A 60,948-nucleotide genomic window follows, 5' to 3' on the forward strand; every position below is an offset into this window, starting at 1 on the left:
CATACAAAAGCGCTTTGGGAAAAGCGCTCTGGTAGGCCCCCCTATGAGAGCGCTTTGTCTGGAAAAAGCGCTCTCATAGGGGGGCCTACCAGAGCGCTTTTCCAAAAGCGCTTTTGTATGCTGCGTAATTTTTTAATTTTTTTTGCTTTTTTACTGGTCTTTGCCAGCGCTTTTACTAAGAAGCGCTCTTAAAGGGGGGTCTACCAGAGCGCTTTTTCCAGGAAAGCGCTCTTATAGGGGGTCCTACCAGAGCGCTTTTTCCAGGAAAGCGCTCTTAAAGGGGGGGTCTACCAGAGCGCTTTTAAAAGCGCTTTCGTAGCCTACGCCAGCGCTGGCTTTGGCAGCGCTTTAAAGCGCTGTTAAAGGCCAAAAAAAGCGCTGTGAAAGCCCTTGTACGGCGTAGTGCTTCCAGAGTCCAACCTCCTCTTTTGGAACGAGAGCTTGTAGACATGTTCATGAATACTTTGAAAGATCCATATCTGAATATGATGGTTGGATGTGCTTCCTCCGAATTCTCAAGTTTGGTGGTCGTAGGGGAACGAATTGAAAACGCCTTAAAGATGGGTAAAATTCAGGATATGGCCAACGTTCCCGAATTCATAGAAGAAGAGAAAAGTGAAACAAACGCAATCTCTGAGATTGAAGAAGAGGAAGTCCTTGCTTATCCTCAGGTTCAGGTTCCTAACTATCAGATGGTACTAGTTTCTCCTGGCCAATATATTCCACAAGCCTTTGCCACCACTATCAATCAACAACCTCAGATGGTCCAACAACAACCGGTTCAGTATCTGCCACAAAAGCAATGTGCTCCACATCAACAAGTTCATCTGAATCAACGCCAACCTAGAAATAATTTGGAACGAAGAAATGCTCCGTTGGACCAGATTCCTATGACATACAGTAAACTTCTGCCATATCTAGTTCAAAGCTTGTTGGTGACTCCCAAATCTCTGAAGCCTCCACCACAGCCGTTTCCACCTGGGTATGACCCTAATGTGCAATGTGGATATCACGCTGGATCAGCAGGGCACTCAACTGAGGACTGCAACGCTTTCAAAGCCAAAGTACAACAATTGATTGATGAGAGGTACATAACCCTTCAAGGAGGAAACATGTGTGTGAATGGAATTCCCTTGCCCGAGTAAGAGCCTGGATTTTAGAAAGTCTCAAAAATCAACAAATTCCCTGTTTAAACTCGTTGGTAGGATAATAATAAAAGCACCTCTCCTTCTCAAGGTTCTTGTGCTCAGTTATATCCCTGAGAGTTGTTGTTTCAGTTGGTGTTTTTCGAGCTTTCCTTACAAAGATAGCTTTTCTAAGTTTGATGAACTTGCAAGGTTCTTCCATGTTTGATGGCAAATACTTTCTCCAACACCTATGCTTGGGGCTCCCGCACGAGGGATAAGCAAGACGTACTCTTATCTTGAGCATTGCATCACTCGCATCGCTCGAATCCCTAAAGTAACACAAAATTTACAACTCCTGGGTGACTTTGTTGGAGTTTTCTTTTGAAGTAATCTGAAGTGTTTGGAAGGAACTACAAAAAGTATTCAAGATCAACAAGTCCAGACGGAGTCAAGCCTCCTCAACAATGGCAATCATCAATTCATTTCTGCATTCTCATTTGTAGTTTTCCTTGTTTTGTTAAATGTTTCTTCCATGTAAAACTTGTTTGTTTTAATAAAAATAAAAATGCACTGCATATGCTAGTTTCGAATCAATCCATTCGTGTTCACTCATATCTTTTTGTTTATCGATATCAAACTCTTGATTAAGCAAAAACATCAAAAGGAGAATGATGAAAAAAAATAAAAATGCAAAATCTCTAATTGTGTGCTTTTGAATAAAACCCCGCTGAGGATGTACAGGCATTGTTTCAAATCCCCAAACACCGGAGATATAAGGGAGTTAGACCCTCGTAAACCCCTTTGAGCCTAGAAGTAGGAGTTCCTTTCTATACAAAAAAAAAAAAACAAAAACCCTCACATTTAACCCAGGGGCAGGGTAGCGTTCAATTAACCTGACCGAGCAATCAAAATTCATTAGGAGTGTGTATCCAAGGACACAACAATGGTTGTCTTTAAAAAGGTTGAGGAAAGTGAATACCACAATGATAATCCCTCATCAATCAAAGAATGAGGCAGTCACAATTACCTCCAACAAATCAGAAATTCAAGATCACACGACTTGTTCCAAAAAAAAAAAGAAGTGAATAAAAAAAAAAGAGAGCCCGCTAAGTCACCAACTGGAAAACAAGTGACTTAGGCAAAATTAGGGCATCCCGCTGGACTCCAAAATAAAATTCAAAAGAATTTGTCCAGGCAAAAGTTAGGGAAACAAGAAAGCAGAAGCGAAAAACAAGGATTATAATATAAAGATCCTCATCGAAAGAACAAAGTCGTGTGATCAGACACCAAAATTGAAAGGTAAAGTGACCGCCATGTCCAGAAGGCCTCATTGGTTCCTCAATCATCTCAAACTCCTATTGAAGGGTGAACGCTCGTATCAGGTTAAGTTGAACTTAGGACTGGAGAACATCACGAAGAATGGGTGGGTTAGGTTAGACTTTGAGCCTTAAATCCTTTGTTTTTAAAAACCGTGAACCAGACCACGTTACAACCCTCAAAAAGACCTAATTGAAGCAGGGTTTATTTCAAAAGCGAGTTGTGTAAAACTGACTCCTAGATGTTTGCTTACCATTTATGTTGATATCGATATGACAAATAATTCAAACACTGAATGTCACAACTTTGTTTTAATAACTTTGATTTCGAAGCTAGCATAAGCATTGCATTAATATTAGCATCGTCAAAACAAATATCTTTTACTTGTGAATAGACACTTGACATCAAGGAAGATCCAACAATGAACAACTGCAGAAAAAGTTGATCGATTCCATGAGCCATTCACTTCAAAGACCGATTACTCCAAAGGGCGAGTTGTGTGAAAACTCTGTCAACTGAAGCATCCATTCACTGTTGTTCAATCAGGGGCAATTGAATCGAGGTTCGACCTCTCAAATTCAGCATATCTGGGGCAATCACATCGAGGAATCTCTCTTGGGTTCAACCAATCTGGGGCAGTTACGTCAAGATTTGACAAATCTCTCCAAGGATCCTTTAGGGCAAGTTCCCCCGTAGTTCACGAAGCTTGGGGCACAATCTTCTGAGTTTTATTGCCTTCTCCCCGATCATAGGAGTTTATTTCTCCTGGAACCATGGTTTCCCCCCCAAGCACATGAGTTTATTTCTCATGGGAGTTGTCCCATTCCCCCGACTTGGTCTCCTCTTCTGAAGTTCTCATCCTCAACATGGCGAGTCGAGGGAATCTCCTCAAGCTCACCATCCCCAAGCAATTCAAGAAGTAGGGAAAGTCAGATGAAGTCACTTCCTCCCCAACAAAGCTACATTCCAACCCTCAAGGTAGTTGCCAATAATCTTTGATACTGTAGGTTTTCCAACACCGATTCATATTGATAGCTCAAGACCACGAGCAACGGACCCCAATAATCATGCTAACGCCTTTATTTGGCACTTTGCATATAGAATCCATTGCATATAACATTGCATTTTCAAAAGCGTAGCATTTCCATTAAGGTGGATCATTACGCCATACAAAAATTCAAACATACATCAATGCAGAAGCCAGTTTGTGTGTGCCCAAAAGGTACGAAGTAACATATATACCCTCAGAAGAAGTGTCATCTTCTCTCTCCAGTGTGGGTAGGATACAATGTCTTTTTCGTCAAAATCGTTGTCTCCGAGGTTATTTCCCGTGTGCTGCGTGAAGATTAGAGTGTGAATGAGGGTGGGCATTCAACCCATCTCATTTTTCAACCGTTTGAATAACCATACTTGGTGTGTGGCAATTCGAACGATTGCCACTCTTGATGAGTTACACCCCGCCTTTGGCCCGAGGGATTAATGTAATTCTTATGCTTCGCCAGCATCAACATCTTCGTGAATCTCCAGTGATTACCGACGTCTTTTGATCGAGTCTAGTCGTCACTAGTCTCCGTGATCTCTTCCCTCGTACAGAAAACTTTTGGATCTAACCCCCGTGTTGTGAACCATTTACCTTCCAACTTTCGAACAATTTCAAAGCCCAGTTCTCGCCCTGACAAATCAAGTCAAAATCCAGTTCCCGTCCTGGTAATCATTTTCAAAATCCAGTTCCCGTCCTGGTAATCATTTTCAAAATCCAGTTCCCGTCCTGGTAATCATTTTCCAAATCCAGTTCCCGTCCTGGTAATCATTTTCAAAATCCAATTCCCGCCTTGGCAAATTTTTTTCAAAGCCCAATTCTCGCATTGGCAAACTTTCTTCAAAACCCAATTCTCGCATTGGCAAACTTTCTTTCAAAGTCCAATTCCCGCCTTGGCAAATTTTTTTCAAAGCCCAATTCTCGCATTGGCAAACTTTCTTTCAAAGTCCAATTCCCGCCTTGGCAAACTTTTTTCAAAGTCCAATTCTCGCCTTGGCAAACCTTTTTCAAAATCCAGTCCCCGCCCTGGCAAATCATTTCCATCATTTTTCAGTCCTCGTCTGATATCCTTGGTGAAGTCAGTTCTCGCCTGACAACCACCATTCATCCATAATTTCTTACCGTAAAACCAATTCTCAATTCCCAGCAAGTCATTATTCTCTTTCCCCATTCAACCATTACACCCGTAAACTTTTCCACCAGAAAAACAAAAAATTCTCTTTCCCCAGCAGATATCAAAACAAAAATAAAAGAATAAAGACCACTCCATCTCCTCGGGACAAATTTCAGGTCTTCGGTATTTAATCTTCTTTTACTTCGAATGTTCGAAAGGCTGGCGCCAATCTCACCTTCGAGTATAAGACGATTAAATAGGGGCAGCTGTCATACCCCAAATTTGTCCTACCCTTTAACTTCTAACTGGCTTAGGCTTTGCATTCACATACATACATCATTTAGGTCATAATCCAACTCATGCATTCATTAATCAATAAACTGGCAAGGGATCAAGGGTCATGAAGCAAGTTGGAGTTTCACGTAGGTCTTGGCAAAAGGTTAGTTATTTCCTCACAAAAAGGGATGTTTGGCGCTTAATCAAGAATGTGATTGATATAGGTCATATGGAAAACATCTAATCACATTACTTATTACTTGACCTAAGGTTTATTTCCTAAGTCACTTGAATCAAGATTTCCTGATTAGGGTTATGGCCTCATATATACTTCATTGTGTGGGCAACCATTGTTCGAGTTTGTTTCTTCTATCACAAGATATTGGATTAATGGTTAGTTTGAAGATTGAAGTGCAAGATCTTTTGATATCAAGCATTGAGAAAAGTATAGGATTGATCACTTAAATTTGGAAAAGGGAAGGAAAGCTAAAGATGATCTCATTTGACATAAGTTGACTTTTGACATTTGTTGACCAAGTCATGTTGACCTCCTCATTCAAGATGGAATCCGACCTCTTCTTTTTTAGATATATTTTGATCATATTGGATATTAAAACATGAAAAATCATATGATTGTGGAAAGAAGTTCATTTTTATCTTGGAATGCAAGTTTCATTGTAGTACAAGTTTGATCAAAAAATTATTACAAAAAGAACTACACACACACAAAATGTTTCAAAGTCTTCCTCAAAGTATACCATCAAAGAAGAATCAGGTGCCTATTTTTGCTGGAACTATTATCGGCAGTGACACGTTTTGTTATTTCAACCATTGGCATATATCTTTGCAAAACCAATAAAGTATCTATTGTTAAACCTTGGACTATTGAAATAAGTTGACAACTTCAAAAAAATAAAAAAGGTAAAAAGCACTTGCGACAGGTGTGCCGAAGCTAAAAAGAATAATCTTGAAGCAGCATGTGAAGACTTTGGTAACGTAATTGGCAATCCACCGATTGGTACATTGTACCAAGGAACTTTATCTAGTGGGGTTGAAATTGCTGTAGATTTCGTTTCTATGAGATTATCCAGGACCTGCACATAACACATACAGCTTCACTAACAGTCCAGCACACATACATTGGAAAAATCAGTATAAAACTCAGAACAATACCCTGCCACACATGTCTCCATATACAGCCCAGTCACCTGCAAATAAACAGAATTTCAAAATAAAACTAACCAAAACAGTTTGTAACTAACTTCTCAACAGAAAAACCTAACAGAATTATAACCAAACCTAGCATACAGTTATCTGAACTCTAACAGAAATTCCAGAGAAATTCAGAGAGGACTAACCTTGAATACTCCTATAAATCCAAGCCTTCATTCACTCAACCCTCTTCTTCGATTCTGTCTCCCATCTTCACCATTCATTTTTCAGAGTCGCACTTCCACTACACACCATTCACACTCTCTGAACTCTGAATCTTCATCACCGATTCTTCTTCAACCTCTCAATCTTCCCTCTTTATCTCTAACTCACTTCAATTCAATTCTGCAACCACCTTCAAGAGCTTCATCACCATCCTTCAATCCATTCTTCAGTCGATTCAAGACTCTTCACCACTCTGTTTCCATCTCTATAATCCTCATCTTCAACCTATAACAAAAAACCAGAAAATTCTATCATCAATTTCCACATAATCCGACCTTCATCTTCATCCCATCAACTTCAAATTTGCAAAAGAGGAAATCGATAACAAAAGGGAAAAGAAGCAAGAAAATCGTATAACCGAAAGAAGAGGGAACTCACCTCTACCAAACTTGTAACCAAACTTCTGATTCAAGAACTTCTTCATCATCATCGATTCATTCTTCAATCACCACGAAACAACTTGAATCATCAACAACAAGGAGAACGAGAAAAGTTCCTTCTCTGCACAAAGCAATCTCCGATCCTCCTCTTCAGCTCTTTGCAACCGGAGCGTTAGTCACGCCGCAATCTCCGCCGCGATATCCTTCATGTGACCACAAGTGCTCATCAACAGTCGCCGGGATTGCTCCGATCGCTAGGCCTCTATCTCTTCTCCGATTGGCATTAGATCTTGTTATTGAAACCACGAAGACGAACGAAAAGATGAACCCGAGTTATGAGGCCTGAGCGGTGAATATGAGAGAAGAAGTTTGATCGGAGAGAGAGCTTCGTTCCGGCGGCACCGTCGAGAGTTCGCGAGAAGAGAGAAGAAGTTCTTCAGAAGTCCAATAGTCTCAACAAGTAACCCTAATTTCAGTCTTTCCCTCTTTCAATTATTTTCATTTTTTAATTATTTGTTTTCTTTTATTTTATTTTTGAAGAAAAACGATAAAGTCTGAATGATAATTGAATCTTTGGGCCAAGACTTAGATTGCTGTAGCGTACCCCCCTGAGGCACATTGCTAGGCACCTTTTTGGAAAACTGAATCTAAGCAACAAAAAAAAACCCTCTGGGCCTCCTCTGTTTGGGCCAGACGCCTATTTTCTGAAATGCACCACTGAATTCAATTTTCAACCCCCTGACTCCATACAAAAAATATTAGATTTTGATTTTCTTTTTAGAATTTTTTTTTATAGGGTTTTTTAGATATTAAAAGACAATAAGACTAATAAAAATTTCCTTGTTAGATTGTTTAGATCACTTTTGGGTTTAATTTTAGTCTTAGAATTTTCTCATTAAAAAGACACATAAAAATAGTAGATTGGTTAGGATTAAAATTGACATTTTTGGTAGTTCTTTGCTTCATTAGAAAGTCAATAAAAAAATAGTAGTTTTTTTTAGTTTCACTTTTGTACTAATGCTTGAATCGTTTTGTACTATTTCCATATTTGTTTTGTATAATCGTTGTGTGACTTTGTTGCTTAGCTTTTGGCCATATTTTGGCCTATGTTGTTAATACTATTTTAATGCTTCTTTTAGAATTTAGTCATCATGTTCACATTAGGATTTAGACTTGTATAGACAACTTAGACTAGAATTTAGGATTAGTTCCCTTTTGCATTCTTTTCCTTTTCAACTTTTAAAATACTTAATAAATATCGATGAAGATCATACCGTTACTATATTTCATAGTAGGAAAGAAATGATTGGGGTGTAGGCCCCGATGTATGTTCTTTCCTACTTAGCGGAGAAGAGATGATTGAGGTGTGAAGCCTCGATGTATTTCTTAACCGTTATTTAGAGAAACGATTGTGGCGTAGGCCTCGATGGGCATTCTCTAAATATTCACAAAAAAGGAACTTCTTTTGTATTTCTTTTACTAAGCGGAGAAGAAATGATTGAGGTGTGAGGCCTCGGTGTATTTCTTAGTCGCTATTTAGAGAAACGATTAAGGTGTAGGCCTTGATGTGCATTCTCTAAATACTCAAAAAAAAACTCTTTTGGTATGATCTAAGTCACAAATTAAATCCCCTTAAAAAAAACACACCAACCAAAAACACTTCAAAAAACCTAATAAATGTTAAGATTTAAAACGAAGTAAGGAAGTGATGCGAAGCCTTGTAGTGGGATTTCGTCATCATGGAATTACCCTAAAAGACACAAACCAATCATTTCTTTTTTCTTTTGCCTCGTTGGCACCTAAGGGCACCGTTATTTCCGCTCGTACGCATCCTAGGCGATCCCTTATGCAAGAGCGCGAACGTTAACTCCGCCCAACTAAAAAACACAAAACAAACAGAAAATCGTGAGCCGAGCTACGGTAACTCTGATTCCTGAAAAGGATACGTAGGCAGCGGGGTAGGGCCCATGCGAGTACAATTCTTTATTTTCCCTACATTTTGCATTCATTCGCATTTAGACATAGACATAGTTAGACACCCTTTAGATAGAAACAAACATAGGTGGATACCATCGAGTACGATGGGCGTGAGGGGTGCTAATACCTTCCCCTCGCGCAACCGACTCCCGTACCTTGATTCTCTGGTCGCAAGACCCTGTTCCTTTTGTTAGGTTTTCTGATATTCCTTTCCCTTATGGGATAAATATATTGGTGGCGACTCTGTTCATTTTTCGCGAGCGTGCGACAGGGTTCATTCTGAACCAGTTGAACAGCCACTGAAAATCTCCAGTCAGCACAGGAAACCATGGTCTCCACACCACGATGTCTCTGCAGAGATTTGCTTCTTCCAACTCATCTGCTGGTATCTTCCTTTCAAGAACACTTCTGTTCCTGATGAGATGGTGATGGCTGCTCTCACCAACTTCCAACCGGAGACCACGAACACCAGGAGCTTCAGACATAATCCTTCTCTGAGTGTCTGTAGCCTTATCCAGAAAATCCTGACGAAAGGTATTCCAAAGGTTGTTTGTAGCATACTCATCCAGATGGTTAAGGTGAGCAGCACCTAGAATCTCCAACCAGCCATTTACATCAGAATGTAAAAGCTCCAGATAAGATTGAGTGGTAGGGGTTGGAGGGTTGACAGTGAACCTTGAGTCGGGAAGAACAACACTATAGGGATTAGGTGTTCTGGTGGGAAAAGGGTGTGAGAGAGAAGAAGAAATATCTGATGGAAGGGTTGAAGGGGAGGAGATATCAGATGGTGAAGAAGGTGGTTCCGAGAGGATGAAGGAGGAAGAGGTGGTGGAGGTCTTTGAAGAGGGAGGTGATTGAGGGGTACCGTCAAGGGGTTGATACACTTTGAGAGGGTCATAGGTGATCCTTACTCTTTTTGGTTTGGTTTCTGGTTCAGCAGTTGCCTTTCTCTTTTGTTTCCGATCATTATCTTGATTCCCAGAGCTTGACGATGGATTCATGATGAATTTGCAGATATTTGAAACTGCTAGGGTTTATGATATGTGTAATACGGTGAACTGACTTTTATATCGAAATGTTGCGGTAAGCAAGAGTCGCCACCGACTTTTATTTTATCCAAACTAAGTCAGAAAGGCAAAAAGAAACAGAAAAAAAACCTTTTAAAGAAATCTAAGTTCGGGGGGTAATTTATGCAAAGGGAAGGTGTAAGGCAACCTTTGCATCCATGGTTTTCCATGGGCTCTTAATTTGCTTAGCTCATGTTTGTTTGTTTGTTTTGAAAGGGACATAAGGACTTTAGCGTAAATGCGTAGCCTTAGTCTTTTGAAATAGTATTGAAAATATATTTTTATTGAGCTAGGCAGTTTAAGAGCACTACCCTAATTGATTGGTCTTTTTCTGTAATTTTTAAGGTTCCCAGGACTATCCATACTATATAGGAGTAGGTAGTCCCTGTTATATTGGACGTGCGGGTCATCGAAGGGTCATCGAGGTCGTTTGAAAGCAACAGGTAGAGGTACCTTTAGCAATATTCGAAGGGACAAATCATCTCAATCGAGGGACTAGATCATGCACTCGTAGGCAACAATTCGAGGGTCATCGAGGGACCATGATCTTTGATGATTTTTTGTTTATCGAGGGACATTTGCTTTAGATACCTCTATATTCGAGGGACACGACCATATAATCGAAGGCAACCAAAGAGGGGCGTACCCTAGGGGTGAGTGTGTGCACTAAGCATGTGTGTTGGATTCGAATATTTAATCTCAGTTAGTGATCTACGATTGATTTCTATGTCTTTCCACGCCCTATTTTACTATCACACGCAGATAAATATTGCAAGAAAAGAGCAGAAAAGTAGAGTCCTAACTATTACATGGCTTCGGGGAGGGGATTAAAATTTCCAAACAGGGATGAAAAATTATTACAACAACTGAATGAAAATAAAACGATTAAGTGTGCAAAATTAAGTAACTTGTAAATATCCATGAAGATAATTCGAAAGCCTCAAGTGTAGTACCTCGCAAAACAAAAAAAAGTGTTACTACGAATATATACATAAAATGTTGATTAGAAATGAAGTGAAAATGCTAACAAATATTTATGACAATTAATTAAAAAAATATAAATACATATATTAAATTCTAAAAAGAAATTGAAAATTAAGCAACATATTTTTGTGTTTTTAATATTAAACAAACTAATCTTTTTTTTTTTTTTTTACTTTTCATTGTTTTTTAATGTTTTTTTTTTAAAGTAAATTAACTAAGAAAAAAAATAAATAATAATAAGACAAATAAAAAAATAATATGAAGCGAGTATGTGGTGAGACTTTCCACCATGTTCACTAACTTCTCACCTGAAAATCTAATGACAAACAAAATGCATATGGATTTTTTAAATCATACCATGACCTATCACATAAAGACACGTGGCATGGTTCTCTTTAAAATAGGAAAAAAACACAATCAAATTGAACAACAACGTCAACATTACAGACACAGTAAAACCATTTCCTCCATTAAATTTCAATCTCTCTCTTCTTCAATATTTCTTTACAAAATTTTTGAAACTAAAATTAGCAAAATTTTCTCCTTTCATATTTCAACCAAACAACCATCAACATACCAACACAAACCATCACTCAAAACAAAAGAGAAGGGCTGACCTTGATGGCAAGTTTGCACGTGCGGATGGAGGGAGGCATGGCGGGTGGACGTCGGAGTCAGGGGGCGGCGCGGCTTCAAAGTCGCAGTCGTGCGTAGGTCTCAGTTGTCGTCGGTGTTGTCGCGGCGGTGCCGTTGGGGTTGCGATATGTTCATCGCCAGGGGCGGATTGGTGTTCGCGTGGAAGTCCGGTTGCGGATCTGAAGTGAGCGACGACTTTGCTTGGTGCGATTTCGAGCGGGAACGTTCTTCTTTCTTCTCTGCTTTTATCCAATCTAACCTGCTTCTTGCTTTGCTATCACCTTATTCCTTTTGTTAATAAAATCCTGCATAAGTGATTAGTTGAAAAAAAACAAATAGAAAATAGTAAGAACAAATTAGCAAAGAACATGTAACTAAGAGATATTGAAATTCATTGTTAGAGATTATGAATGTTTCAGTGAAAGGTTATTAATGAAGGTTTTGTGTATTGATGGAATTTTGTGAAGGTTGATGGGTTTATGATACAAAAACTTAAGGTTTTGGTTATATTTTCAAACAAGGTTTGTAACATGGAGGGTTTATGAAAGTTATAGAGATTGGTACAGTATGGTGATGAAGGTTAATATGACATATTTGACTAGATTATGAAAATGATTTTGGTTTGCGAATAAGAAAATGGATTGACAATTTGTGTGGTATAATGGTTAATTTTTTTTGTACGTGAACGGGTCTGTAAGGGTTAGAAATTTGTAGTGTTTGTGGCTGAAGTGTGAATTGGTGAACGGTAAAAGAAGGGTATCAGGCCACAAATAAGGGTTATTAGTCTAGAGATTGTTCGTTTTCTCTAGTGTATAAAAATGTTAGTATTTATAACAGAAAAATTAGGTTAAACAAAATAGGAAATCAATTAAGGCAAAAGAAAATCAAATCAAATATTTTAATGCTGATTGACTTGGACCCAAAGTTAAATGAGAAATTTCCTTTTTATATTTTTTTTTATGATTTTTTGACTATTTTATGAAGAAAATCATGAATTAGATGAAAAATAAAATATAAAAATACCTTAAATAAAGAAAACGAAAATTAAAAATATTTTTTTTGGTTATTTTTGAATTAAAATTGAAAAAAAGTAAAAATTGATTAAGAAAACTATTTTTTGTGATTTTTAACATAAATAAAAATGAGGTTAGTGACAAATAAATAAATAAAAAAAAAAAGTGAAAAATGTCAGAAGCGAGGTTCGAGCCCTGGACCTCTCGCTCTTGTACCTTGAATCCTTACCAACGGTGTTACGTCATTTATTTGAAATAAAGTGACATTTGTAAATATATGAGGGCAAATTTTGGGGTATGACAGCTGCCCCTGTTCAATCTTCTTAAATCTGAGGATGTAGAGTGGTTTGTGTGCCAGTCGGAATCTGAAGATGGAAGAGGATTGAACACTAGAATACCAAGAAATTTGCCCTTGCAGGTGCAGGGACTTTTTAACGGGGATGGGCTTACAGATGCCATCAGGATGTTGACAGGAAGTTGTCTGAGATGGGCTCGAAGATGCCATCTATGTGTTGAAAGAGTATTTCCTAAAGCATATGCTTTTTCAGACTGAGTCATATGCATTGATTGTGTCTTAAGGAGAGATTCATCAAAATGAATTAGTGTCTTATAGCAGACTATCTGAAGAGGTTTATGAATGGGGTAGATCACTGACTGATGTAGAGAGATTTAGGCTTTAAACAAAGCTCGGGAAGAAGTGTCTTGTAGAAGATTAACTGAGAAGCTCCTTCAAAGGACGATAAATATCTTAGAAAAGATTGGATAAATGTGTTAGAGAAGATTGCCTAAAAAGGTGGAGATATGTCTTGGAGAAGACTACCGAGAAAGACTATGATACGTCTTAAATAAGACTAACCTAGAAAGGTATGATATGTCTTAAACAAGACTGACCTAGAAAGGCTCCTAGAAAGGATATGATATGTCTTAAACAAGACTGACCTAGCAAGGTTGACAAACTACCTAGAAAGGTTGACAAACGTCTTAGAAAAGACTACCTAGAAAGGTTAAGAAATGTCTTAGAAAAGACTACCTAGAAAGGTTGATAAACGTCTTAGAAAAGACTACCTAGAAAGGTTGATAAACTACCTAGAAAGGTTGACAAACGTCTTAGAAAAGACTACCTAGAAAGGTTAAGAAATGTCTTAGAAAAGACTACCTAGAAAGGTTGATAAACGTCTTAGAAAAGACTACCTAGAAAGGTTGATAAACGTCTAGAAAGGTTGATAAATGTCTTAGAAAAGACTACCTAGAAAGGTTGATAAATGTCTTAGAAAAGACTGCCTAGAAAGGTTGATAAATGTCTTAGAAAAGACTACCTAGAAAGGTTGATAAACGTCTTAGAAAAGACTACCTAGAAAGGTTGGTAAATGTCTTAGAAAAGACTACCTAGAAAGGTTCCTATAAAGGATGGGAAATTCTTTGAATTATCTTTGGAGAAGGACCTGGAATGAGGCATCAGAAACGTATTTATGTCTTGAATGAGCGTTAAGATTGAATTGTTGATACAATCGTCTTTGCACCGTATCTGGATGATAATTTTCTTTTGATTGTGGAATGACCTGAAAAGGCAAAATAAGTTTTATGCAATGTCATGATGCATGTATTGTGTAATGAGGTTCTCGAAATAAACGAGAATGTTGTATGTTATGTATGTATTGTGAATGATGCATGGATGAACTGTATAGTCGAAGCCTATTGGTAACTTTGTATGGCAATTGCTGATTGAGAAAATAAATCTCTGTATGCTGCTGGAGATGATGACAAGGTGATTGTGTTGAGAATTCCTGTCTTCCGTTCGAGAATATCCAGCTAGGAATTTTTATTACCGCTTGGGGATGAAAGTAGCTTGAGTGATTTGATCCTGATGTGCCCTAACTAGGGATAAGAGAGATGGATAACTGACCAAGTTTCCACTGTGAGTGCCAACTTTACTGGGAACAGTGAGTTTAAATAAACCCTGTTGGAGAAGAAGATTGTATCGGAGAGCCTGTAATGTTGGGGAGCCAAGTCTCTGTTGGGAAGAGATTACTTGAAGATAACTCATCGAGGATTACTTTGTGGGGATATTGTTGTGAAAACAACTCTGTGGGGAAGATTCCAGGGAATTTCAAATCTTCCATTGCCCCATGTTTTTGAGTACTTGCTGTTGGAAAACACTTTTTAACCATATATGGTCCTTCGCTTGTGGGAGCCTACCTGCCCCTGGTTTCAGTAACCCGGTATGCTTGATACTTGAAATTACGGGAACTAGAACTTCGCATGAGAGACTGATACTGACACCATGTGATACTGGTAACTAAACAGCTCTTCCTGAAATTTGTGACTAATGAAACATGCCCCCAGTGGTGGCCTAGCCTTTCTGGTGGTTCAACGTCTTTGAGAGGTTCTATGACCAAATTGCCTCTGGTAGATGGAGTGATAATATGCTCCTTATATATACAAGCTTTTTAGCTGACTTGAGTCAAGCGTAGGAAACATTTCTGCTTTTGAGGCGCCTTTGAAGCGACTTTGTCTGTCGGGAGGACTTTCTGAGTTCTGTGCTACCGTAAGCAACCATGCCCCTGTATCCTGAACTTAGGAATCATGCCCCTGATTGATCAGGGTTGGAGGTAATTTCAACCGTGCTTGGGCAAATGCCCCTGATTGCCTAATGCTTCTGAGAGATTTATCGAATCTTGACCTGATTTCCACAGATATCTGAGCGCTTACTCAACAGAGTATTTCGACTGTTTTTTAGGGTGATCAAAATTTGAGATATTCTTGCTCGAACTCAACGGAGTTCTGAAGACAACTTGCCCCTTGAGAGGATTAAAATTTCCATCTGCAGTTCATGATGGAAGCTTTCCTGGTGTCAATTACTTGTTCATATGCAAAGAATGTTTAATATGAGAAATATAATTCTAATGCAAAGTTCATGTTTGTCTTGAAGTTTTTTTTTTTTTTTTTTAAATTTTTTTGAAAGGATGTCAAAACATCGATTTTTGTGAAAGGTGGTGTGATACCAACTCAAACGTTTTAGCAAAACTCCTAGGAGTCGGTTTACCGTATTCTCGTTTATAGTATGCTTTCGAATTAATCCTGCTTCAATTAGGACTTTTGAGGGTTGTAACGTGGTCAGGTTCACGGTTTTTAGGAAGAAAAGGATTTTTAGGCTCAAAATTTTATTGGTGCCCACCCCCTTCGTGATGTTCTTCAACCTAAGTTCAGTTAACTTGACGTGAGCATTCATCCTTCAAGAGGAGTTTGAGACGTATAATTGAGGAGTTGATGAGGTTTTTGGACATGGCAGTCACTTACCTTTTATGCTTGGTGTCTGATCACACGATCTTGAATTTATAGAAACGCGAATTTGCCCCTTTTGTTGAGGATCTTTTTTGTTTCCCTAACTTTTGCCTGGACAAATTCTTTTGAATTCTGAGTTTGAAGTCCAGCGGGATGCCCTAAATTTTACCCAAGTCACTTGTTTTCAAGTTTGACTCAGCGGGCTTTTTTTTTTTTTTGATTCATTTTTTTGACAAGTCGTATGATCCTGAGACGTCTTCGATTTGTTGGAAAGATTGTGACCGCCTCATTTCTTGGTCGACGAGGGATAGTCGTTGTTGTATCGTCATATTTTAACCTCCTATTGCGAGAGATGACCATTGCGGTCTCGACTTTTCCTCAACCTTTTGAAGGATAGCCATTATTTTATCCTTAGATGCGAGCTCCTGCTGAATTTTGAACACTTAATCAGGTTAACTGAACACTACCCTGCCCCTAGGTTAAATGTGAGGGTTTTTCGTATAGAAAAGAAACTCCTACTTCAAGGCTCAAAGGGGTTGACAAGGGATTAACTTCCTTATATCTCCAGTGTTTGGATTTGAAACAATGCCTGTACATCATCAACAGGGTTTTACTCGAAAGCACATCATTTGAGATTATGGGTATTATATGTTCGTCATTCTCCCTTCGGAGTCATCATGCTTTATCATTGAGAGTTTGGTATCACAAGCAAATAAACACATATTAGAGCGAGAGCGAATGAATTTTTTCAAGACAAACATATCCAATGCATCGTTATTATAGTTCAAAAACAAACAAGTATTGCATATAGACAGTATTGAACAAGAACAAGAAAGATTACGCATGAAAATGCATGAGAAATTACGAATTGCCAACATTGAGGAGATTTTCTCCATATGGACTTGTTGCTTCAGAAGGTCCATTGAGTCGAAGGAGAACTTCAAATCTGGCCTGCAGGTGTGAATATGATAGCCTTTGCATCAATCAGGTCTTGTACCTTATCTCGAACTGGTTGACAATTATCGATCGACTGACCAAGTGCCCCAGAGTGGAAAACAAACCAAGTGCTCGTTTCTAAAACTGCAGATTACTTCTAGGGAGGAGATTCCGACGAAGCCACACAGGAGTTGTAAGTATCCAACTTTAAGAATTTGCGGAAGGAAATGAGAAGCTCGTTGTTTGGAAACCTGTTATGCAATGATATGTATGTTAATGCATATGCAATGTTTTCAAGGATCTCTGCAACATCAAAAATGAATTTGGTTGCATCTTTTTCTGAAGAACTTTGACTTTCATCTTTCAACATCCTTCTATAAGAATCAAGCTCACCATATCCAGTGGGTCATAGCCTCTGATTCAGGGTACGGTACTTTTGAGTTTGAAGGCATTTGGCTAGAGGAAAATAAATCCTCTTGCCCCTTGATAGAAATCTGGCTCTTGATGATGGCACCTGGAATTGTGCGCCCAAAATACTTGAGATCCTTGAAAAAGGTTAGTTAGGTGATGAGGACGAGTAGGTCCTACAAAGAGCTCGAGTTGTTAGTGTGCACACAAATCCTGCAATGAATTCAAGCTGTTAGCGTACACACAAATCCTGCAAGGAAACCAAACGGTTAGTGTATAAACAAATCCTGCGAGGAAACCAAATGGTTAGGTAATGAACACAAACAAGTCACACAAGTAGCCTTAGGTTTAAAGGCTTGCATGAAGTTCAAAGGTAAGTACCCTCCCCACTGAAGTTTAGTCGGCTCAACCTGTCCTATATAAAGATCGGGTTCTAGGGAGCTCATATCATTGACCTTTCTCGAAGGCGCTTATTTCAGTTCGGCGATCGAATCACCAACCGAAAAGGTCCCGAAAGTCCAGTCCATATGAGTGTAGCTTCGAGTATCAACCAACTTCAGTCGGAACCAAAGCCAGCCATCTCGCTACTTTCTAAAAGGCCAAAGTTTAGTTCAACTAAGGTTCTAGGGGCAAATTAGTGCTTGATGACACCACGCAGCAGCCAAGTGTTTCCTCAAGTCGGATCCCAAAGAACACCAGGACAAACCAATGTGTCACACTAACGATGGCCACCATATCAACCACATCAGTATACGCTGTGCAGTCTCCTTGGTCTCATGCCATTTACCTAAGGTACTCAGATCCGGGTTAGGATCTTTCACACAAGTAAATACCCAAAACAGTCCTTAAGAATAAAGCATACAAACAAACAATTAAAAACATTTATAATGAACTAAGCCCTAAGGTAAACCCCTCTTAAAGACTCCCCAGCAGAGTCGCCAGTTCTGTAATACGGTGAACTGACTTTTATATCGAAATGTTGCGGTAAGCAAGAGTCGCCACCGACTTTTATTTTATCCAAACTAAGTCAGAAAGGCAAAAAGAAACAGAAAAAAAACCTTTTAAATAAATCTAAGTTCGGGGGTAATTTATGCAAAGGGAAGGTGTAAGGCACCCTTTGCATCCATGGTTTTCCATGGGCTCTTAATTTGCTTAGCTCATGTTTGTTTGTTTGTTTTGAAAGGGACATAAGGACTTTAGCGTAAATGCGTAGCCTTAGTCTTTTGAAATAGTATTGAAAATATATTTTTATTGAGCTAGGCAGTTTAAGAGCACTACCCTAATTGATTGGTCTTTTTCTGTAATTTTTAAGGTTCCCAGGACTATCCATACTATATAGGAGTAGGTAGTCCCTGTTATATTGGACGTGCGGGTCATCGAAGGGTCATCGAGGTCGTTTGAAAGCAACAGGTAGAGGTACCTTTAGCAATATTCGAAGGGACAAATCATCTCAATCGAGGGACTAGATCATGCACTCGTAGGCAACAATTCGAGGGTCATCGAGGGACCATGATCTTTGATGATTTTTTGTTTATCGAGGGACATTTGCTTTAGATACCTCTATATTCGAGGGACACGACCATATAATCGAAGGCAACCAAAGAGGGGCGTACCCTAGGGGTGAGTGTGTGCACTAAGCATGTGTGTTGGATTCGAATATTTAATCTCAGTTAGTGATCTACGATTGATTTCTATGTCTTTCCACGCCCTATTTTACTATCACACGCAGATAAATATTGCAAGAAAAGAGCAGAAAAGTAGAGTCCTAACTATTACATGGCTTCGGGGAGGGGATTAAAATTTCCAAACAGGGATGAAAAATTATTACAACAACTGAATGAAAATAAAACGATTAAGTGTGCAAAATTAAGTAACTTGTAAATATCCATGAAGATAATTCGAAAGCCTCAAGTGTAGTACCTCGCAAAACAAAAAAAAGTGTTACTACGAATATATACATAAAATGTTGATTAGAAATGAAGTGAAAATGCTAACAAATATTTATGACAATTAATTAAAAAAATATAAATACATATATTAAATTCTAAAAAGAAATTGAAAATTAAGCAACATATTTTTGTGTTTTTAATATTAAACAAACTAATCTTTTTTTTTTTTTTTACTTTTCATTGTTTTTTAATGTTTTTTTTTTAAAGTAAATTAACTAAGAAAAAAAATAAATAATAATAAGACAAATAAAAAAATAATATGAAGCGAGTATGTGGTGAGACTTTCCACCATGTTCACTAACTTCTCACCTGAAAATCTAATGACAAACAAAATGCATATGGATTTTTTAAATCATACCATGACCTATCACATAAAGACACGTGGCATGGTTCTCTTTAAAATAGGAAAAAAACACAATCAAATTGAACAACAACGTCAACATTACAGACACAGTAAAACCATTTCCTCCATTAAATTTCAATCTCTCTCTTCTTCAATATTTCTTTACAAAATTTTTGAAACTAAAATTAGCAAAATTTTCTCCTTTCATATTTCAACCAAACAACCATCAACATACCAACACAAACCATCACTCAAAACAAAAGAGAAGGGCTGACCTTGATGGCAAGTTTGCACGTGCGGATGGAGGGAGGCATGGCGGGTGGACGTCGGAGTCAGGGGGCGGCGCGGCTTCAAAGTCGCAGTCGTGCGTAGGTCTCAGTTGTCGTCGGTGTTGTCGCGGCGGTGCCGTTGGGGTTGCGATATGTTCATCGCCAGGGGCGGATTGGTGTTCGCGTGGAAGTCCGGTTGCGGATCTGAAGTGAGCGACGACTTTGCTTGGTGCGATTTCGAGCGGGAACGTTCTTCTTTCTTCTCTGCTTTTATCCAATCTAACCTGCTTCTTGCTTTGCTATCACCTTATTCCTTTTGTTAATAAAATCCTGCATAAGTGATTAGTTGAAAAAAAACAAATAGAAAATAGTAAGAACAAATTAGCAAAGAACATGTAACTAAGAGATATTGAAATTCATTGTTAGAGATTATGAATGTTTCAGTGAAAGGTTATTAATGAAGGTTTTGTGTATTGATGGAATTTTGTGAAGGTTGATGGGTTTATGATACAAAAACTTAAGGTTTTGGTTATATTTTCAAACAAGGTTTGTAACATGGAGGGTTTATGAAAGTTATAGAGATTGGTACAGTATGGTGATGAAGGTTAATATGACATATTTGACTAGATTATGAAAATGATTTTGGTTTGCGAATAAGAAAATGGATTGACAATTTGTGTGGTATAATGGTTAATTTTTTTTGTACGTGAACGGGTCTGTAAGGGTTAGAAATTTGTAGTGTTTGTGGCTGAAGTGTGAATTGGTGAACGGTAAAAGAAGGGTATCAGGCCACAAATAAGGGTTATTAGTCTAGAGATTGTTCGTTTTCTCTAGTGTATAAAAATGTTAGTATTTATAACAGAAAAATTAGGTTAAACAAAATAGGAAATCAATTAAGGCAAAAGAAAATCAAATCAAATATTTTAATGCTGATTGACTTGGACCCAAAGTTAAATGAGAAATTTCCTTTTTATATTTTTTTTTATGATTTTTTGACTATTTTATGAAGAAAATCATGAATTAGATGAAAAATAAAATATAAAAATACCTTAAATAAAGAAAACGAAAATTAAAAATATTTTTTTTGGTTATTTTTGAATTAAAATTGAAAAAAAGTAAAAATTGATTAAGAAAACTATTTTTTGTGATTTTTAACATAAATAAAAATGAGGTTAGTGACAAATAAATAAATAAATAAAAAGTGAAAAATGTCAGAAGCGAGGTTCGAGCCCTGGACCTCTCGCTCTTGTACCTTGAATCCTTACCAACGGTGTTACGTCATTTATTTGAAATAAAGTGACATTTGTAAATATATGAGGGCAAATTTTGGGGTATGACAATATGAATGTAAAGAGAGAGAACGAAAAAGAAACTGTATGCAAAGTGAGAGAAATATAAGAGGGAAAAGAATCGTTTGAAGAATATAAAAAGAAAAACTGAAAGGGAGTTAATGATGAAAAGCATTTAATGTTACGTGACATGAGGAGAGATAATAATGACAAAAGACGTGACTTGCACAGTTACCTAAGTAGACGTCCCCTCAACTGCACGCACGCTTGTCCAGGAGTAGTGAACACGTGTTTACCATCTGGATAGCCAGTTACAGCTGTTTTGCTTTTAAAGAGATTCTGAGTCAACTTAGACAATGAAACGTTAGTAATAACTGAATCACCATTTCTATTTGATTTCAATCAGAACTTCTTAAGACAAAGATTTCATTTCAGAAGATACCCATATATAAGAATTTCTCATCTTCTAATTCTGGGCTTGTTTCTGAAAACTCATTTTGTGCCGATTATATTGAATCCATCTGGTCTAGGAACAAGATCCCAAACATCATTCCTTGTAAACTGATTCAGTTCTTCTTGCATAGCAATTATCCAGTCTGGATCTTCTAGAGCATGATCAACAGAAGTTGGCTCGATCAAAGATACAAGACCTAATTGACAGTCTGCATTGTTCTTAAGGAATGCTCTTGTTCTGATTGGATCATCCTTCTTTCCAAGAATGACATCTTCTGAATGACCAGAGATGAGTCTGGATGATCTTCTGACAGATGGTTCTTCAGAAATGCTTAGATTCTCCAGAGAAGCTGATACTTGATCTTCAGATTCTTTGCTTCTGAGAAGCTCTGCTTCTGATGCTTTGCTTCTTGGCTCAACAACTTCTGATATATCAATATCCCAATCTGCAAAATTATCAAACTGCTTTGGTTTTTCAGAACCAAGCTTATCATCAAACCTGATATTGATTGATTCTTCTACAATCAATGTTTCAGTATTGTATACTCTGTAGCCTTTTGAGCGTTCAGAATATCCAAGAAGGAAACATTTTTGAGCTTTTGAATCAAACTTACCAAGATGATCTTTAGTGTTCAGAATAAAGCATACACATCCAAAAGGATGGAAATATGAAATGTTGGGCTTTCTATTCTTCCACAATTCATAGGGAGTCTTATTTAGAATAGGTCTGATAGAGATTCTATTCTGAATATAGCATGCAGTGTTTATTGCTTCTGCCCAGAAATGCTTAGCCATATTGGTTTCATTGATCATGGTTCTGGCCATTTCTTGCAGAGTCCTATTCTTTCGTTCTACAACTCCATTTTGCTGTGGAGTTCTAGGACAAGAGAAATCATGGGCAATACTATTTTCTTTGAAGAATTCTTCAAAGGATCTGTTCTCAAATTCACCACCATGATCACTTCTGACCTTTATGATTTTACACTCTTTTTCAGATTGAATCTGAATGCAGAAATCAAAGAACACTGAATGAGTCTCATCCTTGTGTTTCAAGAATTTTACCCATGTCCAGCGGCTATAATCATCTACGATGACTAATCCATATTTCTTCCCTCTGACAGATGCTGTTTTGACTGGGCCAAACAGATCAATGTGCAAGAGTTCTAATGGCCTTGAGGTAGAAACAACATTCTTGGACTTGAATGCAGGTTTGGAGAACTTGCCCTTCTGACATGCTTCACAAAGAGCATCTGATTTGAATTTCAGATTAGGGAGTCCTCTGACCAGATTCAGTTTGTTAATCTGAGAAATCTTTCTCAAACTAGCATGACCTAATCTTCTGTGCCAGACCCACTGCTCTTCAGAAACAGACATAAGACAAGTCACCTTCTGACTCATAAGATCTTGCAGATCTGTCTTATAAATGTTGTTCTTCCTCTTGCCTGTAAATAGGATTGAGCCATCCTTCTGATTTACAGCCTTGCAAGACTCTTGATTAAAGATTATATCATAACCATTGTCACCCAATTGACTGATAGATAAGAGGTTATGTGTTAATCCTTCTACAAGAAGTACATTAGAAATGGAAGGAGAGTTACCAGACTTTATAGTTCCAGAGCCAATTATCTTGCCCTTCTGATCTCCTCCAAACTTGACTTCTCCTCCAGACTTAAGCACCAGGTCTTGGAACATAGACCTTCTTCCTGTCATGTGTCGTGAGCATCCAGAGTCCAGGTACCATGACATGTTGTGCTTTGTCCTTTTTGCAGTCAAGGATATCTGCAATAGGAATAATCTTATCCTTAGGTACCCACATTTTCTTGGGTCCTTTCTTGTTAGATTTTCTCAAGTTCTGATTGAACTTGGGTTTAACATTGTAAGCAATAGGAGGAACAGCATGATAATTTTTAATGTGAGTTTCATGATATTTCCTAGGTTGTGTCACATGCTTTTTGGTGTGTGTTATGTGAAAACTTTGAGCATGTGAAGTGTGCCTAATATCATGGGAGTGGCCATACTTGAACTGATCATACAATGGCTTGTATGTGAATTTCATTTCATCAACAGGTTCAAGTTTGTATGGGGTTTCACCCTCAAAACCAATGCCGACTCTTTTGTTTCCAGACACAGCATATATCATAGAAGCTAGCTGACTTCTGCCAATACTTCTAGATAAGAACTTCCTGAAACTTAAATCATATTCTTTCAGAATATGGTTTAGACTAGGAGTGGATTTTTCTGAATCAGAAGGAGATCCAACATTATTGGATAATTTTAAAAGTTTTTCTTTTAATTCAGAATTTTCCAACTCAAGCTTCTTTGTTTCAAATTCAAATAGCTTTTTCAGCTTTTTGTATTTGAGACTAATCTGAGACTTGAGTTCCAGAAGTTCAGTTAGACCGGAAACTAACTCATCTCTAGTAAGTTCAGAAAATACCTCTTCAGAATCTGATTCTGATGTAGATTCTGATCCGTCATCTTCTGTCGCCATCAGCGCACAGTTGGCCTGCTCATCTTCAGAGTCTGAATCATCTTCTGACTCATCCCAGGTTGCCATAAGACCTTTCTTCTTATGAAATTTCTTCTTGGGATTTTCCTTCTGAAGATTTGTACATTCATTCTTGAAGTGTCCAGGCTCATTGCATTCATAGCACATGACTTTCTTCTTGTCAAATCTTCTGTCATCAGAAGATTCTCCACGTTCAAATTTCTTTGAACTTCTGAAGCCTCTGAACTTCCTTTGCTTGGTCTTCCAGAGTTGATTTAGCCTTCTGGAGATCAAAGACAGTTCATCTTCTTCTTCAGATTCTGATTCTTCAGGATCTTCTTCTCTAGCCTGAAAAGCGTTAGTGCATTTCTTGATATTTGATTTTAATGCAATAGACTTACCTTTCTTTTGAGGCTCATTTGCGTCCAGCTCTATTTCATGACTTCTCAAGGCACTGATAAGCTCTTCCAGAGAAACTTCATTCAGATTCTTTGCAATCTTGAATGCAGTCACCATAGGACCCCATCTTCTGGGTAAGCTTCTGATGATCTTCTTTACGTGATCAGCCTTGGTGTATCCCTTGTCAAGAACTCTCAATCCAGCAGTAAGAGTTTGGAATCTTGAAAACATCTTTTCAATGTCTTCATCATCCTCCATCTTGAAGGCTTCATACTTCTGGATTAAAGCTAGAGCTTTAGTCTCCTTGACTTGAGCATTTCCTTCATGAGTCATTTTCAAGGACTCATATATGTCATAGGCCGTTTCCCTGTTAGATATCTTCTCATACTCAGCATGAGAGATAGCATTCAGCAAAACAGTTCTGCATTTATGATGATTCCTGAAAAGCTTCTTCTGATCATCATTCATTTCTTGCCTTGTCAGCTTTACGCCTCTGGCATTTACTGGATGTTTGTAACCATCCATCAGAAGATCCCATAGATCACCATCTAGACCAAGAAAGTAACTTTCCAGTTTATCTTTCCAGTATTCAAAGTTTTCACCATCAAATACCGGCGGTCTAGTATAACCATTGTTACCGTTGTATTGCTCAGCAGAGCCAGATGTAGATGCAGGTGTAGACTTTTCACTTTCATCAACCATCTTTTACTGAAGCGTTTTTCTCTTCCTGAATCTTTTCTAAACACGGTTAAGTGCTTGCACCTTAGAACCGGCGCTCTGATGCCAATTGAAGGATAGAAAAACAATTAGAAAGGGGGGGGTTTGAATAAGTGTAGCTTTAAAAAACTTGACAGATAAAAATAAATTGCACAGTTATTTTTATCCTGGTTCGTTGTTAACTAAACTACTCCAGTCCACCCCCGCAGAGATGATTTACCTCAACTGAGGATTTAATCCACTAATCGCACGGATTACAATGGTTTTCCACTTAGTCAGCAACTAAGTCTTCCAGAGTCTTCTGATCACACACTGATCACTCCAGGAACAACTGCTTAGATACCCTCTAAGACTTTTCTAGAGTATACTGATCCACACGATCACTCTAGTTACAACCTGCTTAGATAACCTCTAAGACTTCCTAGAGTATTCTGATCCACACGATCACTCTAGTTCCTTACAACTTAATGTAATCAATTCTAAGAGTATTACAAATGCTTCTTAAAAGCGATAATCACAACTGTGATATTTCTCTTAATCGTTTAAGCTTAATCTCTCTAATATATTACAACAGCAATGTAGTGAGCTTTGATGAAGATGAAGATTCTGAGCTTTGAGTAGAACAGAGTTTCAGCAAGTTAATAGACGTTGTAAATATTCAGAATCGTTAACCTTGCTTCTCATCAGAACTTCATATTTATAGGCGTTGGAGAAGATGACCGTTGAGTGCATTTAATGCTTTGCGTGTTCCGTACAGCATCGCATTTAATGTTATACGCTTTTGTCAACTACCTCGAGCCTTGTTCACGCTGTGTCTACTGACGTAGCCTTTAGTAGCTTTTAACGTTCCTTTTGTCAGTCAGCGTAGCTTGCCACTTGTACTTTCTTCTGATCTGATGTTTGTGAATACAACGTTTGAATATCATCAGAGTCAAACAGCTTGGTGCATAGCATCTTCTGATCTTCTGACCTTGAAGTGCTTCTGAGCGTGATACCATCAGAACTTCAGTGCTTCTGTTCTCTTGTTCTTCTGATGCTTCCATAGACCCATGTTCTGATACTGCTTCGACCATCTTCTGATGTCTTGCCAGACCATGTTCTGATGTTGCATGCTGAACCCTTTGAGACAAAGCTTCTGAGCGCTGAATTATGCGTACTCTTTATATATTTCCTGAAAAGGAAATTGCATTGGATTAGAGTACCATATTATCTAAGGCAAAATTCATATTATTGTTATCATCAAAACTAATATAATTGATCAGAACAAATCTTGTTCTAACAATCTTAAAATATTCTCTTCCCAACAGAAGCTTGGTTCCCCAATGAAGTTTACATCTCCGACGCTTCCGGTTCTCCGACACAATCTTATTCTCCAACAGAGTTTATTCAGACTCGCTATCTCCATTAAAGTGGACACTCACACCTGAGCTCGATCAGATAGTACACCGGAAGATTTTTCTTCTCTCTTATCCCCAGGACACATCAGGATCAGATCACTCAAGTTACTCTCATCCCCAAGCGAAGATCGAAAAATTCCCAGCTGGATATCCTTGAATGAAAGGCAGAAATTCTCAATCCTCTTGTCATTATCTCCAGCAACACACAGAGATTTATTTTCTCAACCAGCAGTTGCTATACAAAGCTACTGATATGCTTCGACTTTATAGTCCATCCCTGCATCATTCATAATACATGCATAACATACTGTACTCTCGTTTATTTCGAGAATCTCAATACATGCATCATGACATTGCATAAAACTAATTTTGCCTTTTCAGGTCATTTCACCATCAAAAGAACATTATCATCCAGATACAGTGCAAAATTGTATCAACGATTCAATCTTAACGCTCATTCAAGACACAAATACAATTCTGATGCTTCATTCCGGGTCTTTCTTCAAAGATAATTCAGAAACAATCAAAGAACTTCTCATCCTTTTTAGGAACCTTTCTAGGTAGTCTTCTCTAAGACATTTCTTATCCTTTCTAGGAGCCTTTCTAGGTAGTCTTTTCTAAGACATTTCATATCCTTTCTAGGAGCCTTTCTAGGTAGTCTTTTCTAAGACGTTTCATATCCTTTCTAGGAGCCTTTCTAGGTAGTCTTTTTTAAGACGTTTCATATCCTTTCTAGGAGCCTTTCTAGGTAGTCTTGTTTAAGACATATCACATCATTTCTAGGAACCTTTCTAGGTAAGTCTTGTTTAAGACATATCATAGCCTTTCTAGGCCAGTCTTGTTTAAGACATATCATATCCTTTCTAGGAGCCTTTCTAGGCCAGTCTTGTTTAAGACATATCATATCCTTTCTAGGAGCCTTTCTAGGTGAGTCTTGTTTAAGACGTATCATATCCTTTCTAGGTGAGTCTTGTTTAAGACATATCATATCCTTTCTAGGAGCCTTTCTAGGTTAGTCTTGTTTAAGACGTATCTCCACCTTTTTAGGTAATCTTCTTTAACATGTCCAATCTTTTCCAAGACATCTCTTGCCCTTTCAAGGAGCTTTTTAGTCAGTCTTCTCTAAAACAATTCTTCCCGAGCTTTGTCTAAAGCCTAATCCTCTTTACATCAGTCAGTGACTTACCCTATTCAGGAACCTCTCCAGATAGTCCTCTGTAAGGCATTACTTCATTTTGATGAACCTCTCTTTCAGATACAGTCTAGTGTACGACTCATTCTGAATACTCAAAAAGGTATTATCCATCAGATACGACCAAGATATCTGATTCATCCTGAAAAGCATCTGCTTCACACAATCATTCTGAAAAAGTATCTACTTTGGATGGCATCTTTAAGCCCATCTCAGACAACACTCTGTCAACATTTGGATGGCATCTTTAAGCCCATCTCCAGCATCATTACTTCCCGCACCGGCGAGTGCAAATTTTTGGGCACTTAAGTGTTCAATCCTCTTCCACCTTCAGATCACGAATGGCGAACATGCCAATCTACCTCTTCAGGTTTAAGAAGATTGAACAGGGGCAACTGTTGTACCCCAAAATTTGCCCACACTTTTCAAAAATTCAAAACTCTTTTAAAAATTGGGTTTTATAAAAATCTTGGATTCGTTTACATTGACATCCTGAATTTTATAAATATTCAATTTAAAGTCTATTTTAAAATATAATAGTTTACTATTAAATTGTTATATTTTAATAAATAGAAAAATGTGACCAATGCTTCATATACTTTCAATTGAGTTTTTATTTCAAATAAATAACATAGCTCAGTTGGTTAAGAAGTAAGGTTTGCAAATAAAAGGTCATGGGTACGAATCCCGTCGGATGCACTTTGTTAGTTTTTTTTAAACTAATTTTAATCTTTTTTAAACTAATTTTAATCTTTTTGCACCTGGACGTACCTGTACCTGGACACAAGCACGTCCAGGTTCTCAATCTTGTGGATCAAGAAGGTCCATGGGCCTTTGGGTTGGATCATTTCCTTTTTAGGATCGGTCTTGACCTAATTCCACTCTATAAATAGAGCACTCCACCTTCACATTTTTCATCAACAATTTTACAAACTTCTCACAATTTCCACTCACACTGCTATCAATAGTTTTTCAACTTTTTTTTCAACTTATTTTTATAAAGCTCTTTTTTTATTCCTATATTTTGGCCAATGATGACACCTGAGGCCTCCCATTTTTCAAAATGATTTTTCCAATGTTCTTGGCCGATGATTTTTACATGAGACCCCAATTTTATTTTCAGATTGTCATCTTTAATTTGTTTTAACCATGTAATAAACATGTGTCTGACGGCGATTCGTTTCTAAATTTTTTTTATTAACCTTGTTGGGGGTTAATTTTTCACTAACAATGTATTCATAAGTTTTTCACAATTATATATTTTTTTTATGAATATGTACTATCTTTTTTCATGTTTCAATTTTGTCCTTTTTTTCACGTTTCAATTTTGTTTTTACAGTTTTGTCAAAAAAAAAAAAAAAATTTTGTTTTTACAGTAACAAAATCGTGACAATGCATCAGACTTTCAACCACAACTCACACTTTTCTCACGTTAACATCATCACCTTAATTTTTACAATAAAACCAAGTCTCAATTTTTTTTTTAAAATAACTCGCACAACAACACAGACCTGCATAATTTAGTAGTCTGCCAAACAATAATCATCATCAAATTTTTACTAACCTGCAAAAACATTACTAACATAATTCACAATCAAGAAAACCAAAACCAAAATTACATCATACTTCTCATCAGTACATCACTAACATAAAATTCACTAACATCAACATTAATGTTTTGTGTTCATACTTTCTTTCAGAGCAATAAGAAATTTCTTACATCAAAATGCTTATATACTGATTGCAGGTTGTTGTTAAGGGGAGAGAAGATTAAAAATCGGATCAAAACTGAGAAAGAGAGAAGAAGAAAGAATAAGGGTCCGAACACACACCATCTCCGATCTGCTCCGCTGTGGAACCGCACAACCACCGTTCACACCACCGTATCGAACAGCAACCGCAGCCTACGGACCTGCGACATCATCCACGAATCCCTCCCTCGCGAGCAGCACCGCAGCCACTCGATAGAACGACATCAGCGCACCAACACCTGCAAATCAATTTCCTCGCCGCTGACAACAATAGACAATCGTGCGACATCACTTCCGCTCGTCAACAACATCCATCATCACAGCAATTCGACTCAGCGACATCAAAGTCACGTATCGCAACCAGTTTTGCGATCTATCACCGAGGTTTCGTCAAACTCGTCTTCAAGCAATACCTCTTCATCAACGAAATCGCATCATTCACAGATCCAAAAGTTTTTCAGGTTGTTGTTAAGGGGAGAGAAGATTAAAAATCGGATCAAAACTGAGAAAGAGAGAAGAAGAAAGAATAAGGGTCCGAACACACACCATCTCCGATCTGCTCCGCTGTGGAACCGCACAACCACCGTTCACACCACCGCATCGAACAGCAACCGCAGCCTACGGACCTGCGACATCATCCACGAATCCCTCCCTCGCGAGCAGCACCGCAGCCACTCGATAGAACGACATCAGCGCACCAACACCTGCAAATCAATTTCCTCGCCGCTGACAACAATAGACAGTCGTGTGACATCACTTCCGCTCGTCAACAACATCCATCATCACAGCAATTCGACTCAGCGACATCAAAGTCACGTATCGCAACCAGTTTTGCGATCTGTCACCGAGGTTTCGTCAAACTCGTCTTCAAGCAATACCTCTTCATCAACGGAATCGCATCATTCACGGATCCAAAAGTTTTTCAGGTTGTTGTTAAGGGGAGAGAAGATTAAAAATCGGATCAAAACTGAGAAAGAGAGAAGAAGAAAGAATAAGGGTCCGAACACACACCATCTCCGATCTGCTCCGCTGTGGAACCCCACAACCACCGTTCACACCACCGCATCGAACAGCAACCGCAGCCTACGGACCTGCGACATCATCCACGAATCCCTCCCTCGCGAGCAGCACCGCAGCCACTCGATAGAACGACATCAGCGCACCAACACCTGCAAATCAATTTCCTCGCCGCTGACAATAATAGACAGTCGTGCGACATCACTTACGCTCGTCAACAACATCCATCATCACAGCAATTCGACTCAGCGACATCAAAGTCACGTATCGCAACCAGTTTTGCGATCTGTCACCGAGGTTTCGTCAAACTCGTCTTCAAGCAATACCTCTTCATCAACGGAATCGCATCATTCACAGATCCAAAAGTTTTTCAGGTTAGTTGATAATTATTCTGTTTAATTTTTGTTCTTGTGTATGTGCTTCTTCCATTTGAATCGATATCACTCATGCTTGTTGGTGGCCAAATCATGCTGTGTTTGAAACTTAAGATGACAAGAGGTTTATGATTGTTTCTGGGATAGACTAAGAGTGTATTGTGAGAGATGAGAGGTTTGTCCATTTCGATTTGGAAAGAAATGCAGAGCGTGAGAAATTGTTTAGAAAGGGGCGGACGACTACATTGCATTTAGGTTTTTTTCTCACAATGTCATTTGGGCTTTTTCTTATCCAGCCCAATTCGAATCGCTATGCTGCACCACCTCTTGCTGACTACACCTCACACTTGGCCCATTGTTTTCTATTTTTTGTGCTTATTTTTTATTAACTTGTTTTAATTGTTTTTTTTAATCAACAGATTCAAAAAAACACTAATTAGGATTTAGTTTAATTTTAGGTTTAATTTTTTAATTAATTTAATTAGTTTAGGGTAATTAACTTAAGCAATTTAATTCTAGTAATTATTTAATAATTAGTAAAACACTAATTTTTATTAGTTAAATTTAGTCACAATTAATTTAATTAGGTTTTGATTTAGAATTAGGATAAAATTAAGTTAAATTTAATAATTATTTTAGATTTAGGTCTCTCATTTATTTTTCAAAGACTAACTCTTATTTTCGATTCTTCTTCTCCCCTCAAACTCTCAATGATTGTCGCATGGTTGTATTTATTCGTTTAAAGTATCTTATCTATTTAAAATTCTAGAAATCGATGTATAGGTTGCAAGGATATTTTTTGTAATAGCGTAGAGTTATCTTTCCGCACTTTTAATTTCTGCATTTTAATTTCCCGCTATTATTATCTGTTTAGATGTATGCCTTAGGATTGTATGATAATACAAGATAATTTAATCAAATGCTAGCTAACTTAACTCAAGATAAAATATTCTGAAAACAAACACTTCTTCACACACACACTTTGACTTTTAAAACAAACAAACATGAGCTAAGCAAACTAAGAGCCCACAGAGAACTGTGGATGAAAAGGGTGCTTATACCTTCCCTTTTCATAACTTACCCCCCGATCCCGTTTCTTTAAAAAAGGGTCTTTTTTCTGTTCTTTTTTACCTTTCCTATAAATTGGATAAAATAAAAATCGGTGGCGACTCTTGCTCACCGCAACATTTGTTTGCAAAACTTTTTTAAGAGTCAGTTCTTTCACCGTATTACATTATGCATGCTTCGTTCTTGAACTGTGATTCTATTAACATGAGATATTGTGTGTTTAAACGTGTAGATCTTGTGCTTGAGTCCTAGGCAGTATGAGTTTGGTTATGGAATAAGCCTCTTACGTTTTGTGAAGTTTTTTTCATGTTTGGGTTTTATGAGGCTCACGGTTTAAGTATTAGAGGGAGAGTTAAAGAAAACTGACGGTGGATTTGAGATCAGGGGACAAAAAAACGAGTGGTGAGGCACCGGTTTCATACGTTTCTGGGTGCGTAGTGGCGGTCTGGTTGTTTGACTCGCCGGAGAAGACTACCGGAGTGGTATCTCCGGCGTCTGAGTTCTAATTCCCTTTGCCCTTGCCGTTTGCATACGTGGCGTCCATGCGCTGGTTCCTTTTCCATATTATTTTTTTTTTGTTTTATTATAATGATTAATATGTGTGGTGGCAGGTCCTAATTGGTTGAGTTTGCTATGTTTGTCCTTATTCATTTAATCCAGTCTTGACCAATTGACATACATTCATCCCTTAATGTCACGTTACAAAAAAAACGATATGCAAAAAGATGAATAATAAATATCACATGCTGAGACAAATGATGAATATATGTGGATCAAATGGTTTGTTGGTTGCTGGGCCACGCGCGTATTGGGCCTTGCCCTTTTCTGGATTACACCCGTGCTTCACTAGTACACCACCACAGTGTGATTGGGCCTTAGCACGCCCATGCTTTCCACACACCCCTGTTTCTGGCCCAGATGCCTCATAACACAACTTTAGTTCATTTCCCAATTGCTTTTACACCTCCCTGCAGTGTAGATTAGATTTTCATTTTAATTGTTGTTTTGCTTTTATTTTTAACTCATAGTTCCAATTTTAATTCGGATAAAAAATACATAAAAATTGCTCTTAGATTTTTTTAGGTTGATTAAATAATTGTCACAATTTCTTGTTAATTTTTCTAATTGTTTTAATCCTTTTTAATAAACTTTTTTTTTTACAATATGTTGAATTTCTTTGTTTTTAATACTTCCTTGTAAATAATTCTTTAATAGACTTAGGAGTCAATTTTAGTCTCGATTTTTAGAATTAATTGACATATGTGTGTTTGTGAATATCACTTATTTGTTGCATATTGACTTTCCTTTAGCTATCCCATGTATAGTTTCCTTTAATAAAATGTATAGTTTTTATCTCCTTGTATAGACAACTTAGATTAGAATTTAGAATTAGTGCCCCATTTCATTCTTTTTTCTTTTCAACTTTCAAAATACTTAATAAACAGAAGAAGCGAATCACACGTTACTAATAGTGAGGGAGAAATGAGTGGGATTTATTCCCTAATATGTTTCTCAATCACTTAGTGGGAGAGAAATGAGTGGGATTCATTCCCTAATCTATTTCTCGATCACTATATAATGGAAGAGAGATGAGTGAGATTCATTCCCTAATCTGTTTCTCTATCGTTATACACTTTTATGTGATTCGAATCGCAAACAAATTCCCCTTAAAAAATACCCAACCAAAAACACTTAAAACACATAACAATGGTTAAAATTAAAACAAAGTAGAGAAAGTGGTGAGTGGCCCGGTATTGGGAACTGTTCATCACTCATCTACCCTAAAAGACACAAACCAATCATTTCTTTTTCTTCTTTCTAAGGGCGTTGTTATTTCCGCTCGAACGCATCGTAGGCTGTCCCCTTATGCAAGAGCGCGAGCGTTAACTCCGCCCAACTAAAAAACACAAAAACAAACAGAAAATCGTGAGCCGAGCTACGGTAACTCTGATTCCTAAAAAGGATACGTAGGCAGCGGGGTAGGGCCCGTGCGAGTACAATTCTTTTTTTCCCTACATTGTGCATTCATTCGCATATTGACTTAGACATAGTACACACCCTTTAGATAGAAACAAGCATAGGTGGATACCATCGAGTACGATGGGTGTGAGGGGTGCTAATACCTTCCCCTTGCGTAACCGACTCCTGTACCTAGATTCTCTAGTCGCAAGACCTTGTTCTTACCCTTTGTTAGGTTTTCTGATATTCCTTTCCCTTATGGGATAAATATATTAGTGGCGACTCTGTTCTTTTTTTCGCGAGCGTGCGACACCCTAGAATCACGCCCAGGCCCACAAATATAGCGCGACCCAATCCACCTCAAAGAGAACACTCTAAATAACCCTCTACCTCTAGAGGGCAAAGTAATCTTAACTTTGTCCAAAATCTCATACTTTCTACTGTACCTCGTTGTTCTCTTTCTTACTTTGGCATCCGAGTACCTTGCAGGTAGAACCCCCTTTTTTTCTCATTTGTCACCGAAGATCAAGCGTTCGAGCCTACTATTGCTGGCCACCTGTTCTGATCATCCCGGACAATTTTGATAATAGATGAGAGTGATAATTTATTCTATAAAGGATTGTAAATCTATTATTGGACTAATAAAACATTATAAATTCAAAAATATTTATTCTTTTTGTTAGATCAATTTTATTTACTTGATTATATATGTCGATTTAGTATTAAATTTTGACTTTGTAACTTTATAATATACTTTTCAAATTTCACCCTGAACAATTGTAAAATAATCATTAGTGTTATTATTATGAATGATAAATTTTTATTTTATTTTATTTTTAAAAAAATTAAATATATAAATATCAAACCGACTTATGATCTTTAATTAATTAAAAATTTGAGTCAATTCAAATCTTAAATTTACTTTCGAAATAAAATCAAATTTAACAAAGAGAAATAATTTGTTTAAAGATAATGTAATTTTAAATTAAATAATTTAATGATATTAATTTATTTTTAAATATAATAAATATATTATTTGTTTATTTTAATATATTTTAAATATATTTAAAAATATCAAAAATAAAACCTTTGTAAATTTATTATAAAAAAATGATGTCATTTATATCTTAAATCTTAATTTGAAAGGTTGAAGTGGAGTAACATATATATTATAGATGGGTATTCACCATTTTAAATACATACGAGTAAGCATCCACTCCATTTCCTAAAAAATGGAGGGTCCATTACTATAGTTTTGTGTGCATAAAGTTAAATTAAATAATAAATATATATCATATGTTTTAGAAATATGTGTAATATACACACAAAACTATAGTAACGAAAAAGAAATGGAGTTTAAGAAATGAAATGGATCCTTACTCGATACATACATGAACTTGATGGAGGCACCGAAAAGAGTGAATCGTCAATTAAAGTGGACACATGGAAAATGGTGTAAATTGTGGAGGAGTTCAATTAAATTGGAAATGATAACATACATTTAATGTATTTAGGATAAATTTGTAATTATAAAATAAAAGACCAACTTCATTACCCATCGATAAAAAGTGGATAATTTTACCCATCTGACTTACTTAAGTAGATTGGTGTAAAAATATCTTACTTGACATATCATTAGAAGATTTTATTTTTAATTGTTGCAACATAATTTTTTATAATTACAAATTTATCCATTATTTATTGTATTTTCAAAACAAATGTGCATGTTTCCAATGTTGTAATGAATAGTTTTTTCGCTTGCCTCCATGAGAAAATTAATACTTAATGATTAGAAATATTTGAATACAAAATGGATGCTTTATGTTGATTGTTATTTTTTAGTAATAAAATTTTATACTCCCTCCGTTTTTTATTATAAGTCGTTTTAGACTTTTCATACAGATTAAGAAAAATAATAATTGTTGTATGAAAATGAGAAATTATGAAGGTTTTTACAAAATTATCCTTCATTAATGACATGTGGAAGATAAATTTATATAATTGAAAGAAAAGAGAATAATAAATATTTAAGGATTAAGGAGAGGAAATAATAAGTTATCCTTCATTAAAAATAGTTAATACTTTTAAATTATTTAATATAATTTTATTGTTTAGTCCTAATGTTGGTGCACCACTTCTAAGATGATATTTTCTATATTATATTTATATATGAACATGAAAATACATAGTTGATATAAATAATTAAATAAAAACATTATTTATCTTTTATTAAAATTATTACACGTGGGATAAATATTGTGGATTAAATAGATTTTTTACTTTCATAATTGTCTCATAAAATAATAAATGAAATGAACCAATTTCTTTATTAGAAAAAATGGTTGATACAATTGATTTTAGGATTAATAGTAGTTTATCCCCTGTAATATGAGCATGCTTCAGTTTATCCCCACTGCTGCCAAAGGCAGGTTTTGGCAACGGTTTTTTTGAAAAAACCGCTGCCAAAAGGTAGGGAGGGGGAAAAGCAAAATTCACTAACATTACAGGGGTGAACTACTATTAACCCTTGATTTTATATACATTAAAACCTATTTGATACTATAATAAAATATATACCTAATTTAAATTTGGATAATGATCGATGAGTTCGCCGTGAAAAAAATTATCGTTGAAATTCTGATATTTAAATCTCAGATGTCTTAAGAGATGTCGAGACACTGATCTCTAAACAACATATAATGAAAAGGTATACAATATAAACAGTGCTGAAACTTAAATGATCAACAGAACTTACAACTCAAAGACACAATCCTACTTTTCTACCAGGATGATATTAGAGAAGTCACAATTCACAAAGACTGCACAAACCCTGACACAAAATACAATGTAAGTTCCACACAACAATTAGGTCGGTTGCTTGCTGATACGGGGTGATCAGAATGAGTGGGTCAGCAGCAATGTCTGAATCTTCGACGGTGATTGAGAGAAAAAAGGGGTGTTGTACCTACAAGGCACTTTGATGCCAAAGTAAGAAAGAGAGCAAAGGTACTATCTGGTCGGTTCAGTTGGGTTTTTTTGAAGCAGACTAAGAAGCTCTTCAAAGCGTTTTCTGACTCCCTAAAGCACTTTAAATCGCGATACTATCTTCTCCACCCTAAAAAAAAGGCGGCCATATATTTAGTTTTTCTACGAGTGCTAGCATTGGACATGCAGGGCAGGCCGAGTTTGAATGAGATCGGGGATCCAAGGATGAGGTTGAGGGGTAGGTTTAGGTTTCATTGGTCGAAATCTTTTAATGATGAGTACTCCGGTCGGGTTAGCCTTGGTTTTGAGTATGCCCTCCTGATGAAGACTCTCAGAGATGCTCTTCAAGCGGCTGTCGTTCGGGAATCTGTCTTTCGTCGCTCTATGGCTTCCATTAAGGATAAGACTGACGAGGAGAGGGCCCTTTCTACCCGAGCGGACTTGAATGTTCAAAATATTAAATAATTAAACACCCAGGGGTCCACCGTCACCTTTCTATATCTCAATTCACAAGTATCACACTAGATAAGGTCCTTTTTACCTAACTCTTTCCAATCCTGAACGAATACTGATTCTAATTTTCAACATCATACTAGAGCAGATCCAATAATAGAGGATTTGTGGTTCGATATCAAGAAATCCGATTTGGTATCTTTAAAGGCAACAAATGATAGATTGAAATAAAAGACAAGGGGGTTGATGAAGATGATGAATTCTGGAAAAAAATTGGAAAAGGTTGTTCTGTGTTATTTTAGTGTTGGTCATTTGGAAAAGTCTATATTAGTATGTTGTAATGTTTTGAATTAGTATGTTTAAATTAAAAAAGTCTGTATTGAATTTTAAAGTTATCAATGGGAAATGATTGGTTACACCTTGCTAATAGTATGTATTGAGTTTTGATTTTTGTATGAAATGGGAAATGATTGGTATGCACTTGAACATAATCAAGAATAACAATTTTAACATGACAAATAATTACAGGTCCAAAACAGTTTATAGGTCCTTCATACACACTCAAGTCCTCACTAGCAAATTCACCACTATGGCAGATTGTAATGATTAGATATTCATCCATTTCAGACTATGCCCTAGATAGACATGAAGAACAATGATTTTAGAAACATGGAATAAAAAACAAAATAAAGTATCAGACCTAACTACGTTACTAATACAGATGCAGAAACTTACTTCTGATGTCGTCTTCGCTTTCACCTTGAATGTCGTATTCGTCTTCGTTCGCAGCAACTTCAACTCGGAGATTCGTCAATGGCAGCTATGCTAGGGTTTCCTCCAAGAACCAACAATGACAAATGAAGTTTCTATTTCACTTCCCTTTTCTATTTTATTTCTCAGACAAAATAAACCACCTGACAATTATAAGGGACCAGAATGGACTTTAGGGTATAGTTACAAGACCAAAAGGGGTATTTTGTCTATTTTTTTCGGCTTATCACCACCGGTATAGTTCGGTGTTTCCACCCGATCGCAATTGCGGGGATCGAACCGTGGTTCTCTCTACCAAGTCCAGCGCCAATTACCATTGACGATTTATTTTCAATTATATTAATTTTTTAACAAAAAATATTAAATTTAAAGATAATGTAATTTTAATATAAAATAATTTCATGATATATATTTATTTTTAAATATAATAAATTTCAAATATGATAAATATATTAATAGTTTATTTTAATATATGTTGTATGCATTTAAAAATATAAAAAATATTTTTTTTTTTGCAAATTTCTAGTAAAATAATAAAACGGTGGCATTTCATTTTATTTATAAGTTGTAGTGGAGCAAGAGATACATACATATAGGGGTGATCGTATCCGAACCAATCCAAAAGGAAAACCGCAAACCGAACCAATCCAAACTGAAAACCGCAAAAACCGCGTTTGGTTTGGATGATTTTGGATGATTTTTTTGGCCAAACCGCACGGTTCGGTTTGCGGTTTTCATTTCACAAAACCGAACCAAACCAAACTGAACCACATATTTAACTAAAATTTTGAATTTCTATAATTAATTTATTATATTTCCAATCCAATTGCAATATTGTACACTCACGTCACGTGACTCACTATTCCTTCATTCTTCCTTCCTATTCAACATTTCAACTTCATTCTTTGATTTCTCTCTCACTCATTCTAGAGAAGCATTTGATGTATATGTAGTACTGATAATATTTAGTCCTGAAGTTGTAATGTTGTATTAATATTTAGAACTGAAGTTATCTGATACTTGTATATGTAGTATGTAGTTTATTAGTATGAAAAACTGTATATTGTATGTAGTATGAATAACTAAAGTTATATTAGTAATTTAGTATGTAGTATATGTAAAATACATAGTATGCTACTGTAAAATACATGATACAGTTATATGGTAGTAATTTTGGTGTAAAATACATGTATGGAATAATGAATTATTTTGGTGTAATTAGTATGAAAAACTTCTTTTTAATGATACTGTAATATATGTAATATAAGTATGGAAGAATGAATTATTTTCTTTTTTTATTTTAGTACATTTTTATTTTATGGTGTAAACCGCAGTCCACCGAACCAATCCTAACCGCATTGGTTTGGCTTGGTTTGGTTTGGATGACTTTTTAAAATTAACCGAACCAAACCGAACCGCATGCATTTTTATCTCGCGGTTAGGATGACTTTTATGCTCAAAACCGAACCAAACCGCACTGCGAACACCCCTACATACGTATACATCAACCGATTCGATGGCAAGCAAATGAATTTGGGAGGAGTGAACATTCAATTAAATTGGATAAAATAACCTGCATTTAATGTATTTGGGTTAAATTTGTAATTATAAAACATTAGTGTCTATTACTAATAATATAATAAAAGTAGATAAATGGACCTCTCAAATTTTGACAAAACTAAGTTGGATAAAGTTATCCAACTTTTAAATGGGGCCATAAAATAATAGGCAAAATACTTATTTTGGTCCCTTAACTATACCCCTAGGTTCAGTTTGGTCCCTTAATTTTTTTCGTGCCAAAATGGTCTTTTAACTTTTTAATAGATGCATATGAGTCCCTTCCTTCCACTCCGTTAGTCAAAGTCTGTTAAATGTCTACGTGGCAGTGACATGTGGATTTGACCAAGTATTGTGAGGGACTTAGCATCGAAAAAACCGACGCTAAAAATTATTGTTGTTCATCTACTTCCCCAAAATTTTTCTTAAAAAAAACTTAAAAATTTGGGGATATCAACAAAAACTCAAAATTTCTTACTAAAAATCGTGAACAGCATAAATTTCTTACTAACAAAAAAAATTCCATAAAATCATATCTCTTCCACCCATAACAGCATATCTCTTTCTCTCATAAAACGTGAACAAAACTTCTCTCTTCCTCTCTTTTTCATCTCTTACTAACAACAACAAATTCTATAAAATCAAATGAACACAATGCAATCAAGTCCTGCAATCTCAACAATAAATCACAAGCAACAAAAACATCATGAAAAAAGTGGTTGTCGGAGGGGTGGGGGCTTCAACGGAGATCTGGTGCGGAGGGAGGATGGAACACGGTTGGCCGTAGACGGCGGAAGGGTGCTTCCATGCTTTCGGTCCGTTTATGATATTTTCTTTTCTCACTCTTCTTTGTTCTGTTTTGATTTTGCTTTAATCCATAGATTTTGCATTGAGGTCGAAGAGGATTTATTGTTTTTGTGCAGGTTCTTGAATCAGATTGTGTTTAGAGGTGAGTTTGGTGGTGTTGATTTTGAATTTGTGAGGTTTATGTCATGTTGATGTGTTTTATTTACATGAGTTTGTTGTTGTTGTGATTTGGTAAAGTGACAAAAGTTGAAGATAATTTGTGGCTACTCTGTTAGATTTTGCAGGTTTATGGTTTGGGTTGGAGGATGACAAAGGTCATGTTAATGGTGCATAATGAAGGTTTATGGTTTGTTGTTATCATCAAATTTTTGGGTTTTTTTGAAGGAAAATTTTTTGGGAAGAAGATGAACAATAATTAAAAAAAATCCAGAAATAGTTTTTAGCGTCGGTTTTTCCGACGATAATCCATCACAATACTAGGTCAAATCCACCTGTCAATGCCACGTAGACATTTAACAGATTTTAACTAACGGAGTAGATGGAAGGGACTCATATGCATCTATTAAAAAGTTAAAGGACCATTTTGACACGAAAAAAAGTTAAGGGACCAAACTGAACTTAGGGGTATAGTTAAGAGACCAAAATAGATATTTTGCCAAAATAATAATATGCATTAGTAACAATATGATAAAGTGGACACATGGACCTTTCAAATTTCAATAGTTGACAAGTAAGTTGAATAAAGTTACCTTGGTAGATAAGAATTTGCCATCTTAAACCAAACCATTTGTAAGCTAGTACTATCGATAAGGCACGCATTTTAATCATAGTATCAAGTCGAGAGGCTATATATATAGAAACCGACAAACATTTAAAGTGATTGTCATTGTAAACCACACAAGAGAATTCATTGCTTGTCTGTTCCCGGTTATAACACTCCTTCAAAAAGGAACCGGCGATACAAAATACAAAGAGCGTAAGAAGCTAGGGGAAAAGCAAAGATGAATATGGAAGGAGAAGAGAAACCCCTTAAAATCTACTTCATACCTTACTTAGCACCTGGTCATATAATCCCTCTATGCGATATAGCAACTCTCTTCGCTTCACGCCGTCAACATGTCACCATCATAACCACACCTTCCAACGCTCAAATCCTTCGTAAATCCATCCCTTTAAACCAACACCTCCGTCTTCACACCGTTCCATTTCCTTCCCAGGAACTTGGCCTCCCTGACGGCGTTGAAAGCCTCTCCTCCGCCACTAACACTGATAAACTCGTTAAAATCTACCAAGTCACCACTCTTCTCCAACCACCTATCCAACAGTTTGTCGAGCAGAACCCACCTGATTGCATCGTCGCGGATTTCTTGTTTCCGTGGGTTGATGAGCTTGCAAACAAGCTTCAAATTCCTAGATTCGCTTTCAACGGTTTCTCACTCTTTGCTATATGTGCCATTGAATCTGTTAAAGCAAACTCTCTTTATGAATCTTCATGTTATGTAATTCCTGACCTTCCTCATTCTATCTCCATGAACGCAACACCGCCGAAGGTAATGAGTGAACTGTTGGAAGCGCTTTTGGAAACGGTGTTCAAAAGTAATGGAATCATTGTGAACAGTTTCGCTGAACTTGACGGTGAAGACTACATCAAACACTACGAGGAAACCACAGGTCACAAAGCTTGGCATCTTGGTCCAGCTTCTCTTATTCGTAGAACACTTCAAGAGAAATCAGAGAGAGGAGAACAGAGCGTGGTGAACATGCATGAGTGCTTGAGTTGGCTCGACTCAAAGCGAGTTAACTCGGTGTTGTATATATGCTTCGGAAGTGTGTGCCATTTTGAAGATAAACAGCTTTACGAAATTTCGTGTGCTGTAGAAGCATCAGGTCACGAATTCGTATGGGTTGTTCCAGAGAAGAAAGGGAAGGAAGATGAGAGTGAAGAAGAGAAAGAAAAGTGGTTGCCGAAGGGATTTGAAGAGAGAATGATTGCGAAGAAGAAGGGTTTGATTATTAAGGGGTGGGCACCGCAGGTTATGATTCTGAACCACCATGCTGTGGGTGCGTTTTTGACGCATTGTGGGTGGAATTCAACCGTGGAGGCTGTTAGTGCGGGGGTTCCGATGATAACATGGCCGGTTCATGGTGAGCAATTCTACAATGAGAAGTTGATAACGCAGGTGCAGGGGATTGGGGTGGAGGTGGGTGCAGCTGAGTGGAGGATGATGGGGTTTGGGGAAAGAGAAAAGATTGTGAGTAGAGAGAGTATTGAGAAGGCTGTGAGGAGGTTAATGGATGGTGGTGATGAAGCTGAGAAAATCAGACAGAGTGCTCTAGAGTTTGGGGATAAGGCCAAAATGGCAGTTCAGGAAGGTGGCTCATCTCACATGAATTTAACTGTCTTGATTGATGAACTTCTACAATTGAGGGACCGCAAGTTTCTAGAGTAAAAGTAATTTTATTTCTTTGTTTTTAGTTATTTATAGTTTCTAGTTTTTATTTATTGAATTGTCATTTCTAGTTCTAAACGATAAAAGAGCGGGATAATTTTTCTACTCATAAAAAAATAATGTATCTTCAACCATCTCATTATAGTAATGATAAAACCGTTTTGGAATGTGGAAGGTGGAGGGCTTGGAAGGCAGAAGGGTTGGAAGTTATGGATCAAAGAATAGAAGGTTGAGGCTGCTGATGTGGAATATTGTGGAGACATCAGCTGATGTGGACAGTCCCAATGATCAAGAAAAGGGAGATTTTTCTTATATGATAGATATCAAATTGAGTAGCATTATTGAGAGTGAAGCAGTTGAAACTTTTCATTTGCATAACTGCTGCATGTGGAAGTTGGAGGGATGGATTATTAACTGCTGTTGCATGTTAGAAACAGATGAATATTTGAGAAGCCAAAAGAGTGGTGACGTGGATGCACCAGGTTGAAAGTTAGAAACGGATGAATATTTGAGAAGCCAAAAGAGTGGTGACGTGGATGCACCAGGTTGAAAGTTGAAAAAGAGAATTCCTTGCTACCATGAAGCCACGTGTCGCATCCAGAGGAGTTGTTGAAAAAGATATACTTTTCTTATATTATAGATTATAATAATTTAAAATATATTGATATAGATAATTTTATTTTAATTGTGTCTCTAATTTTTAAAATATAAGTGAGTCATTTTTTATATATTATAGCTTTACTTAAAATAAAAATTATAAAATTAATAAATAAATAAAATAAATTATTTATTCAAATTAATAATTGAAATAAAAAATAAGTATAGTTATAAAATTGAAATAAAAGAAAAACAATTCATAACTAAGAATCAAAATTTGAGTGAGAGAAATTATAAATTTAAAGTTATTTATTTTTTGACATATGAGAATAAAAATATTAAAATTACATATTGGATTTAAATAATTAATTAATTTATTTATTTATTATTAAAAAGATTGGGCGGAAATTTTGGTGGAAAGAAGTTAATTAATTTATTAATTTATTTATTATTAAAAATATTGGGCGGGAAATTTTGGTGGGATAAAGTTATATGATTATAATTTAGTATGATATGATATATTTAATTATTTATTAAATAGTATAATTAGTTGTTGTTTTCAGAGCATTTTACACTAAGGGTAATCTTACCCCACGGTGGGCGCCAAATGTTTCTGCATAACACTTTAGATTACTCCCCGGAAGAAGATTCAGGCAAAGTCACACAGGAGTTTATAAGTATTTGCTTTAGGGATTTGAGCAGTGCAAGTGGTGCAAGCTAAAGATAGAATGTGTCTTGCTTATCCCTCAGTCGGGAGCCCTTTTTATAGTGAAGTACATGGTCTAATAACCATTAATCAGTTTCGTAATTGTAATCGTGCATAAATACTTGTAATGTCCTTAATCATACGTAATCGACTCCATCAATGACTTGTAACGTCTTCTGACCATTGATTCCTCTATTTCCGAGTCAGCCACGATAGCTCCAGGTTGTCATCCAGGTTTTCGACGTCTAGACGCTTTAGTGACAGGTCGGTTGCTACTACTTCTTAGCGTTGCTCGGCACATCCGACTTAGACACCAGGTCCAAAGAATTAAGGGATATGTACAACAACATTACCCAACTTTTTAAGTTCGGCAGATAAAAATTCACCATAAAAAAAATATTTGTAAAAGTACATCAATAATGATTTTACTAATGAAGAATAATAAACAATGGGTTAATTTAGGGAATTGTGAATATTTTCTTCTATTTTCTAGTTGATCTTGATTGTTATGACATTTTAATGGTGATGGTAAATTAGACTTGATTATTTCAAATTCTGAATCTTGATATTCTTTACCATTAATAAATGTCTTCTCAATCATATTCCTATTAATATTGACATGTGTCAGACTTTGATCATTATAACCGATTTGGTTTATTAACTATTTCAGCTCGGTCGAGTTTTTTCTGGATAAATTACTTAGGGTGTGTTTGTTTCAAGATTAGAAATATTATTCCTTGGAGTGGTATTCCTAGGATTAGTATTCCTTGGAATATTATTCGAACTTATGTGTTTGGTAAGAATTCAGTTTCCTAGGAATACTGATAAAATTTACCAAGAAATTTTGGACACCAGTCATGTTTCTAGAACAACCATTATTAAAGTACCAATCCTCTCTAGCAGAATCTCTGAGAGACGTGTGAGCTATGAGTGCAGACACAACCTTTTTGGGAGTCCACTTCTTTGTTTTAACAACAATCTGTTCTTTTCTAGGTTGTGATACAGGTCTGGGATAACGACATAACTTGTAACATATGGGTTTTATATGACCAAACCTTCCACAGTAATGACATCTCCATCTTTGATTCTTACTTCCTAAGAAATTCTTTTGATGTCTTTGAGGATGTTGGAACATTTGATCTAACATCTTTTGTTTTCCTTTAGCTTGAACAAACTTCACTTCAGCCACTTCACGTTTGATTTCACCTCGATTATTATACCCAACACCTTTAACATTTCCAACATTCTTCCCAGTTTGAAGAATCTCATCCAGCACATTAGAACTATTGTTAAGCATTCTAACAGACTTAGTCATATTGTCCAATTTTGAATTGAGCAATACAACTTCACTCTTCAGTTCATAGATGGTGGATAGGTGCTTCACTTTTTCATCCTTAAGTTGTGCAACAACTTTCTTTTGATCTTATACTTGTTGACATACTTTTTCACTTCTGAGGCACAACTCCTTGTATGATATTGTAGCAGGGAAAATCTGAGATCTAAGCCATAGGATTGACTCAATATTTCATTTGAAATCGCCACCGCGCTTTATTGTTTCCAAAGGAAAAGGGAAAAGAACGTAAAACCCAAAGTTTGTTTTTTAAAACAAAAAGAGAACTCAGGTTCGGGTGTTGATTATACAAGGGGAAGGTTTTAAGCACCCCTCATATCTGTGGTATTCCACAGGAACCTTTTTGAAAATCTGTGTCGTGTGTGCTAAAAAAGGGTTTGTTTTATTTTTAAAATAAGCTCGGCAATACATTAAGCCTTGTGCCTACATACCTCCTTGGTGCAATGGAGAAGTCAGAGCTAATGTAGTTCCACTTAAAAGGGAAAAAAATTTAAAAACGAATAAACACTTTATCGTCGTCGGAGAGAAATACTCAGCCATTGATCTTGAGCATGAGAACAAACGAGTTCTTTGCATCGCAAATGAAAGAAGGGCTCTAACTCGGATAAAATCAACGAGTATGCCACTAGCTCTCTCACGCGGAAAAGATCTCATTATATCAATCAATTTCAAAATCGTGGGGTATCGCCATTCGTTTCAACAATTAGTCGTGTCTAAACTTTTGAAGAAAAACCACTAAGGGCAAAAGATATTTTTAAAAGAAAGGTTTTGAAAAGATTGCAAACATAAGAAGGTTTTTAAAAAAGGGAGAACATTTTGAAAATTAAATAAGGGGAGGAGATGAAGAGGCTATCCTATTGCGTAAAATAAAAGCTAAGGAAAAGAATGGTCTAACCGAAGAAGAAGCCAACACTTGACATTATGGGTCAAGGTAGATTTCCCATCCTTTGAACTACTAATACCAACACATTATCACTTGGGGATCCAGATGAACTCATTATCTTATCACCACTTTGCATTAAGCACATTAACATTCTGACGAAAATCGGACAGAGTAACGGCTGTTTTCGGGTAAAATCCTTATCTCAATGCCTTGGAATTAATCATCAAGGACTTTCAAGGAAATACCTGCATACACAAATAGACAACAATCCAATGCCAGACAGACAGAACAATCACAGAGTAATAACAGAATAAGGGTCCAGAGGTATTAAGTCCATAAGTCCAAATCTCCAAAATGCTCCGGATAGTAACCAATAGTCCGAAAGAGAGCCTTATGTGTTTTTTAGATTTTTGTTGATTATTAGTGTTTTAGCATACAAGTAAAGTATGGTCCAAGTGGACAAAAAGAAAATAGTGGAAACATAAACATAGTGTCCAAATGGACAAAGAGAAAATAGCGGAATGTAAATATGATGAAATGATAAAGCATAAAGCAAAATATAAAGAGCAATATAATAAATTGTGGAAATTAAAATCAATTGTTAGATGTTAAAGATAACCATCTTGAAACTTGTCAAGTATGTTATCAAAGTTAGTAAGAAAGATCGATGGTGAGTGAAGGATGTTCTCGGATTTAAATTCAATGGACATTTATCAGAAGCTTGATAAAATCATAGCGACTACACGATAAATCTCCATAAGTCTAAAATCAACCGCATACAATTCTCTTCCATATTTGATCTTTTTATGATTCGGGACACGAAATATTGCGCTATGTTAAGCAGATCGCCAAGTGATTTATGTAGAAATCACCCTACAACGAGGCCGGTCAAAACTTTATGTGCTAATGCATGCGAGAGAAGCGATATGTAGATCACTCTCCGAAAGCAATACCGCACGAAAAGAAAAATGAGGAGCGATCTAGTCTTTACTAAGAATCCATAAGAATTCTCAAGGTATTAAGACTTTCATCGATCAAAAGAAAAAGAAATAAAAGATGGAATCACATTAAAAGCTCCTTTCATCCATAATTTCAATCACTTAATTTTGCGGATTTGGATTCTCATCCTATCGACGCCCTAAGTCCATTGAAATTAGAGAGAAATTAGGCCTCTAATTTGTGATTCAAAGAAAATATCAAAAGATTGGAGTAGAAGAAGAGTTAGAACCAAAAACAAGTCAAAAATAACAAAAACAAGCATTCTGCCTCACTGGAAATCGATTTACCTCTGTAGGAAATCGATTTCCTGCCTGCAGACTTCAAATCTGGCGCAAAAAACAAAGTGGAAATCGATTTCCCTCTGTAGGAAATCGATTTCCTGCGCACAGTTTTTAAAAAACAGCATTATGAACCATAAAACTTGATTTAGGCAAACATTCAAACACCTTATGATCACATATCAATTAGAGCACGAATTTTCCATCAATTCACCATCAAATTGGACCAATATAGCATCAAAGATGCATCACACACAAACACAAAAGAATCACATTACGATAGATGAAAAAGGATGAAGAAAATTACCAAATCTTGAACAAAACTTAGATCCACTTCAAAAATCACCAATACAAATCTTGATCTCTCAACAATTTGAAGAAAAAAAGTGAAATGGATGGTGGTTTAGCTCAAATTTTGTGAGGTTCAAGATGTGACTCACAAACTTTATGAAAGAAAAAGAGCTTTGGTGAATTTGGTAGGGATGAGGAGAGAAATTGCAAGGCGTTTGTTGGCTTTCCAAGCTTGAGAAATGAGAGAGTAGAGACCTCTATTTATAGGATGGGAGCAAGAGTAGTGGCAATTTGGTCATTTTGAATTTGGTAATTAATTTGTGTTTAATTGGTGTTTAAATGGTAAAATGAGACTAAAATGGGTTTAATGAAAGGAATTAATTTTGGTGAGGTGGAAAATTGGTAAAATGGCAAAAATGATCAAAGAAAATAGGTGCCAAAATGATGTCATGCTTCCCTCCTTATTTTTTTGAATTTTGCGCACAGGAAATTGATTTCCCATATGGGTAAATTGATTTCCACCTTCAAATTTTCAAAAATTTTCTTCTTGCACTGTTTTGATTTTTGTCCGATCTTTTACCTGTAAAATATAAACAAAAGAGACAAAAATGCATATTTTTTGAATTTTGGTTAGTATTAAACAAATAAAAAGCTAGAAATGCTCGATAATTCCCCTCAGAGATAATCACAGTACCAAAGATAGAGCTTCACAATGGTGCTCTTGATTAGTGATTAAAATGCAAAGGATGTATGATCTTAGGGTCGAAAATTGGGGTATGACAGATATGACGAGCTATTCAAAAGTAAGCTCTTCATAATCTGATTCTTTATCACAAACTCCAGTCAAGGAAGTAACCTATTAAGAAGTTTTAGTGTCACTCTCAGAATCATCTTCTGACCAAGACAAAGCTAAACCTTTCTACTTCCTCTTGAGATAAGTAGGACACTCAGCTTTTATGTGTCCATACCCTTCACAGTATTGACACTGAACTCATTTTCCTTTGTAGGACTATTTTTCAGTTCTGGACCTTCTCCCAACATCCTGATTATTGCTGATATCGAGTGACTTGTTCTTGACATTTGATCTTGACTTCCAGCCCATCTTTTTAAACACCTTATTAAATAGTCTTCCAAGTAGCACAAGGTCTTCAGATAACCCTTCATCTCTAGCCATGTCACCTATATCTTCTGAACTTTCATCATTAGACACAAAGGTTATATTGTTCTTCTTTTCATACTTTTCACCAAACCCTAGTTCAAAGGTCTGAAGAGATCCCATGAGTTCATCAACCTTCATGTTGTTTATATCTTGGGCTTCTTCAATGGAAGTAACCTTCATGTCAAACCTCTTTGGAAGAGATATGAGAATTTTTCTAACCAACTTGACTTCTAACATCTTCTCTCCCAATGCACTGGAGGCATTGGCTATCTCAATAATATTCATGTGAAAGTCATGAATATTCTCATCTTTCTTCATTCTTAAGTTCTCAAACTTAGTAGTAAGAAGTTAAAGTTTTGACATCTTTACCTTAGAGGTTCCTTCATGAGCAGTCTTCAAAATTTCCCAAGCTTCTTTAGCAACAGTACAACTACCTATTAGTCTGAAGATGTTATTGTCCACTTCATTGAACAGGGCATTCAATGCTTTATATTTTCCTAGAGCATATTTATCATCTTCATCATCCCAGTCTTCCTCCTCCTTCAGTAATTCAGTAATCTTCTCATCCTTATCTTTAGCCAATAGAGGACTTTATTCTTTGACCACAGATTTCCATGCCTTGTTGTCCATGGATTTAATAAAGGCCACCATATGAGTTTTCCAATAGTCATAGTTGGTTCCATCAAGAATGGGTAGTCTATTCACAAATTCTCCTTTCCTGTTCATTGTACCAGAAAGTATCTTCCCTGAATCTCACCCAAATACAGAGCAGTATGCTGCTCTGATACCAATTAAAATTTTGGTATGTAGATATTAGATGTCCTAAGAGATGTCGAGACACTTATATTTGAACAACACTCAATGACAAGATAAATGCAGTTTAAAGGTGCTGAAAAATAAATGAACACACAGATTTGTCCACTCAGTTCTATGTATACAACACCTACGCCTAGAGGTTACCAAGCCAGGGATAAGTCCACTATGATAGTATCAATTCAAAGTCCTATGTAAACAACCTTCAGTTTATTTCCTTCTCACTTAATCACTACCCATGCTATGATTCTACCTAAGACTCACTGAGGTATGAGACCGCTCTCATTCCCCCTCAATCACAATTGTGATTATTAGTTCAAATATTTTAGAAGACACACTTCAAGGACACATAACCACTCAATGCTTAAAAGCTTATGAATGACTAACAGACTTTACAACTCAAAAGAGGCAGTCCTACTCTTTTATCAAGATGATATTAGAGAGGCTCATAATTGACAAGCACAAACCCTATTAAAACACACGTAAGTTCCACTCTAAAACTAGGTTAGTGACAATCTATTTAAAGCACATATCTGAACTGGATTTAGACTTCAAAAATGCAGCAAGAAGGCTGATAAAAGTACATAATCTTCTCCATAAAAATAGGTCTTCAATCTAGATTTTCCTAAAATGTCTCAACATTTAGAAAACAGAATAAACCAACAAAGTTTCAATGAAAGTTTGTATGCTAAGACACTTGTTTGAAAATGAGAGAGTAATTGATTTGAATTGCAATGAAAGAGGTGGAGAATTGAATTATGATATATGCAGTATTTATATCAGTATTGCATCATTTTATAACAGTACAAAATGATCAAACAATGCAATGCTCGTTGTCACTTGCAATTTAGGATAAGAATGTTGCTCTAGAAATTGTCCATTTTTATCATACTTCACCAATACAGATCTATCATTTGTCACAATAACTTTTTGTACAGCACAATGGACGACAAAAGTAGTCGATGACATCAGTAGGAAGAACAAAAGTCAAAGTCCAAGAGGAATTCACTTTGTATTCTTTCATCACCCATATTTGAACCGTATCTTTTCTATAAGGCTTCATATATACGCTGAGAAAATCCTCATATACCCACAAACCACCACAACGACTACGACGCAGAGGATTACCGTCAGAATCATGTGGCAAATGCATATATGAAAGTTTCCTTTCCATTAAATTAAAGGCAACGACATCTGTAGTATATATGTCATAATGATCCACCAACCAATGAATAGCTCCCTTATAGAGAGACCCACCTGTGGGCTCATGCTCGGAGGTATAAGGGAAATGAGGACCCTCAATCTCTTTCCATGTATTAGCTTTCAATGAGAAGTATTCCAAGTATAATTTTGGTACATTGTAATTATGAAAAACCATTGAAACAACCAAGTAATCTTCGGTTGATTCATCATATCCAAAACCATAGCAATAATGATCATAAGAACCGGAACTCAAAGGAGAAGGTATTTCTTTGCAAACTCCCGTGGATGAATTCCATAGGTAGATGTCAAAGCAACCGCATAAAAGTATGAAGCCTCTACATGAGCCGTTAATTTTAAAATTTCTAAGATCCTCTGGAAAGATAGAATCGAGGTTAAGCGGTGCTTCAAAATCGATGGATCGAGTTTCATGAGTTAAAGTTGATATGATTAGAATTCTACGATTGGGTTTTGCAGAGTTAAGTTGAACCACAAAGTGAGGATCATGAGAGATGAGAGAAAACCATAACTTTTCTTCTTTATAAAAATATTTTTTTCTAGAATTTTTTTTTTTTTTTTGTTTATAAACATATTTGTATCAAACTTCTCTGCATTTATGAAAATATTTATATTAATAAAAAATTGTATACTTTTTATAAAAAAATTTATATCAATAATTATGTATTAAATTATCATAACTAAAATTGCATTTTTTTAGGATGCAAAATTATTTAATATTTATTTTTAATTGATTATAAATAATTATATTTTTTTAAAACATAATTGATCTTAAATAAGATTTTATTAACTTTAATTTTGATATAATTAATGGAAGGATAATATTATGTGTAGTATTTCAAAATTCCTATTATATTACTCCATCTCATGCGACTTATCTAAAATGCTCTCTGCTTCCTTAGATATACCTCATGAAGCACTTTTTATTAAAAAATTTGTTTTGTTTCGTAGATGCACATATTGAAGCTTTCGTAGATGCATATACGGAAACATTTTATGTTATATTCGTGTTAGACTATTCTCCTCTCCATTCTTCACATTTCTCATTTCGAAACTCTCAAACCCTCTCAACCTCAAAAATTAAACTTTCACCAAAGTTGTTTTTTTCTCTCGAGTTCGCCGTTAATGTCAACATCAACATATTCCAACAACTTCAAAACTCAATTTAATGAGTAAGTTTTCGAAATTTCTAGTTATTTTAGAGTATTTTCCGTAGAAGAGTTTGAATAGATTTTTAGGTGTAGAAATCATTAGTTACTTTTAGAGCAATGTTGGTATTCTTTGATGTGTTAAATGGACGATCAAATCACCTAGTTGTGAAACATCGAAATCGTATCATTTAGAATTTGAGTAATCAGATTCTAATATCTCATAATCTAAGTCTAAAGTTTCTCTTCATATGTTACTATCAGAGTCAGAGCCCGATAAATTCTTTAACTAATGATCATGCACACTTGAACATATGTAAGTATACTTAATTGTTCATTAACTAATTTGTTATCATCAAAATCTAAGAGATATGGTATAAACCAATTTTCTTACACCATGTGTATTATTTTCGCCACCAGTATTATTTACATAAGTAAGAAATTATCATAAATCACCCCAGTAGCAGAACTAAATTTTCTTAAAAGATCATTAACAACTGAAACAATAACAACACCTAATACACAAGAATACATAACAAGAAAAACCATAGTCACCCACCCATAAGCCTGATAATAAACTCAACAAAGAAAAGAATATTGTGGTATCGCGATGATTTATCTACAACCCCTTCACAAATAATTTCAAATCAACAGTCGTAAAATAGGAGTCCAGTCACAATTTAAAAATTAAAAAAAAAATTGATTTGAAAAATATACTAAAAGAGGAATTAACATGACTTGATTAAATTCTGTAAGAGATTAAATAGAGACCTTTTTTTTTCAAAGACTAATTTGGATTCTCCCTTTTTTGTGAGGGACTAAAATGAGTTTTCACTGGCACTCAAATCACGGTTCAAAAGTAAGAAAAAACCCGATTTAAAAAAAATATTAGTAGATGGAATAAAATGGTTCGGTCAAATCTTGTAAGGGATTTAATAAGAAATTTTTTTCAGGGATTAATATCACTTCTGCGGTTTTTGTGAAGGACTAAAATGAACATTCACTCTTAAAATTAAATTATTAAAGAATTACTATTTTAATTTTCATCATCATCTCGATTTCGTTTATATCTTCAACTTTTCTACTAATAAATAATAATTGTTTTGTGTATAATCATATTATTTACATAACTTATTTGTTTGTCAACTTTATTTATAATAATTTTTTTTTGTTTTGAAAAATTTATCTAAATTTATCTTTAATCATTCAATTAAAATATTTCTTTTAGTTTGAAATTTTTTTATAAAAATTTTCGAATTGACATTTCACAAATAAACAAATAAGAAGAGTTTATTTCACAAATAAAACAATTAAACAAATATTAATGCTTTAAATTAAAATTAAATAAAAAAGTTACATAAATATAAAGAAATTTTAATTTTTTTTTTTTGATGAATATGACGACGCAATTCTCATTGTAACAATGAATTGAAAAAATTAATTATTAAATTTTGTATTATGTTATAATTTAATATTTTTCAATACATATTAAATTTTAATTATTGGCACTTTATTAAAAAGAGATATGATAATAATGGTAGTAATAGTAATAGTTTAAAAAAATAAATTTTGCATCAAAATTACCCCAATTTAAAAAGGTGGCAAAATTATAGATAAGGACAGCGAGATTTTCAGAATCATTAATTTTCTTATTATATAGAAGACAGATGTTAAGCTAATTGTCTATTTTGTCAATGGCATCTAATTAAGAAGCAAACCTTTAATGCACTTTTCATAAGCCAAAATAACTGCAAATCACACAAGCAAAGCTATCAAAGTAAATATGCCTATTACAAATAGTTAACCTATAACCATTTCATAACTATTAACCCTTGATTTTATATACATTAAAACCTATTTGATACTATAATAAAATATATACCTAATTTAAATTTGGATAATGATCGATGAGTTCGCCGTGAAAAAAATTATCGTTGAAATTCTGATATTTAAATCTCAGATGTCTTAAGAGATGTCGAGACACTGATCTCTAAACAACATATAATGAAAAGGTATACAATATAAACAGTGCTGAAACTTAAATGATCAACAGAACTTACAACTCAAAGACACAATCCTACTTTTCTACCAGGATGATATTAGAGAAGTCACAATTCACAAAGACTGCACAAACCCTGACACAAAATACAATGTAAGTTCCACACAACAATTAGGTCGGTTGCTTGCTGATACGGGGTGATCAGAATGAGTGGGTCAGCAGCAATGTCTGAATCTTCGACGGTGATTGAGAGAAAAAAGGGGTGTTGTACCTACAAGGCACTTTGATGCCAAAGTAAGAAAGAGAGCAAAGGTACTATCTGGTCGGTTCAGTTGGGTTTTTTTGAAGCAGACTAAGAAGCTCTTCAAAGCGTTTTCTGACTCCCTAAAGCACTTTAAATCGCGATACTATCTTCTCCACCCTAAAAAAAAGGCGGCCATATATTTAGTTTTTCTACGAGTGCTAGCATTGGACATGCAGGGCAGGCCGAGTTTGAATGAGATCGGGGATCCAAGGATGAGGTTGAGGGGTAGGTTTAGGTTTCATTGGTCGAAATCTTTTAATGATGAGTACTCCGGTCGGGTTAGCCTTGGTTTTGAGTATGCCCTCCTGATGAAGACTCTCAGAGATGCTCTTCAAGCGGCTGTCGTTCGGGAATCTGTCTTTCGTCGCTCTATGGCTTCCATTAAGGATAAGACTGACGAGGAGAGGGCCCTTTCTACCCGAGCGGACTTGAATGTTCAAAATATTAAATAATTAAACACCCAGGGGTCCACCGTCACCTTTCTATATCTCAATTCACAAGTATCACACTAGATAAGGTCCTTTTTACCTAACTCTTTCCAATCCTGAACGAATACTGATTCTAATTTTCAACATCATACTAGAGCAGATCCAATAATAGAGGATTTGTGGTTCGATATCAAGAAATCCGATTTGGTATCTTTAAAGGCAACAAATGATAGATTGAAATAAAAGACAAGGGGGTTGATGAAGATGATGAATTCTGGAAAAAAATTGGAAAAGGTTGTTCTGTGTTATTTTAGTGTTGGTCATTTGGAAAAGTCTATATTAGTATGTTGTAATGTTTTGAATTAGTATGTTTAAATTAAAAAAGTCTGTATTGAATTTTAAAGTTATCAATGGGAAATGATTGGTTACACCTTGCTAATAGTATGTATTGAGTTTTGATTTTTGTATGAAATGGGAAATGATTGGTATGCACTTGAACATAATCAAGAATAACAATTTTAACATGACAAATAATTACAGGTCCAAAACAGTTTATAGGTCCTTCATACACACTCAAGTCCTCACTAGCAAATTCACCACTATGGCAGATTGTAATGATTAGATATTCATCCATTTCAGACTATGCCCTAGATAGACATGAAGAACAATGATTTTAGAAACATGGAATAAAAAACAAAATAAAGTATCAGACCTAACTACGTTACTAATACAGATGCAGAAACTTACTTCTGATGTCGTCTTCGCTTTCACCTTGAATGTCGTATTCGTCTTCGTTCGCAGCAACTTCAACTCGGAGATTCGTCAATGGCAGCTATGCTAGGGTTTCCTCCAAGAACCAACAATGACAAATGAAGTTTCTATTTCACTTCCCTTTTCTATTTTATTTCTCAGACAAAATAAACCACCTGACAATTATAAGGGACCAGAATGGACTTTAGGGTATAGTTACAAGACCAAAAGGGGTATTTTGTCTATTTTTTTCGGCTTATCACCACCGGTATAGTTCGGTGTTTCCACCCGATCGCAATTGCGGGGATCGAACCGTGGTTCTCTCTACCAAGTCCAGCGCCAATTACCATTGACGATTTATTTTCAATTATATTAATTTTTTAACAAAAAATATTAAATTTAAAGATAATGTAATTTTAATATAAAATAATTTCATGATATATATTTATTTTTAAATATAATAAATTTCAAATATGATAAATATATTAATAGTTTATTTTAATATATGTTGTATGCATTTAAAAATATAAAAAATATTTTTTTTTTGCAAATTTCTAGTAAAATAATAAAACGGTGGCATTTCATTTTATTTATAAGTTGTAGTGGAGCAAGAGATACATACATATAGGGGTGATCGTATCCGAACCAATCCAAAAGGAAAACCGCAAACCGAACCAATCCAAACTGAAAACCGCAAAAACCGCGTTTGGTTTGGATGATTTTGGATGATTTTTTTGGCCAAACCGCACGGTTCGGTTTGCGGTTTTCATTTCACAAAACCGAACCAAACCAAACTGAACCACATATTTAACTAAAATTTTGAATTTCTATAATTAATTTATTATATTTCCAATCCAATTGCAATATTGTACACTCACGTCACGTGACTCACTATTCCTTCATTCTTCCTTCCTATTCAACATTTCAACTTCATTCTTTGATTTCTCTCTCACTCATTCTAGAGAAGCATTTGATGTATATGTAGTACTGATAATATTTAGTCCTGAAGTTGTAATGTTGTATTAATATTTAGAACTGAAGTTATCTGATACTTGTATATGTAGTATGTAGTTTATTAGTATGAAAAACTGTATATTGTATGTAGTATGAATAACTAAAGTTATATTAGTAATTTAGTATGTAGTATATGTAAAATACATAGTATGCTACTGTAAAATACATGATACAGTTATATGGTAGTAATTTTGGTGTAAAATACATGTATGGAATAATGAATTATTTTGGTGTAATTAGTATGAAAAACTTCTTTTTAATGATACTGTAATATATGTAATATAAGTATGGAAGAATGAATTATTTTCTTTTTTTATTTTAGTACATTTTTATTTTATGGTGTAAACCGCAGTCCACCGAACCAATCCTAACCGCATTGGTTTGGCTTGGTTTGGTTTGGATGACTTTTTAAAATTAACCGAACCAAACCGAACCGCATGCATTTTTATCTCGCGGTTAGGATGACTTTTATGCTCAAAACCGAACCAAACCGCACTGCGAACACCCCTACATACGTATACATCAACCGATTCGATGGCAAGCAAATGAATTTGGGAGGAGTGAACATTCAATTAAATTGGATAAAATAACCTGCATTTAATGTATTTGGGTTAAATTTGTAATTATAAAACATTAGTGTCTATTACTAATAATATAATAAAAGTAGATAAATGGACCTCTCAAATTTTGACAAAACTAAGTTGGATAAAGTTATCCAACTTTTAAATGGGGCCATAAAATAATAGGCAAAATACTTATTTTGGTCCCTTAACTATACCCCTAGGTTCAGTTTGGTCCCTTAATTTTTTTCGTGCCAAAATGGTCTTTTAACTTTTTAATAGATGCATATGAGTCCCTTCCTTCCACTCCGTTAGTCAAAGTCTGTTAAATGTCTACGTGGCAGTGACATGTGGATTTGACCAAGTATTGTGAGGGACTTAGCATCGAAAAAACCGACGCTAAAAATTATTGTTGTTCATCTACTTCCCCAAAATTTTTCTTAAAAAAAACTTAAAAATTTGGGGATATCAACAAAAACTCAAAATTTCTTACTAAAAATCGTGAACAGCATAAATTTCTTACTAACAAAAAAAATTCCATAAAATCATATCTCTTCCACCCATAACAGCATATCTCTTTCTCTCATAAAACGTGAACAAAACTTCTCTCTTCCTCTCTTTTTCATCTCTTACTAACAACAACAAATTCTATAAAATCAAATGAACACAATGCAATCAAGTCCTGCAATCTCAACAATAAATCACAAGCAACAAAAACATCATGAAAAAAGTGGTTGTCGGAGGGGTGGGGGCTTCAACGGAGATCTGGTGCGGAGGGAGGATGGAACACGGTTGGCCGTAGACGGCGGAAGGGTGCTTCCATGCTTTCGGTCCGTTTATGATATTTTCTTTTCTCACTCTTCTTTGTTCTGTTTTGATTTTGCTTTAATCCATAGATTTTGCATTGAGGTCGAAGAGGATTTATTGTTTTTGTGCAGGTTCTTGAATCAGATTGTGTTTAGAGGTGAGTTTGGTGGTGTTGATTTTGAATTTGTGAGGTTTATGTCATGTTGATGTGTTTTATTTACATGAGTTTGTTGTTGTTGTGATTTGGTAAAGTGACAAAAGTTGAAGATAATTTGTGGCTACTCTGTTAGATTTTGCAGGTTTATGGTTTGGGTTGGAGGATGACAAAGGTCATGTTAATGGTGCATAATGAAGGTTTATGGTTTGTTGTTATCATCAAATTTTTGGGTTTTTTTGAAGGAAAATTTTTTGGGAAGAAGATGAACAATAATTAAAAAAAATCCAGAAATAGTTTTTAGCGTCGGTTTTTCCGACGATAATCCATCACAATACTAGGTCAAATCCACCTGTCAATGCCACGTAGACATTTAACAGATTTTAACTAACGGAGTAGATGGAAGGGACTCATATGCATCTATTAAAAAGTTAAAGGACCATTTTGACACGAAAAAAAGTTAAGGGACCAAACTGAACTTAGGGGTATAGTTAAGAGACCAAAATAGATATTTTGCCAAAATAATAATATGCATTAGTAACAATATGATAAAGTGGACACATGGACCTTTCAAATTTCAATAGTTGACAAGTAAGTTGAATAAAGTTACCTTGGTAGATAAGAATTTGCCATCTTAAACCAAACCATTTGTAAGCTAGTACTATCGATAAGGCACGCATTTTAATCATAGTATCAAGTCGAGAGGCTATATATATAGAAACCGACAAACATTTAAAGTGATTGTCATTGTAAACCACACAAGAGAATTCATTGCTTGTCTGTTCCCGGTTATAACACTCCTTCAAAAAGGAACCGGCGATACAAAATACAAAGAGCGTAAGAAGCTAGGGGAAAAGCAAAGATGAATATGGAAGGAGAAGAGAAACCCCTTAAAATCTACTTCATACCTTACTTAGCACCTGGTCATATAATCCCTCTATGCGATATAGCAACTCTCTTCGCTTCACGCCGTCAACATGTCACCATCATAACCACACCTTCCAACGCTCAAATCCTTCGTAAATCCATCCCTTTAAACCAACACCTCCGTCTTCACACCGTTCCATTTCCTTCCCAGGAACTTGGCCTCCCTGACGGCGTTGAAAGCCTCTCCTCCGCCACTAACACTGATAAACTCGTTAAAATCTACCAAGTCACCACTCTTCTCCAACCACCTATCCAACAGTTTGTCGAGCAGAACCCACCTGATTGCATCGTCGCGGATTTCTTGTTTCCGTGGGTTGATGAGCTTGCAAACAAGCTTCAAATTCCTAGATTCGCTTTCAACGGTTTCTCACTCTTTGCTATATGTGCCATTGAATCTGTTAAAGCAAACTCTCTTTATGAATCTTCATGTTATGTAATTCCTGACCTTCCTCATTCTATCTCCATGAACGCAACACCGCCGAAGGTAATGAGTGAACTGTTGGAAGCGCTTTTGGAAACGGTGTTCAAAAGTAATGGAATCATTGTGAACAGTTTCGCTGAACTTGACGGTGAAGACTACATCAAACACTACGAGGAAACCACAGGTCACAAAGCTTGGCATCTTGGTCCAGCTTCTCTTATTCGTAGAACACTTCAAGAGAAATCAGAGAGAGGAGAACAGAGCGTGGTGAACATGCATGAGTGCTTGAGTTGGCTCGACTCAAAGCGAGTTAACTCGGTGTTGTATATATGCTTCGGAAGTGTGTGCCATTTTGAAGATAAACAGCTTTACGAAATTTCGTGTGCTGTAGAAGCATCAGGTCACGAATTCGTATGGGTTGTTCCAGAGAAGAAAGGGAAGGAAGATGAGAGTGAAGAAGAGAAAGAAAAGTGGTTGCCGAAGGGATTTGAAGAGAGAATGATTGCGAAGAAGAAGGGTTTGATTATTAAGGGGTGGGCACCGCAGGTTATGATTCTGAACCACCATGCTGTGGGTGCGTTTTTGACGCATTGTGGGTGGAATTCAACCGTGGAGGCTGTTAGTGCGGGGGTTCCGATGATAACATGGCCGGTTCATGGTGAGCAATTCTACAATGAGAAGTTGATAACGCAGGTGCAGGGGATTGGGGTGGAGGTGGGTGCAGCTGAGTGGAGGATGATGGGGTTTGGGGAAAGAGAAAAGATTGTGAGTAGAGAGAGTATTGAGAAGGCTGTGAGGAGGTTAATGGATGGTGGTGATGAAGCTGAGAAAATCAGACAGAGTGCTCTAGAGTTTGGGGATAAGGCCAAAATGGCAGTTCAGGAAGGTGGCTCATCTCACATGAATTTAACTGTCTTGATTGATGAACTTCTACAATTGAGGGACCGCAAGTTTCTAGAGTAAAAGTAATTTTATTTCTTTGTTTTTAGTTATTTATAGTTTCTAGTTTTTATTTATTGAATTGTCATTTCTAGTTCTAAACGATAAAAGAGCGGGATAATTTTTCTACTCATAAAAAAATAATGTATCTTCAACCATCTCATTATACTATTTAATTTTAACTAGACTGTACACCGTACGATGTAGGCAGTGTTTTAAAAACCGGACCGGCCGGTCGAACCGGAAACCGATCAGGTAACCGGTCTGGTTCAATAGTCGGATCTGGTATGCCATCAAATCGGTGGGAATCGGTGAAAACCGGAAAAATCGGGAAAATCGGAAAATCGGCGGTTTAATTTTTTTTTTTTTAAACTTTTTTCTAAAAACTTTTTTTAACATTTCTTTTAAACTCTTTTTTAATATATTTAGTAGTGTATTACTTAAATAGCATTCTCACATAGTTTTTTCGTTAGTGACAAATTAAAAACTTTATTGTCTATTTGTTATCTTTGCTAATAAAT

The 60,948-nt window shown here is 35.9% G+C and overlaps 2 protein-coding genes across 2 annotated transcripts; both read left to right on the plus strand.

Moving 5' to 3' along the window:
* Positions 1-41,080: 41,080 nt before the first annotated feature.
* LOC131632150 (scopoletin glucosyltransferase-like) lies at positions 41,081-43,366 on the plus strand. Its single transcript, XM_058902933.1, has 2 exons — positions 41,081-42,683; positions 42,857-43,366. The coding sequence occupies exon 1, from the start codon at positions 41,233-41,235 to the stop codon at positions 42,679-42,681; it is 1,449 nt and encodes a 482-aa protein (XP_058758916.1). The 5' UTR covers positions 41,081-41,232; the 3' UTR covers positions 42,682-42,683; positions 42,857-43,366.
* Positions 43,367-58,856: 15,490 nt separating this feature from the next.
* On the plus strand, positions 58,857-60,529 carry LOC131632174 (scopoletin glucosyltransferase-like). Its single transcript, XM_058902959.1, has one exon. It carries the CDS (start codon positions 59,003-59,005, stop codon positions 60,449-60,451), a length of 1,449 nt encoding a protein of 482 aa, XP_058758942.1. The 5' UTR covers positions 58,857-59,002; the 3' UTR covers positions 60,452-60,529.
* The last annotated feature ends 419 nt before the right edge of the window (positions 60,530-60,948 follow it).

This window comes from Vicia villosa, linkage group LG1 (genome assembly GCF_029867415.1).
Source record: "Vicia villosa cultivar HV-30 ecotype Madison, WI linkage group LG1, Vvil1.0, whole genome shotgun sequence".
NCBI lineage: Eukaryota > Viridiplantae > Streptophyta > Magnoliopsida > Fabales > Fabaceae > Vicia > Vicia villosa.

Coding starts and splice junctions, on each gene's coding strand:
- LOC131632150 (XM_058902933.1), top strand. CDS start 41,233: ATGAATATGGAAGGAGAAGAGAAACCCCTTAAAATCTACTTCATACCT.
- LOC131632174 (XM_058902959.1), top strand. CDS start 59,003: ATGAATATGGAAGGAGAAGAGAAACCCCTTAAAATCTACTTCATACCT.